Source organism: Aristolochia californica, unplaced genomic scaffold (genome assembly GCF_029961685.1).
Source record: "Aristolochia californica isolate CCGP_79_NKW_82.1479 unplaced genomic scaffold, dmAriCali1.0.hap1 SCAF_6, whole genome shotgun sequence".
Classification (NCBI taxonomy): Eukaryota; Viridiplantae; Streptophyta; class Magnoliopsida; order Piperales; family Aristolochiaceae; genus Aristolochia; species Aristolochia californica.
In genome coordinates, this window is record NW_027182257.1 from 2,706,087 (window position 1) to 2,778,175 (window position 72,089).

Sequence of the window (72,089 nt, forward strand, 5' to 3'; positions counted from 1 at the left end):
GTTTGTTTGCTTCAAAAATCTTTGTATGGGCTGAAACAATCACCTAGACAGTGGTATAAGCGGTTCGACATATTTATGGTGGACCATGGTTATTCGAGAAGTGAACATGACAGTTGTATTTATTTCAGGGAGCTCGTAAATGGTTTATTTGTGTATTTGTTATTGTATGGTGATGACATGCTTATTGCAGTAAAAAATATGTTTGTGGTCAACAAGTTGAAGGCTCAACTCCGTGGTGATTTTGAGATGAAAGATTTGGGTGCAGCAAAGAAAATATTGGGCATGGAGATTCGCAGGGAGAGAAAGACAAACAAGTTGTACCTGTCACAAAAGAGTTATATTGAGAAGGTACTTGAGCGTTTTGGGATGCAGGATGCTAAACTTGTGAGCACTCATCTTGCTGCTCATTTCAGTCTTTCAGCAAAGGTATCACCGCAGACCGAGGAGGAGGTGGAGCACATGTCTCATGTTCCCTATGCTAGTGCAGTTGGGAGCCTTACGTATGTCATGGTTTGCACTCGTCCAGATATTTCACATACAGTTAGTTTTGTGAGTAGATATATGGCACATCCTAGAAAGTGACACTGGCAGGCTGTGAAATGGATATTTCTATATCTGAAGGGTACTACTAGTACTTGGTTGGTATTTGGAGGTTGCAGAGATACTAGTGTTGTTGGCTATGTTGATTCTGATTATGCTGGCGATCATGATAAGAGGAGATCTCTGACAGGTTATGTTTTCACTCTCTCGAGTTATGCTGTGAGTTGGAAGGCAACATTACAAACTACAGTTGCCTTATCCACTACAAAGGTCGAGTACATGGCTGTGACTGAGGCAGTGAAAGAAGCTATTTGGTTGAGAGGTTTACTTGGTGAGCTTGGTTTGCCACAAGGTGCTACTGTTGTTCACTGTGATAGTTAGAGTGCTATACATTTGACTAAAAATCAGATGTATCGTGAGAGAACTAAGCACATTGATGTCAGATATCATTTTGTGAGAGATATTGTCTCTCAAGGCCATATTGAAGTAAAGAAGAGTGGTTGTAAATGGATATTTAAAAGCAAGAGGGATTCAAAAGGCAATGTCAAGAGATATAAGGCCCATCTAGTCGCTAAAGGCTTTACTCAAAGGGAAGGCATAGACTATAAAGAGACTTTCTCTCCGGTATCTTCGAAAAACTCTTTTAGAACAATAATGATACTAGTGGCTCATTTAGATCTAGAGCTACATCAGATGGATGTCAAAACTGCGTTTCTCAATGGAGACATTGATGAGACGATTTATATGGTACAACCAGAAAACTTTGTATCTGGTGATCCAAAGTCTATGGTCTGTAAATTGAAGAAATCCATCTATGGTCTCAAACAGGCTTCCCGTCAATGGTATCACAAGTTTCATCAAATCATAACCTCGTACGGTTTTTAGGCGAATGTTGTTGATGACTGTGTATATCATAAGTTCAGTGGGAGTAAATACATCTTCCTGATATTATATGTCGATGATATTCTACTCGCTAGTAGCGATATAGGCTTACTGCACGAAACCAAGAAATTTTTGACGAAGAAATTCGAGATGAAAGATCTTGGTGATGCCTTTTTTGTATTAGGTATATAGATACTTAGAGATCGTTCTCAAGGTATCCTTAGGTTGTCACAAAATAGCTATATTGATAAGGTGTTGAGTAGATTTAACATTAAAGATAGTAAACCAAGAGACACACCCGTCGCTAAAGGAGACAAGTTTAGTCTCAAATAGTGCCCTAAAAATGATCTTGAAAGAACAGAGATACAAAAAATTCCCTATGCATCAGTAGTAGGGAGTTTAATGTACGCTCAAGTTTGTACTCGTCCCGACATAGCATTTATAGTAGGAATTATGGGCAGGTATTTGAGTAATCCAGGTATGCAACATTGGAAGGCAGCCAAACGCGTGATGCATTATTCGAGGAGAACAAAAGACTACATGCTTACTTATCGGAGATCAGACAGTTTAGAGATCATTTGGCTCTCTGACTCCGACTTTGCCGGATGCCAAGATAGCAGACACTCCACATCAGGCTACATCTTTATGTTGGGTGAAAGAGCTATGTCATGGAAGTCTGCTAAGCAGACTCTCATACCTTCTTCAACCATGGTTGCGGAGTTCATTGCTTGTTTTGAGGCATCCAACCACGGAATATGGTTGCGAAACTTTGTCACTGGGCTACGAGTGGTAGATAGCATTGACAGGCCATTAAAGATTTATTGTGACAATAACTCGACGGTACTTTATTCCAACAACAACAGGAGCTCGGCGAAGTCAAAGTTTATTGACACCAAGTTTCTAGTTGTTAAGGAGAGAGTTTAGAATAAGCAAATTTCTATAGAACATATAGGGACAAACTCTATGCTAGCAAACCCATTAACCAAGGGTTTACCGCCTAAGGTCTTTCATGAGCACACTGCTCATATAGGCGTTATTTCTGAGGATACCTTGGTTTAGTGGGAGTCATTTTTGTACTATATGTTTGCTTTAGACATTGCGTTATTTGATTTTTTTAATAAAATTGATTGCTTATTATTTTATTTATGAACTTGTTTGTGTTTTTCTATGTGCTATGTTGACATTGCATTAAGGACTATGGAAAGATCTCACTAAAGACTAAAGAAGGACTAGTTGGAAATAGGCATGTTTGAGATCACATTGCATGTAATTTTTATGCTACTCATCTATATTTAATCTATGTCATTGAGTGTATTAGTATGGTGATCATCGTGGTTTAATCACGAATGTAATGTGATGAAAGTCGTGGGGGTTCCATTATTAATATATACGATGGTTCCATTATTAATTGTATACAGATGCACGCCTAAAGAATTGTGATATAATTGTTTCAGGAATGATATGTAACCCAAGTGGGAGATTGTTAGGAAATTCACATTTCCTATTCTAATGTGGGTAAGATATTTATTATGCAATTATATTTTCTATTATTAATGGAATGGGCTGAAATTAAGTGATCTAATTTTGTTAAGCCCATTAAGGAATGGGTCATGGATATGGGCCATAAATATGGGCCAATTGAGTAGATACCATAGGGAATTATGGGAACCCAATATAAAAAGACACAACATGGTTATGGTCCCCAATATACTAAATCATACACAGTTTCCCTTCTCCCCATCCAGAAGAAAGACGAAGGTCCCATTGATGAATAAGGCAATTTAGTTGAGGAAGACCACATCCGTTCTTATCGTTCGTCACAGTAAATTCCGCATCAAAAGACGAAATTCACGGAATAGATCCAGGTATGTTTTTAATGATAATATTCTAACATGTTGTAAATTCTGGATTAGAATTTACTATTACGGATCTAACAGAATGCCCTTATTCCCTCTAATGCCCACTGGTCAGCTCACGAGTTCACTAACCGAATTGCTGCTCGTTCGAGCTCGGCTTGTTTACTTAAATGAACCCGACTCCAATCTCGAATTCGATCCGATATCAAATTTTTTTGAATCATAGCGAGCCAGATCAAATCCGAACTCGAGCTATTCGCAAATCAGCTCGGTTTGATGCCACCCTTACAAGCAACCAAAGGTAGGCCTGTATTGGGTTGGATTGGGTCAAACCCCTCGAGTCTAATCCTATATATCCAGAAAATCTCTTAACTGATTGGATTCAGATTCATATCCTTTTTTTATATAAAAATGAACCCATTCGGAAAGCAAAGCAGGGAGAGTCTTGCATTGTTTAAAAATCACACGGGAAGCCTTATTTGTTCCTGGTTGTTGGGTACAAGAGAATAAAATAATACTATTTCCATAATAGAAAGTAAAATCACATGCAAAGCAAGGAGTGCCTAACTTCCCTTCTCGGCTGCGTGCAACATAAACAAATCACTTAAAAAAAATCACATGATCATAAAATAGTATACCGTTTTTAGATCAAATCTTTTGGGATGCCCTCGGTGTTAATCAGGAAGAAGATTGTTGGTTTTCATAGCTTCTCGTTCTCCCCAGCAAGGACATTTGCAGTAGCCATGGTGAAAGCGATTAGAGCTTACGACCATAGCGGACCCGAGGTATAGCCTTGCTTTGTACCGTTTAACTGATCCGTCAGATTTTTACTTGATGAAGAATACCCATTTACACCCCACTATTTTTATACCTCGCAAGACTCCATGTCTCATTTTTCATTAATGCCTCCATTTCTTCCTTCATAATATAAACCCACCTAGGGACTTTTAGAGTTTCATCAACACTTGTAGGAATTTGGTGTGAGGAGAGTTCACTTACAAAGTTCTTGAAGTGTTTTGGCAGTTCTTTTGTAGATACATAATTGGCAATCGAATATCTCGATCTCTGTTCCTTCACTTTAGGAGAGTATCTATTCGGTGGTTTGCTCCAATTATGCCTAATAGGTAATTCATAGCCACTGACAAGAATATCCGCATCATTACAGTTTTGAGGTGTGGCAGGAGTACTTACGCCACTGATATTCTCAGGAGAAGGGTCGTTGGATAGTGAAGAGAGGAGGGGTACTGTGGCTTCAACTTTTGGAGATGTCGGCTCTGGATTAGGTTCTGCTACTTCAATTTATGGAGATGTCGTTGTATTAGTGTCATTGAACCACTCAAATGTCAACCAATTCAGCTCTTCTTCTCATGTCTCCCCGTGAAGAAAAGAATTGAATGCGGAAGGAGAGTAGAAAGGATCGGATTCTAGGAATGTGACATCCATAGTCACATATGTGCACTGATTAGTAGGATCATAGAATCGGTACCTTTTTATATGTACCACATATCCCAAAAAAAAACACCGAATAGCACAAGGATCAAGTTTCGTGCGTTGGTTTTTTGGAGATCAACAAATACAACACAACCAAAAATTCGTGGTGGGAGCATCAGCACCGTAGGTAATGAAACATCGGTTGACAGGACTTGTATTGGAGTCATGAACTCAAGCACTTTGGAGGACATGTGGTTAATAAGATGGACTATCGTAGCAACAACATCAATCCAATGGTGGCTAGGCACATGAGTTCCAAGTACAAGAACTTGAGCCGTTTCAAGGATATGATGATTTTTTCTCTCCGTAATATCATTTTGCTAAAGAACTTGGGGGCATGAGGTTTCATGAATCAGTCCATGATGTTGGAAATAATCATGGAACTGTTGATTTATATATTCTTCACCATTATCAGATTGAAGAATTTGAACCTTAGTGGAAAACTGAACTTTGAATAATTTTATGAAAAGATTGAAATTTCTGGAAGACCATCCTTATATTTCAACAAATAAACCCAAGTCATTCGAGTGCAATCATCAACAAACATCACAAACCAACGAAAACCAGACAAAGTATATTTAGGGAAAGGACCCCACACATCAGAGTAAATCAAAGAAAAAAGGGACCTTACTCTTATTCAAACAAATTGAATAAGTAGGGATGGTGACAACATCACAGTTAAAGACCTGAATTGACAAATCATAAAATAAATCAAGAAACATATGTTTCAGATAACCGAATGAAGGATGACCTAACTGATGATGTCATTGCCAAATTTGTTCCACTTTGAGATTACTCGGGTGGCACATGTGATATGCTCGGCCCATACCAAAATCTTCCATGTAATAGAGCCCACATATCTTAGTACCACGCCAATGAACTCCTTGGTGAGAATATCAAGAATAAGACAAAATGCAGGATAGATAATACAACACAATTTAGTTCTTCGGTAACTTGACTTGCCGATAATAACTTGTGAGAAAGAGTAGGTACAAGTAATGTACTTGATAATAATATAGATGGTGACAACATCACCGTTCCCACTCCTGTTACCAAAGAAATAACTTCATTAGCATTGGCAATACTAGTTCACCAGGGAGGAGAGGTCTGATAAAAATCATCCACATCAAATGTTATATGGTCCGTTGCTCCAAAATCAAGTATCCACGTGCTGCAATTAGCCTCTCCAGTAGATCCGAGTAAAACCTTACCTGAGTCCTCATCCATCTGAGGAGGATCGTTGTTCAAATACCCCTTCTTATCTTTGCCTGAGATACATATCTCGACAAACTGGGACAAGTTGAGTCTGGTTCGGTCGAGTCTAGTCTGACTTGATTGAGTCCAGTTCGAGTCTGGTTCGGTCTGCTTCAGGTTAATTCGGCTTGGAGTTCGGTCCGGGTCACTCAAAAAAGCACTCAACAACACCTAAGTTGAAAACTTCATCGCCAACTTTTCTCCCACAGTCGTTGCCGAATTGGTTATTCGAATTCTGATACCATGATAAAAAATTGTCTATCTTTCGTATTTCAATTTTTCGATCTTACACTTTACATCTTACAAAATTTATACAACTCGATTGCAGGATTTTCTCCTGCAATCTCTCGCCGGATAAATCAGAGGATGAAATCCTCTAATTTTTCTCGGAAGATAAGATTTTCTCCTAATCTTTCTCGGAGGATAAATCAAAGGATTTCAATTCCTCACGAGACAGCTCATGCCAACAATCTTCAACTCTAGAAAAATGGTAGTGTCTTTTCTATTAATGCACCTTGAATATGTTGAGGGATCATTGGTTTGTTTGAAGACTCGGGGTTGGATGGTCAGCTTCGGGCAGTCGTCAGGAGTACCAGACCCAGTCCCACTACCAACCCATAGGTGGTGGCAACTATAGGTGGTGGTGGTGGTGGTGCCTCCCATGGGTGACAGAAGGAGGTGGCAATCACCTTTCCCACTAGCAACAGGAGAACACAACCACTCTCCGAACCAGTAATGGGAAGAGGGACCAACAGCCTCTCGTAATGACGACGAAAGGGCCTCCCCTCTTCTATTACAGAATGATCTAAATGAAATAATTTTATTATTTCATAGGTTTTATTCAAATAAATTTGATCATTAGATTGCATTTAAGAAACCAATCACAGATTTTCAATCTCTCCTGTGGTACCCATTGTCAGATTTTCAGATTAACCTCGAAAACATGAAGCAAGCACCTGAAGGTCAAACCCCTCATGTCTAGCACTATATATCCAGAAAATCTTTTAACTGATCGGATTCAGATCCATACCCCTTGTTTATACAAAAATGAACCACTTCAGAGAGCACACATGTGAAGTCTTATTTATTCCTGGTTGCTGGGTATAAGAGAGTAAAATACTCTTGGTTCATAAATGGATAATAAAATCACATGCAAAGCAAGGAGTGGCTAATTTGTTTTTAATTTTCGACCTTCCTGGACGCCAGATTAATCGGTCTGGAATCGAGTGCCTGCAACATAAAAGAATCACACGATCATAAAATAGTCTACCGTTTTTAGATATAAATCTGTTGGAAAGCCCTCGATGTTATTAAGGAAGAAGATTGCTGGTTTCTGTGGCTTCTCGTTCTCCCCAGCAACGACATTTGCTGTAGCCATGGTGAAAGCGGTTAGAGTCTACGAGCATGGCGGACTCGAGGTATCAGTCTCCGTCTTTCGAATACTGATCTTCTGATCTCTTCGACGGGCTTTTTATATTCAATCCTTGGATAAAAAGTAAACTGATAGCGTCGCACCTCGAGACAATTTTGTTATGGTTGTTTGTATAACTTTCTATCTTGGTTCTCATTAAATTTTGGGTTTTTTACCAAAATACCAGTTTGAAAAAACTTATTTATGAAAACAATGACAACCTCAACTTATTTGCAAAACTACTGAACTTTGACCGGTCCATTGTACATGTGGACAGTCAAAGGCGACACGTAAGCTTTGACTGCTTAGGCGTGCTACGTCATCAGTGCGATACTGTAGATTAACACATCATCTACCACGTCAGTATAGTTGACATTTATTCTGCCACGTCATAACATGATAAAATTTTGAATAAATTTTAAAAAAATCAAATATACTTTTTATTACCTTATATCTAAAATAATAAATTATTAAAAAAATTAATAAACAATTAAAAAATTAACTCTTACTTATTTAACACCATTTAATATCAATTAAAATATTTATTAATTAAAAAAATCGTTACACTTTTTATTTCTTCAAATAAACCCTAAACCCTAAAAATAAAATAAAATAAGTAAATTAATTAGATTTAAAATATTTATAAATTAAAAAAATACCAAAAAATTATTTTAGAGTTTAAAAATACAATTTATTTGTATACTTTTTATCACCTTATTTACAAAATAATAATATTTACAAATTTTAAATATTTATAAATAGAAAAAATCTAACTCTTACCCATTTATTATGAATTTAAAATATTTAAAAATTTAAAAAATCTTACTCTTAAGTCTTACCCATATATTATCCATTTAAAATATTTATAAATTAAAAAAATACAAAAAAGTTGTTTTAGTGTTTAAAAATATAATTTATTTGTATACTTTTTATCACCTTATTTACAAAATAATAAATTATTAAAAAATATATTATTTAATTAAAAATCTTACAAAACTTTACAATAATTTAAATTTGGCAGAAATTTCATTAACATAAAATCAGAAATTAAACAGTAAATCACAAAAAATAATACAGTAATTAAACACCTAAATTCAAATCAACATTATAATTAAATACAATAATTAGATTCAATTAAAAAAAACCCTAAAAAATCACCCTCCTAAATCGGCTTTTGAAATTCATATTCGGGTTTGGAGGGTGAGTAGGGCTTCGATTTTGAGAGAAAGGGCGGCGAGAGGATGAACAAAGGGGAACGGAGAAGAAGAACGAGAGATGAGGTTGAGACGAAGAGAGAGCGGTTGAGAGGGGGGAGTCGAGGGCGAGGCCAAGCGGCGGCAACAGGGGAGCGGTCGTGGCTTAGCGGCGGCAGCAGGGGAGCGGCCGAGGCCGATCGGTGGCAGCAGGGGAGCGGTTGTGGCCTAGCCGCGACAGCAAGGGAGCGGCCGAGGCCGAGCGGCGACAAAAGGGGAGCGGTCGTGGCCAAGCGGCGACAGCAGGGGAGAGGCGGTAGCAGGAGCGAGGGTGAGAGGAGAGGAGAGGAGAAAGATCAAAGAAGAAACATTAGACGAAAAAAATATAACGAAGGGCTTACGTGGAGTGAGCTGACGTGGTGAGAGATGACGGGGCAATGAGGGAAATTGATAATGACGTGTCAGATGACATGTGTGTAAAAATAATGACGTGGTTGCCCATGTGTTCAACTACCATACCGCACTGATGAGGTGTCAACACGTAAGCGGTCAAAGCTTACATGTTGCATTTGACTATCCACATGTACAGTGGACCGGTCAAAGTTTGGTAGTTTTGCAAATAAGTTGAAATTGTCGTTGTTTTCATAAATAAGTTTTTTCAAATTGGTATTTTGGCAAAATTTCCTTAAATTTTCACTCCGCTGACAAAGATCGTCACCACCCAATACTTGGATATCGCCTGTTTTATTCCATTTTGAAAATTTTACAGACTATGATCAGGGCGTTTTCTATTTGAACATGACAAGCAGGTTCTGAAGTTTGAAGGTGTAGAAGTAGGACAGCCAAGGGAAGGCGAAATCCGACTCAAAATCAAAGCTGTTGGACTCAACTTCTATGATATATATTTCCGCAAGGGAGTAAAAAAAACTTCCTTGCCCTTTATACCAGGTCTGTTCGCAATTCTTTCCAGCAAAAAAGGTTTAATCGGTTTGTTTTCGCACCAAATACCAATTAGTAGATAGGTTTTGTAGGAGTTGAGGCAGCTGGAGTAGTGACTGCAGTAGGGCCTGGATTAACAGGACTGAAAGTGGGGGATCTAGTTGCTTATAGTGGCGTTCCCATGGGTGCTTACGCAGAATGAATGATACTCCCTGCCACTTCTGTCGTGCCAGTCCCATCCTCTGTATCTCCAATTGTTGCCGCTTCAGTTTTGCTCAGGGTCTGACTGCACAGTTTTTACTCCGCCAATGCTTTAAGGTATCTTCTATGCTTTAGATCTATGAGGATTAAAACATCATGATCTATAACTCCAATTATAATATAGCTGTTCGCTGTTGCAGGTTGAAGCTGGGCATACTCTCCTTGTGCATGCGGCAGCCGGAGCACTTGGCTCTCTACTTTGCCAGAGGACAAATGCCCTTGGTGCAACTGTGATTGGAATTGTGTCAAGTGAGGCCAAAGCAGCTCAAGGCACTGAAGATGGATGCCACCATGTAATAATCTACAAGAAAGAAGATTTTGTTGCTCGTATCAACGAGATAACATCTGGGAACAGAGTTGATGTGGTCTATGACTCTGTTGGGAAGGATCATTGGCTTGCTTGAAGACACAGGGATGGATGATCAGCTTCGGGCAGTCGTCAGGAGCACCAGACCCAGTCCCACTGTCAATCCTTGCAGAAAAAAGTTTGTTCTTGACAAGACCTACATACCCTCAGTACATTACATCTCAAGACATGCTACTTGAATGCGCCGGAAAAGTGTTTGCTAATGTTACAGCGGGTGTGCTAAAGGTTCGTGTTAACCACACCTACCCCCTGTCGCAAGCAGCTCAAGCCCATGCAGACCTTGAAAATCGCCAAACTGCTGGGTCGATTGTTTTGATTCCACACTTCAGTACTTGCTAATATATATCTATACACATTTTAAATAGCATTGAATTTGTTACTGGATTTTCTGAGATGCCATTGAACATGGGATGACTATTAGAGTCATTCATTCACTTGGAATACATAAATAGACAAATTTCATTGGTGAATCAAACTTGGGCCAAAATATAAACCCAAGAATTCTCAAGGGAAGGAGAAATGAGAGGAACTCTCTCTTTTGGGAGAGAGGAGAGAAGAAACCAAGGGAGAGAAAAAAAAAAAAGGAAAAGAGAGAGAGAGGTTTATAGAAGAATTTGAGCCAAGAAGAAGCGACTTGAATGATCTACCCTATTCCTTAAGGTTGTATTTATATTTATGGGAATGTATATACAATGTCTACAATGCCCTTAGGGCTACATGCTTCAAAAGGAAAAGGCATAAGAAGACATACACTAGCTTGCATAATTACAATTCTATGCCATCTCATGAACTTTTTTTATTTGCTAGCCATGCCACCCCTACACACGTAAGTGTCTTTTAACACTCTCCCTCAAGTTGGTGTTTGTAACTTCACTTGCAAATATTCTTGGTCAAGAAACTTGTATGCTTGAAAAAGAAATTTTGGTTGTCTTGCTTTGACTCATCTTGTTCTTGTTCAATCTTGCTTGTAATCTTCATCTTGTTCTCCTCCTTAGTTGGATATTTTAGTCACATAAAATTTGATTACTATAACATGTGGAATTCTTTATTGTGGACACTTCTTCTTCTCAACCGATAGAAACACCCATATTTCAATTTGGAAGGAGCCGCAACCATTGCAGCGCTCAACTTCCAATATTATCCTTCATACTTCTCTTTCTATTCTCCTCCTCAACTTGGGAGGTAATGGCAATGATACCAACTTTAAAAAAAAATAAAAAAACTATAGTAATTATCTTCCCCATCAAAGGTGTCCCAAGGATAAGTACTCAATCGGATGTGACTCTCAAAAATAAAAAAAATATGGGTGATAAAGCAAGAATCAAAACTAACCTCAAAGGATTTCAAACAAAATAGTGATAATAATCACTAAAAAGGGTAATACCTTTCACTAAAAATATGGCAATAAAAATCTAAAGGGAACCAATAAAAAATCTCAATGGACTTAAAAATACCCATATATAAAAAAAGAGGACCAACCAAAGCAACACACCAAGGGGAGGATAAATGAGAGTAAAAAAAAGGATGGTAGGAGAAAGATAACTGAGTAAAATGGTAATGAGGGTTTAAATGAAGAGAAAATAACCACCATCGTAATAAGAAGGAGACTGTAACAGTAGTATTGAAATAACTTAACAAATTTAACCAAGTATGACCCAAGAGGGAGATAAAAAATTAATTCCTCTATGAGCATGAAGATTGAGGAAACTTTAAAAAAATCTCAATAAAAAAGTCTTGAGATGGAATATAATAATAAAAACTTTCTAAACAAAGACTTTTCATATAAGGCAATTATTTTTTAACACAACTTGACCAATTTGGAAAGTAAAGAATCAAGAGATAAATTATAGAATAAGAGAGATTTAGGACATTAATATTTGGAATTTAGAATGAGGAAACAACACTTTCTAAATAAAAAATCTCAAACTTTGTCAAAAAGGAAACTAAACTCATAGGGAAAGACTTCTCTTAAGGAAACTAATGTAATGTGAGGTCAAATAAAATAAAATTTTAAGGAAGAAATGATACTCAAGTAGGTAAAAACTTAACTAAAGTTTGAAAACAAGTAGAAAAATTAACTAATATTAGCAACTCAAAAAGTGAAGCAAAAAAATTGGCTTAGACTCAGATTTTCGCATGCAATAGGCTATCAACATGACTTTTGATTCTTACAGTGTGGATACCTCTCTCTCAAAAAATCAAATTGAGAAACAGTTTAAACTCACATAGATTTATTTTGAGATATAACTCTCCATATAAAATCTCAGTCATGTTAGTACAACCTGGTCAGAAAATTAAGGGTTTTTGCCATTATTATTTGAAACTTTTCTACTCCTTGACCTTTGCTTAAAATTCCAATTTATCTCTAAATAAAACTCTAATTTAAAAAATTCCTTTTGATTTAGAAACTAGACTTAAATATCTTTCCAGCGGTATATACTTTGTTATATGAAACTTATGGGTAAGAGAGTGATAAAACCAATGAAAACTACCCAATACATGTATTTCTAAGTAATGAGAGAACTGTATGAGAATACTCCCTAATCCAAACTCCATGTTATCCCATCCTTAACAATGTCGATGAATGAGTTTCCTATACAAGGAATAAATATTTTTACTTGATTTTCAAGTCAATGACAAAATATTTTTTCGTTAATCCCTCTACATCAATAACATTCTTTAATTTATTTACAATCGATTCTTTAGAGGAAGAACATACTAAGTCTCGTGGTCTTAACTTTAATGTGTCTCAATCAATTCTTCAAAGCATTTCATTTTATTCTCGCCATTCTTCTTAAAACATGCCTGGCTCTCTAGCTACATTTAAAGAGGACTAAAGTGGATAGAGAATTCAATAAAAGGGTGGAACTCATTAGCAGATATAATATTAGCAACAAAAGACAATATTGACGTGAATGAATGACTCTAATGGTCATCCCAAGTTCAATGGCATCTCAAAAAATACTGAAGTCTGGAATCAAAACAATCGACCCTGCAGTTTGGCGATTCTCAAGGTCTGCATGGGCTTGAGCTGCTTGCGACAGAGGGTAAGTGTGGTTAACACGAACCTTTAGCACACCCGCTGTAACATTAGCAAACACTTCTCCGGCGCATTCAAGTAGCTTGTCTGGAGTTGTAATGTACTGAAGGTACGTAGGTCTTGTCAAGAACAAACTTTTTTCTGCAAGGATTGACAGTGGGACTGGGTCTGGTGCTCCTGACGACTGCCCGAAGCTGATCATCCATCCCCGTGTCTTCAAGCAAGCCAATGATCCCTCGAATGTGTCCTTCCCAACAGAGTCATAGACCACATCAACTCCGTTCCCAGATGTTATCTCGTTGACACGAGCTACAAAATCTTCTTTCTTGTAGATTATGACATGGTGGCATCCATCTTCAGTGGCTTGAGCTGCTTTGGCCTCACTGGACACGGTTCCAATCACAGTTGCACCAAGGGCATTTGCCCACTGGCAAAGTAGAGAGCCAAGTGCTCCGGCTGCCGCATGCACAAGGAGAGTATGCCCAGCTTCAACCTGCAACAGCGAACATCTATACTATAATTGGAGTTATAGATCATGTTTTAATCCTCATAGGTCTAAGCATAGAAGATACCTTAAAGCATTGGCGGAGTAAGAACTGTGCTGTCAGACCCTTGAGCAAAACCGAAGCGGCAACAATTGGAGATACAGAGGATGGGACTGGCACCACAGAAATGGCAGGGAGTATCATTTCTTCTGCGTAAGCACCCATGGGAACGCCACTATAAGCAACTAGATCCCCCACTTTCAGTCCTGTTAATCCAGGCCCTACTGCAGTCACTTCTCCAGCTGCCTCAACTCCTACAAAACCAATCTACTAATTGGTATTTGGTGCGAAAACAAACTGATTAAACCTTTTTTGCTGGAAAGAATTGCTATCAGACCTGGGATAAAGGGCAAGGCAGTTTTTTTTACTCCCTTGCGGAAATATATATCATAGAAGTTGAGTCCAACAGCTTTGATTTTGAGTCGGATTTCACCTTCCTTTGGCTGTCCGACTTCTACATCTTCAAACTTCAGGACCTGCTTGTCATGTTCAAATAGAAAACGCCTGATCACAGTCTGTAAAAAATTTCAAAATGGAATAAAACAAGCGATATCCAAGTGTTGGGTGGTGACGATCATTGCCAGCTGAGTGAAAATTTAATGAGAACCAAGATAGACAGAAATTTATACAAACAACCATAACAAAAGCGTCTCCCGGTGCGACTCTATCAGTTTACTTTTATCCAAGGATTGAATATAAAAAGCCCGTCGAAGAGATCAGAAGATCACTATTCGAAAGACAGAGACTGATACCTCTGGTCCGCCATGCTCGTAGACTCTAATCACTTTCACCATGGCTACAGAAAATGTCGTTGCTAGGGAGAACGAGAAGCTACAGAAACCCGCAATTCTCTTCTTGATTAACATCGAGGGCTCTCCAACAGATTTATATCTAAACACGGTTGACTATTTTATGATCGTGTGATTCTTTTATGTTGCAGGCACTCGATTCCAAACCGACTAATCTGGCGTCCAGGAAGGTCGAAAATTAAAAACAAATTAAGCACTTCTTGCTTTGCATGTGTTTTTATTCTCTATTTATAAACCTAGATTATTTTATTCTCTTATACCCAACAACCAGTAATAAACCAGGAAAAAACGAGGAGGGCAATGGAGCACTCTCTTTCAGCTCTCTCTCACTTCGGAAAGAGAACAGAAAAAGAGGAGAGGCCCCTCCACTCCTTCCATTACCAATGGGAAAGCTGGCATTTTCCCTCCTTCCGTCGTCATTACCTCTTGTCTCTTTTCTAGTCCAAGATGGGTTGCTATTCCACTTATTGATGACAAAAGGAAGGGAGCAGCACTTCCTCCTTTGTGCGAAGTCATGCACAAAGATAGGAGGAAGAGCGTTTGCCTTTTTATTTGTTGGTACTGATTTCAACTTTCAAGTGTTTCCCATTTCTTCTTAAAACGCGGTTGGCTCCTGCTCCCCAGTTGCAATTAAAGAAGACCAGATTGGATAGAATCCAACAAAAGCGTGAAGCTCGTGGAACACCCCATCTTACAGGAAACAAAGCCTGAAAATTTTCTTTATGGCGCTATCTCTCACGTTCGTCAAAGCCAGACTACCTCTACATCTCTGGCATCTTACACAGAATCGGGAATTTAAATCAAATTCTTTACATTTCGAATATAGGGCAAAAAGAACAAATTGTTGTCACTTGTTTTGTTTTTTACGTCTTGGACTTTTAAAGAAAGACAAGAGATAGCAAATGACATTTTGTAGGAGGATTTCTGACAGGCTTTGACAGGTCCAAAGGAGTTATACACAATTGTTCTATTAATGATGCTTGTATAGCATTACTTACGAAACGATTTTCCCATTCTCTTTTGCTTGATGGAAAATTTTTACATGTTTGATGTACTGCCCATATTTTAAACATGGTTGTTCAAGAAATCCTTGGACAGATAAAAAAGAAATATATATTTTAAGATATTGGGTTGTGTATGGGACTGTAAGCCCTTAGAGAGTTGAGAAGTTTGAAGGGATGACTTTCCACTTAAGAATTTCTTGTAAAGAAGAAGATAATTTTGGATTGTAAAATCCAATAAAACTCTATCTGTATGATGCTTCAAGTGGCTATAAAATATAAAGATTTATTTGTATGTTTGAAACAACATGAAAGTTTGAACATGGAATTGCAAACTAAAGAAGAGTGGAAAATGGAAAACAAAATATGTTCTAGATTGGATGTGTTTAGTAAGGTAATTGAGTTATTATCAACTACTAGATACCCCAACTTTAACATTTTCATTGAAAAAATGTGTGACATTAAGTTAGCATTAACTAGGTGAAGTGAGTCCAGGGATTATGTTGTTTGCTTGATGACACAATAAATGCCTAGAAAATTGTTGATTTTCAAGACTCTATAAATTTAACTCATGAAGAAAAAGGGAGAGAGACTCATTGGGAGAAAACTGAAGGAGAAGAGGTTATGGACTTGATGTCCTAACCCTCCGCCTAAAGTTGTATTTATAGATTAATGAAACTACTGTATTACAATAATACCCTAAACTTAGGGTTTAGGGTTTTAACCCTAGAACTTTAATCTAATTACATCAATGTTATCTCTATGAGATGACCCTTTATTTACCATCCTGCCATCATTGTATGTGGGCCTATGGGCCTTCTCCTTGGTTTGTGGGCCTTGAGCCCGTCTTCTATATCTCTTGGATGCATGGGTCTTCTTTGGTCTTATGGGTTTGGGCCCATCTTCCAACACACTTGGATATGTGAGCATTCCTTGGTCGTGTGAGCTTGGGCCCTATCTTCCAATATTCCCCCTCAAGCTGGGGGTGATAGAATAGCATGAACTCCCAGCTTGCTGTAAATGATGTATAAAATCTTTTTTTGTATAAAATGGCACATATTCCAATATGCCTTCATCTTCCAACACCCCCTCACGCTGGTGCTCTCGTTCATGAGGCCCAGCTGGCATAATATAAGGGAGAGTAAATCACTCCTAGCCTCTAAGACATTGCACCATACTCTAGTCTTAACTTATGCTGGATGTAGGGCACACTCCGTCTTCTGTAGGTAGTGTCTATTGGCATTGCGCTGAAGTGTCCACCTCCACCATCATGTCCCTCCACAGGACAACGACTCTCAATTGGTAGAGTAATAAATAACATTAATAGGTGGAAATGGGCTTATTTATCATGGTGTCCCAATCCGAACACTGGCTCTCATGGTGTCTCAACTGTGATATTTTTTAGAGTTAAATAAATGATGGTGTCTTAATCTGGGCACCAACTCTCATGGTGTCACAACCGTGAAGTTTTTTAGAGTCAAATAATTATGGTATGAGAAAAGGACCTCTTCTTCAATAATAATGTCTCATCCAAAAAGACACAATAGTAGTAGCTGAAATGGGCTTGGGCCTATATAACATGAACTAAAATAATCCTTGTAAAATTTACCCATGAAATAATCTAATGCACATATCTGTAACAAATAATACACTAACTAAGGAATTATCTGTCAATTCTTCAAAATAATAATCCAGCTAGAGAAAAAATTTACCCAAGTCACGTCGAGTGAAATAGTAGACCAATATATCCAAGTCGCTGCAGAAATATTTATAAGCTTTGGTCCAGACACGTATACTGAGGCAGAAAATAAGTATCCCAAGTCCGATTGACCCGGACCCGAGTTGACTCGGTCTTGCTGGGGCAGAAGCAGTAAGTGCCCTCGGGGAGGCCGGTTGTACTCGGGAACGCCTGTTCGAGTTGGGCTAGATTGGGCACGGGCTGCACGGAAATGATGCTCATTAATTCATGTTTCCTAAGTTAGGAAACATATAATTTTTCTATAGTGTCTTCTTCCCTGTGGCGAAGAGATCGGCAAACCAGATATGCAAATATGTATCATCGCGACAATCAAAAAATTTTCAGAAATAACCAATGAAGGATCAAGAATGTCTGAAAATAAAAGATCAGCCACAATAACTCGGAAGAACTAGAAAATTTAATCAGCAACAACAGTGGAGAAGGCAACATTGCCTTCTTCTTCCGCTTGGAGTCGAGCAGAGCGCTAGTGTTGTTGTTGAAGCAACGTCCAAATATGGAAATGCAGAGGAAGGAAACTTTTCGAGAGTGTACCAAGGATATCCTACTGTTGACGCCAGTGAAGGAGATCCTTCTTGTTGTCGAAGATGACAATCGACAATGAAGAAAGTCAATTCTCAGTTGCTGGAAAGACGTCAACTCTATTTGGAACTTGGTCGGAGTTGCCGATGACGGAGAAGGAGACCGGTCGTGAAACTGGTTGGCGACGACAATCTTTCAACTAGCGGAAAATATACGAGTCCCGGATGATGGCTTCTGTTTGGAGATGTTGCTCAACGGAATAACAGAGAGCTGAGACGCCGAAACACACTCAAGGCCGCTCTCTGGCTTCGGTGAAATTTCTCCTTTAGACCAGATAGAGAGCAATCGGGACCTTCTGAAAATAAACGAAGTGTCGTTGGATGGCAATATTTCAAACAATAATGTAAAATAACTTTTCGTCTCTACACGAGAAACAGAACCAGAGTCGTTGTCGTCTTCCCCGACGCCGGCATGGAGCAGGATAGTAGTAATTTAAAAATACCATAAACAAAGAACAAAATCTAAAACCTGAATTGTAGCAACTATAAAAAAATATAGATACGGGAAAAGAAAAAAACGGGTTTCAGTAATTCTGAAACTTTACTAGGAGTGCTGAAAATCAAAGCTCTGATACCATGTTGATTTTCAGGACTCCATGGATTTAGCTCATAGAGAAAAAGGGAGAGAGACCCACTGGGAGAAAACTAAAGGAAGAAGAGGTTATGGAGTTGATGTCTTAACCCTCCCCCTGAAGCTCTATTTATAGATTAATGAAACTAATGTATTACAATAATACCCCTAAACTTAGGGTTTAGGGTTTTAACCCTGGAACTTTAATCTAATTACATCAATATTATCTTTATGAGATGACCCTTTATTTACCATTTTGCCATCATTATAAGTGGGTCTATGGGCCTAGAGCCCATCTTCTATATCTCTTGGATGCATGGGTCTTCTTTGGTCTTATGGGCTTAGGCCCATCTTCTAACTCACTTGGATATGTAGGTCTTCCTTGGTCGTGTGTGCTTGTGTCCTATCTTCCAACAAAAATTTGACAAGTATTAGAAGAATTGTTTTTTAGTTTTGGCTATTAGATTTGTGTTGGATCTAAGGTATAAATTGGACATCATTGGGTTATACTATCGTAAGTTGTACATGGATAAGAGGGAAGTGGTTCATACAGTTCATGAATGTTTTTATATGCTTTTGAGAGAATACAAAAAAGGGGGGGAATGTCCAATGTATAGATGAATATATCTTCCACAAGCATGGATCTTGTTAAAGAGATCAATCTATCAGAGTTTAAGTCATATATTAAGGAGAGAATGAGTGAACAAATATCAAAATCTAAATTAGATTTCTACTTGGATGAGCCCTTAAACCTTAGGAATTCAGATTTTAATATTTTCATGTGGTGGAAGACAAGTTCATCTGACTACTAAGGGCTTCTTCTTAACTGTATCCCGATATTTATTAGATATATATCCTACATAGGGCAAGAATGAAGTCAAGTACTTTTGTTTCTACTCCCCTTACTCATAACACTAAAATAGATCTTTCGAGTCCTCCCTTACTCAAATCCTACTCATACTATAGTATTATAGGGGAAGTTCAATACCTCATTCTCACTCAACTAGACATCTCCTACTCAGTGAATCTAGTCACTCAATTCATACACTCACCGACTAATTTCCACTATACAATAAAAAAAAAATTAGATACTTAAAAGACACATATGATCATGGACTTCTATTCATCAAACTATCTTCTCTTAATCTGGTAGCCTTCTCATGCTGATTTAGAGTTTGTCCTTTAACCCCTCACTCCACAACAGGATATGCAATTTTCTTGGCTCTAACTTATCAAGTGGCCTAAAAAAAACCCTCAGTCTCTTGTTCTACAACGAAAACCGAGTTTAGAGTTATGGCATCTACTTGTGTTGAAGTCACTTGACTTCAATTGCTCTTAAAGGACCTATATATTTAGTCTTTTCATCCTCCCTCTTTGCTTTATGATAATCTAAGTGCATACATATTTCTCTCACAATCCTGTTTTTCACTTTCATAAACATAGGCATTGACTATCACTTTATTTGTGAGAAAGTCACAGTCGGATTGTTATGGTCCCAGATCCCACAAGGTGATTCGCAGGGAAGAAGAAGAAGAAGAAAATCAAGCTCGAATGGGAGCTTGAGACCCTGGGTTCATTGAGGGAGAACACCGATCCTAGGTTCATTGAGGAAAACACCGATCCTAGGGTTCGTTGAGGAGAACACCGATCCTATGTTTTGGGTGAAATTAGACTTGTCCATTTCATTCAATGTCGTCCCTTAAATAGGGTTCATGACCACAAGGTTCATGAAAAAAATACAATTTTGCCCCTCATGGCATTTAAGTTGAAAATAAACTAAATGACTACATAACTGACTCAGTTAGAGTAATTGACTCAGTCGTGGTATCTCTGCCTGACTCGGTCCACTATTGGGTTCATAACATTACACCTAGGGGTGGCTTCGAATCGAGCCGGTCGTGAGCGGCTCGGTACCGGCTCGGTTCGATTCGTTATCTATCAAGCTCGAGCAACAAAATCGGCTCGTTTACCTTAACAAGCTGAGCTCGACCGAAGCCAGGTTCGGTTCATTGGCTCGTGAGCCGGCTCGAGGTGAGTCGGGATCAGTATCGGGATCGAGAGTGGGGGCGCAAGAGCGGGATCAAGAGGGAGGGGGGGGGATGAATTTTTCCTCCCCTCGTCACCGTCGAGCCCCTCCCGTCGGTTGTTGTTGCCGCCTCTACCGCCGTTGCAGTTGTTCGCCGGCCGTCTCTACCGTCGTCGGCTGCCTCTGTGGCCGTTCGTTCAATTTCTTCATCTCCTCGCCGTCACCTCTGTTTCCGTCACCACCGCCTCCGTCGCAGCCGTCATCCCCGACGACAGGTACTCCTCGGCGCCGTAACCCCCTTCCCTCCGCATCATCTCAACGGAAAACCAAAACCTAAGTTCAGGGGAAAAATAATCTCCCCCCTCCCCCGCGTGAAGATGATCGCACGTGCGAGATCATAAAGTAAAAAAAAAAAAAATTCCTTAAACTCTCTTCCTTTATCTCTCGAAAAAATTAAAAATAAAATTTATAGAAATAATTTTTTATAAACTATTAGTGTCTCATGTTTTTTTAAACATTTTTATAATTGAAAAGTTTTATTAAAAATCATATAATTTTCTAAGTAAGATTTTTGTACCAAGATGGGGTAGAAAACTGTATAGAAAATTTTTGAATAAGTATTTAACAGTTGATGCTGTAATACTTTTAGCATGAAGCAATTTTCATTGCAATTTTGTGTATGATATTTTATTTAATTAAAAATTTATCGATAAGTATAATAATATATTAGATTGATTATTAATTTTTATTTATTTCCCTAGAAGTAGCAATAAAAGGTCCATTTAACTTTCCTAAGAAAATTTTAAAATATTTCTTTTAATTTTCTAAGAAGTCACTAATAGTAATAAGATTTTATTTAAAGGTTTTTTTGGGAATATGTATCATAGGAAAAATATTTTTAGTTTTTCCTAGAATTAAAATTTTCATCTAGGGGCACTAAGGAGGCCATAATAAATTATGGCCAGATCCAAAAATTACAAAACAAGCTAGACAACAATTGGAGTAAAAAAAAATTAATATTGGTGCATTTTAATCCATTATTGAAATTCAATCCTGAATCTCCCCTATCATTATATTTTTTTAAAAATGTATGCATAATTTTATATATAATTTATTCAAAGCCACCCCTAAGTGCAAGATCATAAACAAGGAAAAAAAACTCTTTGTCCCTTCCTCATGGTTCTTAAAGAAATTGAAAAGATATTTTAGTAGAAATACGTTTCTAGAGACTATTAATAATTTTTTCAATAAGTGTTGAAAAAACATTTTTATTAGAAATATAGGGACCATTAGTGCCTCATGTTTTTTCAAAATATATTTCTAATTATAAATACTTTTTAAAAAATCATATAATTTTCTAAGTAAGATTTTATTGCCAAGATGGGTTAGAAAACCATATAGAAAAATTTGAATAAGTATTTGACAATTGATGATATAATACTTTGAGCATGAGGCAATTTTTATAGCAATTGTGTTTGACATTTTATGTGATTAAAAATTTATCGATAAGTATAATAATATATTAGATTAATTATTAATTTTTATTTATTTCCTTAGAAAAGGCAATAAGAGGTCCATTTAACTTTCCTAAGAAAAATTTAAAATATTTCTTGTAATTTTCTAGTAAGTCTCTAATAGTAATAGGATTTTATTTAAAGGATTTATAGTTTTTATTTGGGTGATTATAAATTGATAGTGATATTTCATTTAATTTTGTTGTGTTTGATTATTGTATGGAGATTATTTATAATGTTATGCAGTATATGGAGTGTTTAGACTATTTTATGGAGTGTATAAATAATTTCATGGAGTATTTATGGAATGTATAAACAATTTTATGGAGTGTTTATATAGTGTTTATGCAGGTATTATGTATATTGATTATGCTCAATTTTAAGAATAGGTCATGCCGAATTTTATACAAGTATTATATATATAGATTATGCTCAATTTTAAATAGAGGTTATGCCCAATCTTATACACGTATTATATATATAGGTTATGCCTAATTTTATGTAAAATGTATGCATAATTTTATATACATTTTATTCGATATATATTTTTTGAAAAGTTTTAAATGTATGTTGAAGCTCGAGCTCGGCTCGAAGCTCAACTCGAACTCGTTGGGCTTGAGCTCGATAACAATTTTAGGCTCGAGACGAGGCTCGGCTCGAAGCTCGGCTCGAAATATTTAAATCAAGCTCGGCTCGAACATAAGCAGGTTCGGACTCGGCTCGGCTCGATGCCGCCCCTAATTATACCCCTCTTGGAGAACGAGCTTGTTCTCAAGCTCGAAGGTAGGGTATGCTTGCCAAAACTGATCCTCATCATCCCAAGTAGCACCCACTTTAACTGTGTCAGCCCACTAGACAACATAATCGGTGGAAGTGTGCCAATGTAGGTTCTCCTCGTTAGCCGTAGGTTCTACCTGAAAAATAATTTTTTTTTCCACTCTCTGTATTGTTTATCCCATACTAGGGACCAACAACATGAGCCTCATAAGCATCTTCATTTAAGTAAGCCATCAACAGTCCTAACTTCTTCCACCAATGTTAAGGCTACACTTCCCACACTTCGCATGGTCAAGGCAGAGAACCAGTAGGGTAGCATAGCTCCAACACTTAGTCCAACAATGACAGAGAACCATTGTCCAGCTGCATCAAGAGCATCTATTCTGTCCCTAATTTTGTGATGCATTCCTGCCATCTCAGCAATACCACCGGCATTATCATTAATAGGTTCTTAGACATCCAGCGCAAGCCCTCTTACCATTGTGCTAAGCATTTCCTGATTCCTCGTATGTGGGCCTAGCATTCTTCCATGATGCGGTTGTTGCAGTGCATGACTCTGTAGGGTTCCCCCACTTCCCTTGTAGGGTTCAGAGAGCCTGCCAGATTTGATTATTTCAACATGATTCTGGATCAAGAGCTTCAGCCGCTCAATTGGTGCAGCTGCTGTTTGTGAGACACCAGCAGAAACATCTAACTTGTCTTGCATCACTCTTTTTGCCTGCATTTCCCTGAACTTGTCTGGCGTTTGCTCACCATTCCCATTAATTATGTTACAAGATATGATAGTATTGCAAGAACAGGACTCCGTCTTGTGACCTCACTAAATAATTGAGTTGCCTCAGTTAACCTTCCACACTTTGCATACATGGTAATTAGACATGTTCCAACAAAGACAACATATATCAGGCCAAGAGGTTCCTGTTCTGTAGAATATGCAGTTAAGGTCCACTTTCTTGAGTGTTCAACCTTACTAAGTTTGTGTAGTGTTCTCATGACATGCAGTTGAAAATCTACACAGCTTGGAATTGGGTGATCAAAAGGATTCAACATCTTAGTTGCTCTGTCGTAATGAGAAGTGGATATTTCTACCCCCTCCTCATCTTGCACATTTCCATTAGAGCAAACACAAACTAATAACATGTTTAAAGCAAATTTACTCAATGCAACTGAGTCAAGCTCATAAAAGAAATCAACAACACCTAACTTAATATCATAGTCACCATCTGTTCTAGCAAGATTATCAAAGTTCGAACCAATTCTCATCTCTAAGATATGCTCAAGCATAGTTGCTGCTAAAATCTTGCTCTGTCAGTCAGACGGATTTTTTTTAAAATGAACTTCCACCTCCTCTTCGAACCCAACAGCAAGCATTTGATTTGTCCTCCCTCATTCTCCCAGTGTCTCATCTTGTTGCTTTGCAGCAACTATTGTTGTTGCCTTTGGACTCCTAGCAGTAAGGCCAGCCTTTTTGAAACCGTCAAATGGCATTGCTACAGCAAGTGGAAGTCTTCCCTGTTTTTTTGAGTTCAACATTTTAGTGGTACCTGCCATATCAATTGGCACAATGTCCACCCAGTACCCCACACTTGTCTGAATCCGACTGAGCATTTCCACATCTATCTTGTAGTTTATAGCAAACCCAACTCTGAGTGGATCTCTGTAGAACCCTTGTGCTACAAACCCAGCAGGTCCCTCTCTGGATTCACTCTTGTCCTTGTCATAATTTTCAAAAGTCTTATACAAGTGGTGTTCTTTTGCCACTCTATTCAGAGGCATCGTTACTGTGATGAAATCAATATAATCAATAATACAATTGCCCTCCACCTCAGCTACTTCCCTTAGTTGCCTAACTTCAAATTCTGAATGGGCATCATACCTCTTTGTGCCCCCTGCATTTATTTCATCAATAACTACAATAGACAGAGGAAGATCATCAGCCACCCTGAAAGGCTCCCTAACCCATTTTGGGGCATCACCTAGATGATTCTGAACCAAGTCAATACCAACGACACGCAAGACAGTGGAAAATGTTGACTTGGCCACGGTCTTTGCAAGTAACATTTTGCCAGTACCATGCTCTCCATAGAGTATCACACCCTTCGGAGGCTTGATTTTAATGTCTGTTGTTTGCTTCTCAAGGGTAGCCTTCTCAGTTACAACATTCTACTCATGCTCCTCACTCGCAACCAGAGCTGCACGAACTTCCCCAATGGAGGAGTTGTGATTTATGTGAGGACGTAAATCAGTAAAAAGATCCTGAATGGCACACTCCATATCTAGAAGTAACCCACCCCCCCGGATAGCTACCGCCACCCTTTCCAACGTGATCACCACCATCACTGTCAGGCGGGGCACCATAATCACCTCCGCCACTACCCCCATACTCATGACATAAACAATGAGGATTTGGAGACTTTGAGGAAATTAAAGAAAATGAGTCAGCCCGTGTTGAAATGAGATGAAGAAACTGCCAAAAAAAAAATTTGTTGTCCCCACAACAGAAAATTTGCTGCAGTTGACCGGTATCCCAAAACAGAGGGTGCCTTTCCTAAATTTTTACACGCAGGGCAGAGGAATTTGAAGACTCACCTGGCACTGATGTCGCTGAGTTGAGGTATGTCTCTGTTGAATGAGAAGTGGAGGCGATGCCAACTTTCCTCCCACTCCATTGTCACCGAAATTCATGCCCTTAGGAAGATTTTCCCAATGGCGAACAACCTTAATAGTGTTGACGAAGGAGGCTTTTGGACGAACGAAAACCTGCAAACCCAAATCGGGTTGTTCCGAAGAGATTTGAGGTCTAACGACGCTGGGTTTCGGCTCGGGATTTCCACTCTTGGAGGGTTTAGATCGACACTCTGTTGGACGGCTGTTCCCGAAGACGAACAGGGTCTCAGAAATTTCCGAGACAGGTATACGCTAGACGTCCACGCTTGAGGACTTAGGTCGGCCCTATTTGGAATAACGAAATTATTCGCCGAGAAATAGGTTGCACCGTCTTATTTTGTAACGACGAATTTCCCTTACGAATCCTTATCCAGATGTATCTCTAATTTGCCCCTTTCTCGGACATTTCAATTAAAAACTGTCGTATCTCATCACGTATTGCCAAAATTCTTTCTGTGTACACTACTACAAAATCAGAGATTTGAGGTCAGATCAATGAACAGCAGCGACTGTTCCTTTGCGGCGACCTTCCTCTCCCGAATTACTTGACGGATTGATGCGCATAGTTCATTAACGATCCCCGAGTCGCTCATTGTTTCAGCTCTGATACCAATTGTTGTGATCCCCGGATCTAACAAGGCGATTCTCAGGGAAGAAGAAGAAGAAGAAGAAGAAAATCAAACTCGAAGGGGAGCTCGAGACCCTGGGTTCATTGAGGGAGAACACCGATCCTGGGTTTGTTGAGGAGAACACCGATCTTAAGGTTCATTGAGGAGAATGCCGATCCTATGTTTTGGGTGAAATTAGATTTGTCCATTTCATTCCATGTTGTCCCTTAAATAGGGTTCATGTCCACAAGGTTCAAGAGAAAATTATAATTTTGCCCCTCCATGGCATTTAACTTGAAAATAAACTAAATGACTACAAAACTGACTCAGTCAGAGTAATTGACTAAGCCGTGGTGTCTTTGCCTGACTCGGCCCACTATTAGGTTCATAACACGGATATGTATAAGTTCATCATATTCCTACAATAAATCAGCTAGCAAACGTATTTACCAAGCCCCTATCTCATACACAACTTCATTTCATTAGCCCAAACTCAATGTCTGTTTGGCCTCCCAGTTCAGCTTGAGGGGGGATGTGAAGACACATGCATATACACTTAGTTCTATCCACTAGAATCGTCAAGAACATCCACCAGTTTACATGCTAGAAAAGTCTCAACAACAATCCTGTCAACGTTCTTCTTCCACTTTGGAGAACTACCCTCAAAACTCTCACTCATGGGTCTCACTCAAGGTTCCTCAAATTCTCATGTTGGGTACACCAAAGAGGAGATAAGCCCTATCTATACATAGGAATCATACAAAAATAAAAGAGTAAATTGTAGGATTAACTGTCTAAAACTCTTTTGGGGTCTTTGAGTCAAGAGAAGTCATGGATGATTAGTTTACCAAAATTATATTTGACTATTATTATATTATAATATATTCTAATAAACATCGAAATGTGTCTCGATGAGAAAGATGTACAGCTGAAACAAAATGTGTTGCTAGTAGTACATGTAGTATTATGTTGTGCCGGCTCAGGTTGCCTTGAGTACTCGCCTCGTTTTTTCTTCGGAGCTTTTGAGGCAAGCTACCTCGTTAGTCTCAAGGAGCCAAATTTAAGCAAAAGATGGAAAGCTGGCGCTAGTTCATAATCTTTTACAAAATGCCCTCTTGCATAAAGGCAAGACAAGAGGATTAGACATGCCTTAACTGGTTATTTCTCTCAAACCTTTGCTTGAAGCAAGTTCCATTCAGCTCTTACAGGTACACTCTTGTTCTCTTCTTCTTCTTTTTTCATTTTCTTATTCAGTGTAGTGGGAGAAGGGAGGGTTTCCTCCTCTCTGCTCTGTCGATACTTTTCCGATGAAGTGGGAGGGTGTTATGAGCATCCTCTTTTTCTTTACTGGGAGGGAGGGAGGCAGAAGCCCTCTCCACTCTGTAATAATTTTTCGATGAAGAGTGAGGGAGTTGTGACCAACCTCCTATCACCAGAGGGAGAGGGAGGACTCCCTCCTATGCATTTCTGCTCTCAGTTGGAACAAGGAGAAGAAGGAAGGAGTTGGGCCACACCTCCCTCTTTTTTATGCTCAAAGAGGAGCCAATCAGTATTCTTGGTAGTGACAAGAGAGCCCCTAGTGACAAAAGAATGGGGAAGGGGGGAGAGCTGAGATATTCTTAGAGATAGAGGAGAAGAGGGGAGAGCATGGTGGTTGGGGCCCTTACTGTTGAAAAAATAGGGCCCACCTTTCATCTAATGAGGTTTTGGCTGCACTAGGAATTAGGTCATATTCGAAAATATGACATCTATGAAATTTCCATAAATAATAGAGTTATGAATTGTTGAAAATTCAATGATGAATAGGTTCCATGTGGCCTGTGGGGGACCAATCACGGAGTATTACTTTCCGTCCAGGACATTTTCATCTCCGCGGCATTTTCTGCATCTACTTTCTTATCAGTCCATGACTTCAGACAGATCAGAAAACCGCAATAATTGGCCCAAATTTCCAAACAAATTCGATAACTTCAGTAATTGCTTCGTCTGTGGTGGTTGGGGATGTGAATACGTATCCCCAGCTATGAGAAGCTACGTTGGACTGAACTGCTGATCAGTGGTCCAGGACGCTTTGTCAGTCATTCACAAAGTTCTCCGCGATCCTTGTAGCGTATACGTCTTGTGTCCTTGAAATTGATCGAGAACGAATCTCTTTCATTGTAAAGCAAAGCCCCGTGGTGTCCATTCACATGGAACTTGTACGTACGTATTCGTTGATTGTCGACTCATGCTAAAACTTGCTGTTCTGGTTTACCTCGTATTGGTCAAGGCGGCCGTTGATATGGATCCATCAATGCATGCAACTAAAAAGTGAGGGAAGGCACTGACAGGAGGTGGCAGCCTTGATACTTGAATTCTAGGTTCAAGGGGTTGAAAAATCCTTTTAGAAGACGGAACATGCAATGGTTGCGTTAGAGGATTAAAGAGCCCCTTCTGGTTGAGGACGGAGAGCTCTCGGTTTTAAAGAAGAAGAGTGCTGCTTCTTGTTCTGATCACCGGGAAGGACATTTGCAGTAGCCATGGTGAAAGCTATTAGGATCCATGAGTATGGCGGACCCGAGGTAAGTCTCTCTCTTTCGAATACTCTTCTGATTGCATTGCAGCCGGAGGCGGTTTTCTGTTTTGGTTCTGTGTAACTTATTGTATAAATTCTTTGTAGCTGTTCGTTGACATCCAAATTTTGGATATCAATGACTGTGATCAGAGAGGTTTTACTAATTAAACATGACAAGCAGGTCCTGAAATTGGAAGATGTAGAAATAGGGGAACCCAAGGAAGGTGAAATCCGTGTAAAAAACAAAGCAATTGGACTCAACTACTACGATGTGCATTTCCGCAAGGGATATTACAGAACTGCCTTGCCCTTTACCCCAGGTCTGATCACTACTCTCTTCTGCAAAAACTTCTAATTAGCTTCTTGTAAAACAAACGATCTATTCAAATATATTATGGACTTATTTAAGGTTGTTGTAGGGGTTGAGGCAGTTGGAGTAATCACTGCAGTGGGGCCTGGATTGAGAGGACTGGAAGAGGGGGATTTAGTTGCTTATGATGGCATCATCACGGGTGCTTACTCAGAAGAACAGATCCTCCCTGCCAATGCTGTGGTGCCTGTCCCAGCCTCTATATCTCCAACTGTTGCAGCTTCAGTTATGGTTAAGGGTATGACTGCACAATTGTTACTTCGACGATGCTTTAAGGTATGTTCTATGCTTCAAGCTAATGTCACTGGGGATAGGAACACCATTTATAGTATATAATGTCATTGATGCAGGTTGAAGCTGGGCATAGGGTCCTTGTTCACGCGGCAGCTGGCGGAGTTGGCTCTTTACTTTGCCAGTGGGCAAATGCCCTTGGTGCAACTGTAATTGGAACTGTGTCAACTGAGGCAAAAGCAGCTCAAGCCACTCAAGACGGATGCAGCCATGTTATAATCTATACAAAAGAAGATTTTGTTGCTTGCGTCAATGAGATCACATCTGGGAAAGGAGTTGATGTGGTCTATGACTCCGTTGGGAAGGACACATTCGAGGTAAGAACTGATCCAAGGTGGCTTTTCTACTATTTGAAACTGGAGCATGCCTTGGTAATGCCTCTTCTATTGATGTTCAGGGATCATTGGCATGTTTGAAGACTCGGGGATGGATGGTGAGCTGCGGGCAATCGTCAGGAGCACCAGACCCAATCCCACTATCAGCCCTTGCAGCGAAAGGTCTATTCTTGACAAGACCAACGTTTGTTCAGTACCATGCAACTCGAGACGAGCTACTTGAATGTGCTGGAGAAGTATTTGCTAATGTTGATGCAGGTGTGCTCAAGGTTCATGTTAACCACACTTACCCGCTGTCGAAAGCCTCTCAAGCCCATGCAGACCTTGAGAATCGCCAGACTACCGGATCAGTAGTTTTAATTCCAGACACAGGTGCTAAGGATCAGTTTAACATGTTGGGTGCTGAATAAATGAGTGGATTGGACTTGGTTGTTTCGTTGGATGCTAAAATATCAAGGGAATTTTCCTAAAATACCCATTTAAAATAAATTATTTTCAAAAACACTGACGTCATCAAAATATTTCTAAAACTACCCAACTTTGACCGGTCAAATGCCTATGTGTGCAATCAAAAGCGACGTAAGCTTTGATTGCTTATGTGTTGCCATGTCATCAGTGTAGTAAACATAGATTGACACGTCTGCCACATCATTATTTTTACCACGTCATCTACCACATAAGCCACGTCATTAAATAAAAAATTAAATGATTTTTTTTAAATGGGTATTTTAGGGAAATTCCCAAATACCAATTTAGATATATATGGTGGTCTGGTACAAAACCCGATTTCATGTAAAAATACGAAATGGAATTCCTGGCCATTCGATCTTGATCAACGGCGGAACTCGCCTCTCGGTCCCCGTTTTTTCTGTCTTCTCATTGCGCCTAATCACTCGCCTAACCCATGAACCTACTCCCATTTGCATGCCATCACCCTTGCCTCACCCTCGCCATCACCATCGCGTCGCTTCATTCCCTTCTGCCCCGCTCCCATTAGCACGCCGCCATCATCGCCATCACTGTAGCCAAAGTTCTCAATGAATGTAAATGGGATTAGAGCTCAGCAGCGACTTTTTTCCAAATCAAGTCCCAACTGCATATGGCTCACCAAATCAATTTTGTGCAAAACTACAATGAGCTTTGCGTTCATCCAAACAAGTAAACTCTGGCATTTTATGTTTTGCTTTTTTTATTTTTTGCAACAATGATTAAAATCAAAAGAATCTTGTTTTTGCTGGTTTTTCTGTTGCTAATTACATTTTTACCTTTGGTTGTGTGTTAAGCACCTAGCCAATACTACCCAAAAGACCGGCCTATTAGGAGCGGAAGACATAGGTACTCAACCCAGGACCATAACTGCGTAGCCCATACTAGGGTCGTGTTATGGGCTAGCCCATACCAGTCCATAACAGCACACCCCCCATCGCGAGCCGACGACCACGGCGGCACACCGACACTGACCCGACCCAAGGATTACACGAGGACCTATCAGTATTCACGCCTTTGTGCGCTTAATCCAGCCTATGTGTCCACCGGGATTCGAACTCGCGATCGAGCGCTAACTCTGATACCAAATGTTAAGCACCTAGCCAATACTACCCAAAAGACCGGCCTGTTAGGAGCGAAAGACATAGGTACTCAACCCAGGACCATAACTGCCTAGCCCATACTAGGGTCGTGTTATGGGCTAGCCCATACCAGTCCATAACATTGTGATCTCAGCTGTTTTCACTTGTGTGGCTACTGTGTTTCACTTTCGACTTCAACTAAGTTGAACTCTTTGACAAAAGTGTGAGTAGGGCAACTGAGTTAAACAAGTTGCTTATGGAATGCGATTTCCAGTCCATATGCATACTTTTTGGAATGAAACAGAAGGAAAAGTGAGGAAGATAGTTGCGGGTGTCTGCCGGTTCCAGTGAGCTGATTTGGTTTGGGTCTTTTATTTTTTTTAGCAACAAGTGGCAATACCATTGTGTTGTGTGAAGAAGAAAGGAAGAATGATGAAGACAAAGGATTTTATGGTGGTTCGGTAATGTGCCTACGTCCACTGGAGTGACGGCCGAAAAAATCAATAAATTCAATTAGGGTTACATAGTATGTATTTATACTAACCCTAGATGTATAGTACAGTACAAAAATATTGCCCCCAACCTGTATGAGTTATATACTTCAACAATCTCCACCTTGGTGAATATCCACCCTTAAGAAAAAAGAAAGCATAACCTAAGACTCCACCCGGAACAATAGGTTGGGGTGTCTCCTATCTAGCAACTGGAGACATTAATCAAGTCCAAGAAATGCTGGAACTTATCTTTAATAATAGGTTTTGTCAATATGTTTGTTGCTTTTTCAAAAGTGTGAACTTTTTCAAGCAGTAGTTCACCTGATGAAACCAACACCCTAATCATGTGAGACCTCACATCTATGTGTTTGGTCCTCACATGATACACCTGGTTCTTTGCCAAATAAATGACACTCTGACTCTCACAATGCAATTGAACTCCACGTTGTTGGACACCCAGCTCCTGGACTAACCCTGTAAGCCACAAAGCCTCCTTGGCAGCCTCAGCTACTGCCATATACTCTGACTCAGTAGTAGATAAGGCAACTATAAACTGTACCATGGACTTCTAACAAATAGGTCCTCCCACAAGAGTAAATACATAACCTGTGGTAGACCTCCTGTCATCCAAGTCCCCTACATAGTCTGCACCCATATATCTCACAACTGAAAGAACACTCTGTTATCTACTAAACATGATGTCATAGTCTGTAGTACCCCTCAAGTATCTGAAAATCTACTTGATTGCATCCCAAAGTTGTCGACCCGGATCTGAAAGAAACTTGCTAACCACGCTGATAGCTTGTGCCAAATTTGGTCTTGTACAAACCATAACATACATTAAACACCCCACTGCACTGGCATATGGGACCATTGACATGTCATGAACTTCATCATCTGTCTTCTGGCATTGAGCCGTAGACAATCTAAAATGATTCGCCAAAGGTGTACTTACTGGTTTTGCATTACCCATGCTGAACTTGTCCAACACTTCTCAACATAGTTATGTTGAGATAGCCATAATCTCCTAGAAGCCATGTCCCTGCAAATCACCATCCCAAGAATCATCTTGGTCACACCCAAATCCTTCATGTCAAATTCTCTGTTCAACAAAGTCTTCACTTGTTGACCTCACTCATACTCTTTGCAGCAATCAATATATCATCCACATAAAGTAACAGAAAAATAAAAGAATCGTCATCAAGGTTTTTCACATAAACACAACAATCATACTCACACCTTTTGTAGCCAATCCGGATCATGTAAGAGTCAAATCATTTGTACCACTCCCTCTGAGACTGTTTCAGCCCATAAAGTGATTTCTTCAAATTACAAACCAAATGTTCTTGTCCAGGGTGACAATCCTTATATCTATCTGCTCCAAACGAATGTCTGAATGTGCTACTAACGCCAACACTGCCTTGATGGAGGTGTGTCTGACCACAGGGGAGAAGACCTCATCATAGTCAACCCCTTTCCTCTGTGAGTAGCCCTTTGCTACTAGACGAGCCTTGAATTTTTCCCCCTCTTTTTTTTATGCTACTTCTTTCTTCCAATATACCCATTTGCACCCTATCGCTCGCTTCCCCTCGGGAAGCTCCACCAACTCCCATGTTTGATTTTTATGCAGAGACTCCATCTCCTTCACCATAGCACCCATCCATCTACTTTCCTCTTGGCTTTGTACTACCTCCTAAAAAGTAGTAGGATCTCCGCTACTAGTAATAAGCGCATAAGAAACCAAATCTTCAAAACCATATCTGGTAGGTGGCTTGATAGTGTGTTTGCGTCTGTCTGTGGCTATACAGTGATGTTGTTGATCACCTGAACTAGAACTCTCTGCATGCTGAGCAGCCTCTTCTCTACCATAGTTCTCTAGCTCCATCAGCACCACATGCTCATTCGTGTTGTAATTTTCTGGCACTTGTTTCTCTTCTTCCTAAGTACGCTGCAACACGGTTTTTTCATCAAAAACCACATCTCTACTGATCACCATCTTGTTTGCTTTTGGATCCCAGAGCTTGAAGCATTTCACCCCTTTCTGATAGCCCAGAAAGATACACTGTCTAGACTTCGCATCAAGCTTCAATCTCTCCTCACTCGAAACATGTACATAGGTTGGACAGTAAAACATTCTCAAGCCAGAGTAGTCTACCTCACTGCCTGTCCACACTTCCTCTAATACTTTCCCATCTAGTGTTGCTCTAGGTGATCTGTTAATTAAGAAACATGTCATATTCACTCCTTCTGCCCAGAAGTTCTTTGCAAGCCCTGGATTCAACCTGAGACATCGAGCTTTTTCAGCTCTAGTTTTGTTCATCCTTTCCGCCACATCATTCTGTTGTGATGTCTTGTGTACTATAAAGTGTATTTTAATCCCATGTTGCTCACACAACTCTTTGAACTTTGAATCTGTGTGCTCAATACCATTGTCTGACCTAAGGCACTTAATCTTCCTCCCTGCCTGGTTTTCTACTTCACCTTTCCACAACTTGAATTTGGCAAACATTTCTGACTTGTGCTGCATGAAGTACACCCAAACCTTTCGTGAGTAGTCATCAATAAATATCACAAAATACACCTGTCCTCCTCGTGATGCTACTCTTACTGGTCCCCAAACATTTGAATGAAAATAGTCAAGAATCCCCTTTGTCTCCTGTGTGGCTGCCTTGAACTGCAACTTATTCTGTTTCCCAAGAACACAAAACTTGTAGAAATCAAGCTTGCATGTTTTGACACCCTTCAATAGATTTCTCTTATGAAGCTCCATCATCACACACACACCCATATGACCTAACCGCATATGCCACAAAATTGTACAGTCAGTCTCAGACTCTACAACTGCAACTCCACCTACAACTGTGGTACCTTGCAGTGTATAGATATTTCCAGATAGTTTCTGCCCCTTCATCACTATTAAGACACATTTACTCACTTTCATTATTCCACTTGAAGACTTGTAACTATATCCATTACAATCTAAAGTGCCCAATGAAATCAGATTCTTTCGTAAATCCAGTATATGTCTAACATCACATAATGTTCTAACCACACCATCAAACATTTTAATTTTTATACTCCATATTCCAACAACTTTGCATAAAGCATCATTACCCATCAGAACAGAACCAAAGTTTACTAACCTGTAGGTGTGAAACCAATCTTTATTGGGTGTCATGTGATAAGAGCATGCCGAATCTAGAATCCAAGAATCTCTGAGATGATCTGAATTAGATGAAACATAAAGCATATCCTCGTCACCACTCTCTGAGTCTTCTTCTTCCACTACATTCGTAGACTTTGATGGACCCTCTTTGTTATCTACATTCCCTTTCTGTTTCTCTAGACAATCCTGTTTTATGTGCCCCTTTTTTCCGCACTTAAAATACGTGATGTCCTTCCTCTTCCTGGATTTTGACCGAGATTTGTTGTTACTCAATCCACTCCGAGACTTGTTCCTTCCACGTTCCTGGTTACCCTTCACCACAAGTCCTTCACCTTGTCAAGTCTCATAACTGTCTTTCTTCCTCTGATGGAAGCCTAATAGAGCACTAGTGATACCCTCCAATTCGAGAGTTTCTTTCCCCACATCAGAGTTGTAACCAAATTTTCGTACATAGGAGAATTCGGTAGAAAATTCAGCAACATTAACTCCTTGTCTTCATCTTTAAAATTCACATCAACCTGCCTCAAATCACTAATGAGCTTATTGAAAATGTTGATATGTTGACTCAGATCTGAGCCCTCTAACATCTTAAGACCATATAGTTTCTGCTTAAGATAGAGCTTGTTCGTTAATGACTTGGACATATACCGACTTTCCAGTTTCAACCAAACTCTCGCTGGTGATTCGTCATCCATAACATGATACATCACATCATCATCCAGACAAAGCCTAATAGTCGCTACAGCATTCGATTCCATTTCTTTCCAATCCATGTGATCCATTCATATCAATTGTTTTCTGTATAGATCATTCAACATGCCCTACTACACTAACAGGTCCTTCACCCTCCTCTGCCATAATCCAAAATTCTCAATTTCGTCGAATTTTGTCATGTCAAACTTTGCAAAAGAAACCCCAGTCATCATAGTCTAACTTGGGTTTCCGTACGAAGGCTCAGATTTCTAGTGTGGCATGTGCACAAAGAATCCTTAACGTCTTTTCAAATCGAATATCTTGACAAGACAAAGCCAACACCTCCAAAATCACCTTAATCGGACATCAAACGAGTTGTCATAGGCCACCAAAAGATTGCTACCAGGAAGTGAGTCAATTCACTAAGTTGAACAGAACCACCCTGGTTGGAACTGGATTGAGAGAAGTCAGGCCAGGTTGAGCGAAACCGCATTAAGTGAAACGACAGACCCGACCCGTCGTCTTCTTCCCCGCCACTCTTTTTTTTTTCTCTACGATTTCTCACTGCGACGGAAGAAATCGCGACCTCAATGGCGTCGTCTTTGGCGATGCGTCACAGACAGAGAACAACTCTTGGACAATGAGGTCCATCGGGGATTACGAAAATCTAGTGTTACAGGGCCGCTGTGAGGTTTCACCCCAAGAGGAAATCCCTCTTCTGAAATCTGGACGGAGAGGTCCGTCATTTCTAGATTTCAGAAGAGGGATTTCCTCTTCGGGTGAAACCTCATAGCGGCCCCCGCGACACTAGATTTTGTTGTCTCTAACAACAATGATGGTCACGAAAACTCCTCGGCATGGTTATCGAGGAACGGCGCTAAGTGGCCTTGACAAAATTGTTGACCGTGCGACGGGGAGGGTTTTCCACTGTGCGACCTCTGTTTCCAGAAAACATAAAACAGAAAACTCCTCCAAACACCCTTGTTTTTCCTGAAGCTCTAATACCAATTGTTGTGCAAAGAAGAAAAGAAGAACGAAGAAGACAAAGGATTTTACGGTGGTTTGGCACAAACAGAAAACTCCTTCAAACACCCTTGTTTTTCTTGAAGCTCTGATACCACTTGTCGTGCAAAGAAGAAAGGAAGAACGAAGAAGACAAAGGATTTTACAGCGGTTTAGCGGTGTGCTTATGTCCATAGGAGTGACGGTCAAAAAAATCACTAAATTCAATTAGGGTTACATAGTATGTATTTATACTAACCCTAGACGTACAGTACAAAAATACCCTTGTACAAAAATACCCCCCCCCCCCCCCCCCCCCCCACCTGTATGAGCCATATACTTCAACACACTATTTTTCTTTTTCAGTATTGTTGGTTGTTTTGTCAATTTCTGCTTTGATTATATTATAAATGATTTCTCATATTTTTTTGTGGGAACAAGTTTTATGCACTTGAAGATGATGTGCCTGATATTAAAAAACTCATGTTAATCAATGTGTTTGTTCTCCTGATTGTATTAGACATCTCTCTTGTTTAATGTCAATGCACTCATTAATAGGGTAAGTGAAGTGTACATGTATATACATCATAATGATAAACTTGTTGGTGGGTGTGCTCTAGTCCAATATTGAGACCTGCATTATTAGATTTTGGATGATAACAAGTGTGTTTGATGATATAGCAAGGTTTAGGGATGACTATACGGGCCTTGAGGTGATAGGTGTATATATAACTAGTTGCCTTGAACTGTATACTAGTTGTATTGTTTCCTTTCTATTGAGAATACTCTATGGCCGAACTGTATGACATCAGGCAACGGGAGATCTGGGTTCAAATCCCAGGAGTTATATTACTTTTATTGTGTATTAACTCTTTACTTTTCTTGGTCAACCATTTGTTGATATTGCTTTGAGCTTGTAACCATAGATTTTTTTTTTTACTTATTGTTTCTTGTATTTCCAATAGTACTTGGAAATTGTCGTGTAGTTATTCTTACTCATATATCTGTTATGTTTACTTGCTGAATAAGTACTAGCATAACTATCAGTGACAATGAGATTGTGAGAAGGCACATGCTTTATTTGAAATTCGAGCTTAATATAGGGTTAGTTAAGCATCAAATATACAAAAGTATGATTTATTAAGCATAATCGTAGACATGGTTGAGATTTCCAACCTTGATCTGAAACAAAACTTGTAGGTGGCATTCTTATGGACCCAAAACCAAATTGTGTGGTTCAATGACTAGAAATTGTAGCAATGAGAAATCACTTTCAAGGTACAATATCTGTATGTCTTAAAATGCAATATCATTTGAACGCAATCCTTTCTCCTGCATTTTGTTTATCTATTGGATAGTCCATGAATTTTGTAATAGAAGATTTAAGAGCCATTGAAGACTTTGTGGCCTAATGGATAAGGCAACAGTTTAAGTTGAGAATTTGGGTTCGATTCCCAGCAAAGTCATTTAGTTTATTTGCTCTTCTATGGAAAAGGTCTCTTGGTGTTTCACCTGCAACTTGTGCATTATTTTTTATTTTTTTGACATTTTGTTCTTTTTTTTCTCATGCAAAGTGTAAGGCGAGAGCCAAACACTCATGTACATCCTCCTTTGGACCATCGTAATTTGGCTATGAAAGCTGAACCTATTGGTTCTCTCCAGGAGGATTAGCCAGATAGGATGAAACATCTTTTAACTTGTGGAATGGAGTAGTCCTTTTCTACATGCACCGGTAAGGCAGCTAGGAGCTTGTCAAGGAATGAGGATGGGACTATTTTGGCCACTGGTCCAAATTCTCACCAAGTTGTAAAACACAAAACAACAAAATAGATAAATTCATTTTTCTAGCTAAACTAGTCTTACAAGTCATTTGTACCAAAATCCTTGCAAATAATTGCTCTTGGAAGTTGGACAGTAGAAATACAAGAAATTATATGTAAAGAAAAAAAATGTATGGTTGAAAGCTCAAACCAATATCATTAAATAGTTAACTAAGAAAATTAAAAGAGTTTAGAACACAATAAGAGTAATATGACTCTTATTGGGATTTGGACCTATATCTCCAATTGCCAAGTGCTACACCGTTAGGCCACAATGTCTTCGTAATAAAATGGAAACAATACAATCGGCATACAACTCGACACAACTAGTTATATATACACCTAATACCTCAAGGCACTTGCAAAGAAAATAGGCATCTCTAGGCCCTGTAATAGCATCTGACACTTGTGAAAAAAATAAGTACTGCAAATTATAGCATTAATCTAAAAATCCATCAATCATGTTTATTATCCTAACAAAAACATACACCTAGCAAGAATATCAACATAGGTAAAAAAATAATAAATCAATTTTTGAAGTATTCATAAATAAATGATGAAAAAACTTATTTTCTCAAGCTTATGCGATATGCTCCCATATCTCAGGGGCTTCCATTGGCCTCAAACCTGCACATAAAATTGAACTCTACTAAATGAAAGCACCACACAAAGAGAGAGAGAGAGACAAACATGTATCCATGGATGCGAGCTTTAGTGAATTATCAAATGGAGCTCCCCTATCTGCATCTCCAATAGTATTTTGAACCTAGTAAGACACAAGTCTAGATCTATCATTGTGGACCCACCAAACATAAATCTAGATCCGTTAATAGTCAGATCTACATCCAAATGGGGCTCGCTCACTTTAAACCCTATACTTTATAAAATGAGAAATCAACATGAAAATAAAAACTAAAGCACCCAAAAAAATTGACAAAATATCACCTTAGGAATAAAAAAAGATGAAAACCAAGATAGACAGATCTCATAAAACTGTTAAAGAGAAAGCATCACTCACAAAACTTGTGAACGATGTGATTTTGAAGGGACTGAAGTCCACTGGAGCTTCCTTCAAGAACAGCTCCACATAATGGAGCAAGAAAAATCCACAGTCAAATGAGTTTTCTTGTTGTGGTAGCTAAAGAACAAAAGAAATAATGGAGCAAGAAAAGTCCACAGTCAAATGAGTTTTCTTGTTGTAGTAGTAGCTAAAGAACAAAAGAAATATATGAACTAAGTTTGAGAAATTTAGTGCAAATTCCTAAGAGGACTCTCCATGTCTTTAGTGATCATGTAATGTTACAGAGGGGTATATCCATTGAAAAATATCATGGTGTCAAAGGTAACTCAATATTACAATCTAGAGCATTGAAGAAGAAGTGGGTGATGCTGATCTTATAGTCAATGAAGAGTTGGATGCACATAGTATGGAATTCACACATAACAATCAAGTTGAAAGTAGTCAAATGAGTTCTAGTGATTTTGGAGAGCTATTTCTTAAGTTTTGCAAAGATTTCTTACATGTAAAATACTTTTTTCGTCATGAACCAAGAGCAAAAATCTCTTTGAGTTATGCCAACATTTGTGAAGCACCAACATATTCATTGTAAAGTTGTTATTTCATCATTTTTAAACATGAATTTTCAAAGCATTTTGTATATTTTTTTAGTGAAAATTGATTCAATAGACATCCGATGATTTTTCAAATGCCACTAGTAGAAATCGTTTTCAAGCTAATGTAATTTTCTTTAATTTCTAAAAAAAAAAAATCTAATATAAAGTAGATCGTCGGTGTTTACGAACAGTAAGATATAGATGCAATGTCGATAATTATTTTAAGTTATTAATAGGTGGAGGGGTGTATAAAACTCAACATGGTATTAGAGTAAGTGATCACTCTCCTCCTTCCTACCTTAATATTTAGATTACAATTGTCTCTTCTACTCGAATTGCTCAAGTTTGCATCTATAACTTCAATATCGCCATTCTCTTTTCTAAAAGCATACTTTTCTTATTTATCTAAATAATTGGGATGAATAGAGCCTCACTTTGTAGACTATATTCATCTTCCATTTTATATAGAAATGCTTCATTAATGCAAAAACGAACGTGATACTTTGGAGAGCCGAAATGGAAGGATGAAGTATCAGAATCCTCTTATCAAGCATCGTATTTCCGACTATTTCATGCTGATCTCACAGCGATGATCCATCTCCTCAATCTCCATCTTACTGTCTGCTCTCAGTGTTTCTCTCTCTGGTGTAACTGATTAAAAGAGAAAAATCCTACTGTTTTCAGACGCTTATTCACTTTTTCCAACTAAAACGGTCCCGTCGGCGAGTCGTGTCCCTTGGAAGAGTCATGAGAAGATTCGAGGGGACTCCCCGCAGCCTATTTAAACTGCTTCTCTCCCTCCAAAACCTAAATATCCAGATCCTGTTTCAGACTTTTGGAGAATTTCCGCGTCGTTCTGTGGAAGCCATTTTTGTGAAACTGTTCCGGCGACTTCTTTCCGTTGGACTTCAATATGAACAAGGGCGTGGAGTTCTTCTTCTTATGTTTTGTGCTTACTGTCATGATTCTCTGTAGCTCGAAGATGGGTGGCCTCGTCTTCAGTCTCCTCTTTCTGGTTTTTGTAGTGCTGTACGTCTCTTTTGTATTTCTCAGTCATTCCCTTCACGACGAGTAATATGAGTGGTTCAGTGGAATAAGGACACAGGATATCTTGTGAAATTCGTTTTGCACTTCACTGAACCGATTACAGATTCAGTATTGGATTTTTTCCATGAGATTTTATTTGTTTTCAGACGTGATATCAGATTTCAGTTGCGATTTAAGTTATGAGACTATGAGAACACAAGCGGCTCTTGATGTTTCTTTGTTGTGTGTTCTCTTAACATGAACAGCCTCTTGCTCGACTTCTGACTCTTCAAACTGCCCTAACTCTTTCTTTAACTTTTTTAAGAATTTCGTCATTAATTGTTTAATTAATGGTCCTAATCCGTGACATAAGAGAAAGGGTTCATCAAATGCAATTAGATTAAAGTTAACTAAGTTAATATTAATTAATTTAGGGCTATAAACGGTTCATCGACGGAATGGAATGAGTTATTCCATATACGGTTCCATTTATATTAGGTATATTGGTTTACGGAATTATCAGTATAATGACTAATTTATTCTATATAGTATTTATTTATTTATTTATCAGACATTAGAACAAATCATCAGTAAATAAATCAAACAATAAAGATGGATTTATAAAATTTTCAAACCGCAAAGAAATATAAAAATTATACTCATATACACATAAACCTAAAAACTATGTCATTCTAATTCTATGTATAACAAAATCCTTAAAGTATACATATTATTTTGTTAAAATTGAATATGAATTGGTCTTCGATTGGTTGGTGCTACCTTTTACTTAGTCATGACTTTGAATCCTCTCTCTAATAAAAAAAATCTCACTATTCTTTCTTAAGAAAATTATTAAATTGGACCGAACTAACTAGTCCAATTCAAGTTTAGACCAAACAACCAGCTAGGGATTCTTGTTTGAAGCCAAAAACTATTTCCTCTATGTGAGAACCAGAAAAGGGCCTGGTTCTAGTTCATTCGAGTTAAACTGGACGCCCCGATTAGTTCTAACAATACTGATTTTAGTATGATTATAATAGGTATTTATTGAATTTTTGGAAAAGAGAAAAACAACACTAATGCGATATAATTTGAGTACACTAAATCTCTATTTATAATAGAGAAAACTAGTAGAATTCAATTACAATTAAACTACCCTTGTCCCAGTTATACCTAAAGTTAAACACTAAAAAATATGTCCAAGAACAATTATACAATTAACATAAATAGAAGACTAACATAACTAAAACAACTTTGAAATGAAACTCTTCTATGAGACCTCCTTCTATAATAATTTTGGCCCTACAAGACTTCTAGTTGTAAGAGTCATGTGAGACTCATTCGTACCTGTTCTTCAATAACACCCCCCCCCCCCTCAAACTGGAGTTTATAACTTCAGCTTGTAATAAAAAAGATTTTTGGTCTTCAATCTTCATTGGCTAAAACTTTTTCATATATGTTGAATCTTCATCATCCGTTCTCTCCCCCTTCCTTGAATATTTTGGTCACATAAAAATAAACACAACATGTGGAAACAAATACCTCTTTCTTGTATTTCTTTTTCTACTTCTCAAATATGGAATTCGGAAAGAGGCACAACCACTACAACACTCAAACTTCCAATCTCATCCTCATACTTCTCTTTCTATTCTCCCCCTCAAACTAGGAGGTAATGGCAATGATCCCAGCTTAAATAAATAAAATAGTTATAATGATCTCCTCTATCAAGGTGTCCCAAGAATAAGTATGAAACTGGACACATACTTTCAAAAAGTAAAAAATGGATGATAAAAACATTGTCGAAACCAACCTCAAATAATTTCTAACAAAAATAGAAAGAATAATCACTAAAGTGGGTAATGTCTATCACTCACAAGATGACGATAAAAACCCAAGGGTACCACTAAAAATCTCACTGAACTTAAAAACACCCACACATATATAAAAAAGGACCAACCATAGCAATGCACCAAAGGTTGGCCAAAAAAGGGGTAAACGAGAGTAAAAAAAGGATGGTAGGAGAAAGGCTACCAAGCAAAAGGTTAATGGGGAATTAAAGGAAGAGAAAATAACCACCACCTTAATAAGAAGGAGATTGTAATGGTAGTAATTAAATAACTAAAAAAATTTGACCAAGTATAACTTTTTTTGGGGTGACCATAAATTTTTCAAAGATAACAATGTGGAAGATATACAACCAAGTAAAAAAAAAAAAAAACACAAAACTTGAAAACAACATTGATGCAAGATATAGTATATCTTGAATGAACACATCATTGAGTGATTAAGTAGGACCGAAACTCTCTGATTAGAAAACAAACTGGGTAAAAAAAGTAGGATTTTAGGGGAAAAGAAAACTCAATTCACAACAATGTTTGGAGAGATAAGATCGATCAACTTAAAATGTCACACCCAACAACAAACATATTGGTTGATCATACCATCAACCAATAAGATACATTATGACAGAAAAATAGTCATTACACACGCTTGATTGATCAATCCAAACACTAACTAACTTTTACGAATGAGCAAAAAATGGCTAGTTTGACTTGGGAAAGTTATAAATACCCCCATCAAACCTCACATAGAGAAGTTAATGAGTATTTATTGGCAAATCTTTCAGCTTTTATTCTCAAAGTGCTTTGAGTGAAAGAGAGATATTCCCTTGCAAAAACTTCCAACGATTTCCTCCACCTTTCATTTCATTTGCATTAGACAAGCTCTCATTCAAACATTGTACTGCAACAATTGGATGTTTGGATCTCTCGAGGAGAACGTACTCTCCAAGTGAAAGGGTGTAAGTGGTTTTTACCTTTCTTTTGATTTTTCTTTTGAGAAAGCTTCATATAAAACCTATTATAATCTAGATAGAAAGGGTGTAGCTAGAGGTAGAATCTAGCTTATCTCTCGATAAGATTGTATTTGTAAAAGCGTGTACCTGAGCTACACGTAGCTTAAAAAGAATCAGAATCTCTTTGATGTAAATTCTAGCTATTAGAGCTTATATAGTAGAATTTTCCAAGTATAGGTTATTGGGTGGTGAATACCAATAGGGGAACATCGATAACAAAAATCTTGTGTTACCCCTATGGTGTGTGATTGTTTTTATTATGAAATTGCTTAATTGTATGTTTTACATTCTATGCCTCAGTAAAAAAATTCATTTATAAATCTCAATTCATCTCCCTCTTAAAAAGCCACCTGGGGCAATAGTCTGCTCACATATTCTCATACACCATTGTATAACACACACAAAACAACATTAAACCATAGTTGATGCATTATATAACAAATCAAAATACATCAACTAATCAACTAATATATATTAGTTCGCTTCTAACTTAGTTACAAGTATAAATATTGAACCGGACTTGAGCAGGGAAGCTCAATGGTTAGGGTCCCTTTCCTCAAAGCCAATGATAGAAGGAAGCCCTGATAAAAAGTTCGGCTATTAGAGAAGTGCATAAAACAAGAAGAAGATAATAATAAATAATTAACCCAATAAGCAATAGGTTGATTTGGAGAACCACAAATTGCCTCAAATCTTGACCCAACGGGCTCGTGGAACATAAAACATGTAAGAGAAAATGTAAAATAAGAAGAATAAAATTTTGACGCTTAATGCATTGACTCACCTCCAGCAGCGTGCACTCCTGCCGGATATTTTAATATTTATTAGATTCCTTAAAAAATCTAAAAAACTTGGGGCATACCCAATCCACACGTCATCTAATACCGCCAGCTAAGCGTCCCTCCCATCGTTCGATCAGAAAGAACCAACAAAAGGGATCTCAGGACTGGGTCTGCCCAAAAGCTGCTCGCGTGGAGGCGGTTCTTTTTCAAGGAAGCGTCAACTAAGGCGGAAAAACCTGTTTCACCGGCGAGCTGAAGCCGAGGCGACTCGGCGCTTCTCTCGCACTTTCTTACTTCTTCGCCTGTGCATCCTGTGAGTTAAATTCTATTCTTATTTTTTATATTTCTTCGTCTATTGCAGTTCACTGTTTGTATTAAGGAAGTCCGTCGATGATATTACGGTCTTTTTTCTTTGTAATTTGAATAAATTTCACCTGGAAAGCTAGATACAAGATCACGGTGTTGTTTGATGGTTTTTTAGGTTTTGGTATGTACCGCACTCCCTATCTAGAAATCTAAGATTTAAGGATTTTGAAATTGTGGCTTATGTGCTTGTGCTGCCGAATCCGATCTGTCTTCAGTGAGTACTTGATATTAGGTTATCTGTTTATGTTGCATGGTTTTATTGAGCTTGATTGCACGCAATATCATCGTTGGCTGAATTGCTTATAAAGTGCCTTTAAATTATCATGGATGTTTTTCCTTCTGTTGGAGTACGTAGAAATGTGTAATGCTTGTCTCGAAAACATATAGTTATAATGTGTAGCTGTTTTTTGTTGATTTTGGCGCCAGTGAAGATGATAGATTACTTCTTGTTAGTGTACACCTGCTGGCTTATGAGTTTGTAGCGTTTCTAGTTATTGAGTTACAGTTGGTAAGCAGTTCCTCTTTTTGGTGTTATTTGTTCAATTGAAGCTGTAAAAATTACACTTGGTTTCAGCACTCAGACTAATCAGCTGCGGTGACAAGATGTGGATTTTTATTCATAACTTTTGTATTTGTATTGATTCCCTTACTTGGACCTTCAGGTATAACTGTGGAACCGGGGAGTGGGATTCAAAATTGTCTAAAGTGTTTCTTTAGTGGGCTCATTGCCTTTCAAATTAAATTCCTGTGATTATGTTTGGGCGTGCACCAAAAAGGAGTGACAATACAAAATACTATGAGATCCTTGGTGTCTCTAAAAGCTCAAGCCAAGATGAGCTGAAGAAAGCGTATAAGAAAGCTGCCATGAAGAACCACCCAGATAAGGGAGGGGACCCGGAGAAGGTCAGTCTTATCTCGTTCCTCAAATGCTAATGAGTTTGTTATATCTTTTAGATATGTCTTTTTTATAAAAAAATTAAGATATATATAGATGATGTGCTTTTTTTATATATATAACATACTAGAAATGCAATTAGAACGTGAAAATAAAAAAATGATGTTTTAAAATCAGGTTATCAAATCTAGGTTTTTGATCAACATCAGAGCCTCTTTTCCCCATACTTTGTAGAGAATATGACATACTTTCAGAAGCTTAGCATATTAACAGTGATGGTAAAAGAACTCTTTTTGTTCCATTGTGAATATCATAAACTATGTTTTGTCTATATCACAATCTATTCAAGTAACTATACTGGAGTGCAGTTTGAAATTTATTGGCGGTGTCAAATAGGTTTCCTCTTCTATATTATGCTCAAATTTAGCTTTTTATAGATTTGATTGAATTAGCAGAAGCAGCTATCAAATAAAATCACCAAAAGAAATATATTGCTTAAAAATTCCTGCATGAGCTGCAGTTGTGAATTTTTTACTGGTAATATTGAATTTGCATTCTTTAGATACTTGGGTCTTCACATTTGTGCCTGGTTAACTGTAACTGCACTAATATACCTCAGAACAGGAGGAATTTGAACTGTGTCATTCATCAACTAGCCTGTTAAGCAATATGAATACCGTTTGTTCCCATTTGTATCATCTTTATGTTATGTGAGTGGTGAACAGGGTTTTTTGTGTTTGAGACCATCTGAGTCCTAGATTGGTGGATTTATATATTGCTGGGGATGTTGGAGCGGCAGATACTTTATGCAAATTTGTTCTCAGAACTTGGAGGCACTATGATCTCTCTTTTGCTATTTCAAAAAGAAAAAAATAAAAAGAACAAATTTGAGGCAATACGCTTGTTATTTATGAGGCTGGTTAAGTGATACTCTTGAAATTAAAGGCTTAAGATGATCATAGGCTTTATTTGCAAGTTTGTTGACAATTATACTTCTGAAATTGCTATATAGAGAAGATTAAATGTCGAAAATAAGGAGACAAAGAAGAGGAAGTAGCATGGAGGCTGCATTGAATGAGGACTCAGAACTTGAGCCCCTTCTCTTATCCAATTCACTTAAGTGAAAAGCATGCAAGGACCACTCTGCCCTTCATTACAAAGATACTTATAACTCCATAAATACAAGTCAGAATTCAATTACAATTGAAATATAAAGTCCTGATATGAACTCTAGCTTGCTGTAATTTAATGAGATTTATATGAGATTGTGAAATGACCAAAATACCCTTATACCAGTATTCTAACTCTCCCCCTCAAGCTAGAAAGTTGATGTCAAATAGTCTTAGCTTGTTAGAAAACACCAAATGTTTACACTTTTTGAGGAATTTTGTTAACACATCGCCAAGTTGTTCTAAGGACTTCACATATGGAGTGACAACCCTCCCTTCCATAATAACATCTCTAATGAAATGACAATCGACCTTTATGTGTTTGGTCTTATCGTGGAATATTGGGTTACTTGCTATGGATATGGCAACCCGATTGTACACTTCATAACCATAGACTAGAATATGAAATTCAAACTCAAGAAGAACTGACTTCACCCATATAAGCTCACTAACTGTGTGAGCCATCTCCCTATATTATGCCACTACGACTTGTTTCTTACTTTTCCAACTCACTAAGTTAACCCCAAGAAAACAACATTACCCAGTGGTGGACCTCCTATCCATCTTACACCCAACATAGTCTGCATTAGAATATCCAACAACATCAATTTTTGCGTTTCGAGTATTCAAAACAAGCACCTCTTAAATATTTTAGAATCCTCTTAGCAGCTTCTAAATGTATTTTTTTGGGTTTTCTATGAATTGACTCATCTCTCCCAATGCAAATGATATATCAAGCCTGGTAATTGTAGCATAAATCAACTTATACACTAGGTGTCTATATTGCGTTTTGTCCTTAAGTATAAGAGACTAAGAATCTTGAAGGCTAGCATTAACATCCATGGGAGTGTCCACTGGTTGTGCACTCAATAAACCATACTCCTGCAGCCTATTCAAGATGTAATTTCGCTTACATAAAACAACACCGTGCTTACTTCGAACAACTTTAATACCAAGGAAATATTTCAATTATCCTTAATCCTTTGTATGAAAATGTGTGGCCAAATACATTTTTACTTACTCGATTCCTTCAAGGTTACTCCCAGAATAAACAATATCATCAACATACACAACCAAAACAACAATCTTGGGCTTCCTTTTAAAAAAAAACATAGAATGATCACAATGGCTCCTATAAAAATCAAACTTCATCACCACATTACTGAATTTTTCAAACTATGCTCTAAGACTTTGCTTACGTTCATAGATACCCTTCTTCTTCTTTTTTATAAAGATAGATACCCTTCTTTAACTGGCACATTTTCACTAACACCCCCTAAGCAACATACCCAAGACGTTCCTCATATAAACCTCGTCCTTTAAATCACCATACAAAAAGACATTTTTAACCTTTAGTTGAAATAGTAGTCATCCTTTTTTAACCGCCACAAAAGCCTAAATACGAACCAAGGTGAGTCGAGCAAGCTGGAGAGAACGTTTCAAACACATCAACACCGTACGTTTGTGTATATCCCTTTGTCATCAATCTAGCCTTGTACCGATCAATGGTCTCATTAGTTTTGTACTTAATTGTGTACACTTAATGACATCTCACAACAACAGCCCCTGTAGGTGGATCACAAAGACTCCACGTCCCCCTAAACACCAAACATCCATCTTCCCATCCATAGCTCGTTGTCGCTCAAGTGAAGTCATAGCATCCTGCATTGAATGAGATATAGTGGACATAGATAATAACAGAGCAAAGGACTTGTAGGATGGTGATAAAAAAAAAAAAAAAAAATCAAGGAAAACATATTTCAATATGGGATGAGAAGTACGTGACCTTTTAATTTTAGAGACTAATGGGTATATCCAAATCAGAAGGAATTGGACCTGTAGGCAAAGAGGAAGATGGCTGGTCTTGACGAGAGGGCTCATGAGTTGGAATGTCAAGAGGCTTTAGTGCTGGTAACAAATGACGAGAATGTCATATGTACACTTGAAGCGACAAAGAGGAACCTACAGTCGGTGCATCCATAATAATAATAGGCATTGGTTATCCAGAGAAGGACCAGATGATGACTGAGAATCAACAAAGGATGTGAAATAGTGAGTGTTCTCAAAAAACGTAACATCAACAGAATTGTATGTCTTACATTTAACAGGATCAATGACACTTATATCCTTTTTTATGACAACAATAACTTAGAAAAGCACATTTAATGGAGCGAGGAGACAATTTATCTATAAAATTATTGAATAAATGAACAAAACATGTGGACCCGATACGAGGAAGAACATCAAATAATTTACACTGTGGTTTTAAAACCTGCATAGGAACTTGTTCTTGCAAAATATATGATAACATACGATGGATTAAGAAACATGATGATATTAACACTGCATCCCCCGAAAAGATTTAGGAACATTCATGTGGAAGATTAAAGTACGAGTAACTTCAAGAAGATCTATTTTTGTATTCAACAACAACCCCATTTTTTTGGGGAGAATATATGCAAGAAGTTTGATGAGTAATACCATGTAGGGCACAAAACGAAATAAATTTGAGAATGAGAAATTCAAGGCCATTATCAATACCAAAAATATGAATATTGGCACCAAACTGATTTTTCATTTAATTGAAAAATGTCAGGAATACATAAAAGACTTTGGATTTCTCTTGTAGGAGATACACCGAAGGGACTCTACTAAAGTCATCTATAAAAGAAACAAAATACTTGAAACCAAACAAACTAGGGACTCGACATGGACCCTATACATCTAATGTATTAATTCAAGAACTTGAGAGCTACGACTACAACTAGCAGGGAAACTAGCCCCACGATGTTTTCCTAATTGATGTGACTCGCAATCAAAAGTAATATTAGCTGGCAAAACGGAAAAGACTAACGAAGCTTAGCGGGTGATGGATGTCCCAAGTGTAAGTGCCATAAGTATGGAGAATCTTTAGTTGTGAGTGCCACAACCTTTGGAATTGATCCATCATCCAACAAATAGATGGCCTCCTTTCTCATGTTCGAAATCAATCTTCCTCTTCATATGTAAATCCTAAAAGACACAAGAGTTTGGAAAGAAAGTTACAAAAAAATTTGGAGATCTAGTGATATGACTGGTAGACAAAAGATTGACAGGAATGTTTTGAACAAATAGAAAAAAGTTCAAAGATATTTGAGGTGTTGTATGCATAATACCCTCCCCCCTAAATCAAAAGGTAGACCCATCGGCTAAAGTAACATGATGGTAGGACTGAGAAGGATTAATAGAATGAAACAAAGAAATCATACCTAACATGTGGGTGGATGCTCTTGAATCGATGATCTAGGAGGGAGAATGAGACACATTTTGTGCTGGCATACCTATGTTTATCATTGTGGCACTTGATGAGGAACAAGAATCTGACTTAGTGGTAGGAGTGGTAGGTGTTTAGGTCAATTGACCAAGCCTCTGGAGTAATTGTTGAATTTTCTATTGTGGACTAGAATATGAAACATTGTCTTTGCTTGTCATAGTAGAGTTTGCCCATACGGACTTGCCAAAATTTTCCTTGTATTTATCAGAAAAGTGGTTTGTTTGGCCATAGTGAACACGCTTTCTATCCCCTCTATGACTATGTCAACAGCCTTGAGTAGAGGAGTCTCTATCACCCCTACTATTGCTCCCACGGCCTCGGATCTTAGACTTACTAAATGATGAATGGAGGTTCAGAGCAGTAGTATCGGAAAGTCTTGTATCCTTCTCACTTTTACCTGCCATTGATCCTTCTACCTGAATGACACGGTTGGATGTTTGTACCAGTGTAGTCACTTCATCATTAGCTAACAGTTGTGCCCATATGGTATCATATTCAGAGCCAAGACCATTTAGAAACCTTGCTACCTGAATTTAATTTTTCTCCTTTCGAATATCATCTACAATCATAGTAAAAAGATGAGAAGTGCCTATTTCTTGCAAAACACCCCTTTATCTTTGTAAAATAATTAGTGACTAATCTGGCACCCTTCTACATGTTAAAATATCGGATATACAATTCATATATTCTTAGATAAATTACTCTCCCGAGACAAAATTGAAGCCAATATACTCCACATTTTCTTTGAAGTTCCACAACTCAAGATCTAATCACTAAGTCATGACTCCGTGCTATTAACCAACCAAGTCATTACTTGATTGTCTTTGGCCTCTCAATCTTCAATTATGGGATTAGGAGGATCATTCCTCATGTATTTTGCTTTCTATTTTGCCTTTAAAAACATGAGAACAGACCAAGACCAATTCACGTAATTAGACCCATTAAACTTTACTGAAGTGATCTTAATGGAGTAGGAGTCTTTACTGTTTGAACTTTCAAAAGGCTTAATTACAACAACATGTTGGCTGGATTCAGCCATTTAGTCCTTCAAAATACCCCACAAATGTACCCAAGATGATACACTTGATAGAAAGAAGCAATTGACACAAACCCCACCTAGCACAAGTCAAGTGGGCTCCACACTTCTAAAATAGGGCACAGCCACAACAACCATAATAAGCAATAATATGCACAATCTCCAATTTATATATTAATCACCACAACTTTCAGTCTAAACCTCAAGGTTGACACCGGCAGATAGGAGATGACGTAGGCATAGTGAAGATGGTACAGGTGTGGATGGAGCAAAAACTTCAATTGAGAATCCTCAAGGGTGGTAAGACATCATACCTGCTCAATTATTAGTAAAGGTCATCAACCAAATGGTTATTGTAGAAGATAAAAAAAAAGTGGGGAAAAGCTGACCTTTACCCTACCAGTAGAAAATTGGTTGAAGAACCTTCTGTAGAGATGACAAAATTGTGAAGAGAGCTCAAGAAACTGTAGAGGAACTGCGCAAGATCGTCTTCTATCACTCTAATACTATGTGAATTATAGAGAGGATTAAAGAAGAAAGGGGGAAAATAAAGAGGCAAAAAGAGGAAGCAGCAGCACTGGAGGCTGCGTTGAATGAGAGCTCAGAACTTGAACCCTCTCTCTTCTCCAATTCACTCAGGTGAAAAATACATGAAAAAACCATTCTGCCCTCCATTACGAAAATACTTATAACTACATAAATACAAGTCAGAATTCAATGGCAATCAAAATATAAAGTCCTGATATGAAGTCTGGCCTGTAGTAACTTAACGAGATCCATATGAGACTGTGAAATGATCAAATACCCCTATACCAATATTCTAACAATACTAATGCTGTTGATTGTGGCTTTTGCTCTTTTTTATGTTTCCTTTTTTTTCTAATTTTTATTTATATAACAGATTGTGAGTTCACATTAGTAGTCTCTTCTTCTTTTTTACCTTCATGGGTTATTTGTAGTATCTATGTGGTGTCTGAGTATTCGACATTCAATTTTTTTTTTGTTAATACTGTTTTTTGGGTTTTTATAAGTGAACTTGTGAATGGCATTGGTAGTCTTGATATACAAAAAGACATCATGTAAATTGTATTACCTCATTTAAAAAATCTTATCACCTTCTTTGGGTCTTTAACACTTCAGTTGATTTAAGGACATTATGCTAATTCTATTATTACTTTAAAGGATATCACTACTGCATAATTTTGTGAGATGGGTGTGAATGTACCTTCATATGCTAAGTCTAACTGTTGTTGTTACTGATGATCATCATCTTTGCTTTGGATCAGTTTAAGGAATTGGCACAAGCTTATGAAGTGCTTAGTGATCCAGAGAAAAGAGAAATGTATGACCAATATGGAGAAGATGCACTTAAGGATGGAATGGGACCAGGCAGTTCCTCTCACAGTCCTTTTGAAATATTTGAGCATCTATTTGGTGGAGGTTTTGGTGGTGAGAAATAGTTCCTTATTTTCAATGTGCAATGATAGTTGCTACTTGTCATTTCTTTATGATGCAATTTCACTCGTTACTGATGTTGATTTGATATTGTCTAGGTGGTAATTCAAGAGGACGGAGGCAGAAAACAGGAGAAGATGTTGTTCATTCCCTAAAAGTTTCTCTTGAAGACTTGTATAATGGAACATCCAAGAAGCTATCTCGATCAAGAAATGTATTATGCCCAAATTGTAAAGGGTAAATTGGTTTAATTTCTCCTTGTTGATCATGCAGTTATATGCTGGAGCTATGGGTAGAATACAGTAGGCGTTTGGCTAGTTGTAACAATGACTAACTCCAAAAAGCACTGATCCATTTAGCTAAACTATATACTACAAGATGATACGGTTTCTTAGTATTGTTGGGGACTGCTAGAGATCTATTCTTTTTCTAATACTTGTCCTTCATGGAGAAAATATTTCACTTTCATGTCTTCATTAATCATTTCTTTATGTCATCTGGATGAAGCATGCCTAGGAGCAAAACAGTTTTGTTAGAGGGCTAGATTGTTATTTAAATTCATGTTCACCATTTTAGAGAAGTCTGTGAAGAGCAGCAGGGAATAATACCTGTTCCTACATACTTCTAGCAACCATTTTTCTGGTTTGTAATTGTCTTCCTTTGTTGTAAATTACAATCCTTACAACTCGTTACGTTTACTATAGCAAAAATGGCTTTGAGGTACTTAGTTAAATGTGAGAGCTATTCAGGAGTTAAAACTTGTGCCTGCCTTGATCATGTTTTTTTCTTTGTATTTTAATTAATTGTTTAGGAAAGGTTCGAAGAGTGGTGCATCAGGAACCTGTTATGGCTGCCGAGGTTCAGGTGTGAAGATCTCAACTCGTCAGATTGGTCTTGGCATGATCCAACAGATGCAACACGTTTGTCCTGAATGCAAAGGGTCAGGTTAGGCAGTGGGCAGATTATATTACATTTCAGTTAAGCTATTTCATCCATCAAGTTTTTTTATGGTTGCTTTTCTGACCTATTGTTGTATCTCAGGGGAGTTTATTAGTGAGAGAGACAGATGCATGCTGTGCAAAGGCAACAAAGTTACAAAGGAAAAGAAGGTCTTGGAGGTTTACGTTGAAAAAGGAATGAAACATGATCAGAAAATTGTTTTTGAGGGAGAAGCTGATGAAGCTGTAAGCATCGTTTTGTTGTTTTTGTTTAATTTTTAAGAGATGATCTACCTTTTAGCTTTTTTTAATTTTGTTTTACCGAGATTTTTAAGGAAGCAAGCAGTGAGGCCTGTTTTAAGCATGTAGTTTTTTTTTTTTTTTTGTTCAGTTTCCTCTGATTATACCTTTTTTCCCCCCTTATCATCGATTTAGCTTCTTGCATGCAACCCCTACTGCATGGTTTCAATACCTGCTTTGACATGCATCAACCACATTTTTTTTCTTATGTTAAATGAATGTCACCATCAGCTGGATGAGAGGAGCTGCAGAATGTCACTTTTGTTTTTGTCAAACAGAAAAAGGAGAAGTTATTTTTGCAGCAGTTTTTGGTGGCATGTCTTTGTTCTATGTTTTGGGTCACTTATACTGTCTTTCTTCTAAATTTCCAGCCTGATACAGTTACCGGAGACTATATATTTGTGTTGCAACAAAAGGAGCATCCGAAGTTCAAACGCAACTATGATGATCTGTTTGTGGAGCACACCCTCAGCTTGACTGAGGCTCTTTGTGGCTTCCAATTTGCATTGACTCATCTTGATGGGAGGCGGCTGCTCATAAAATCAAACCTGGGTGAAGTTGTAAAACCTGGTATGTGGACTATTTTCTCCTAGTAGAGTATCTGTTTCTCTTTAGAAAATCTGCAGACAAATGATTCACTATTTTCGCCTCCTCATCCAGGACAAAACAAAGCTATTAATGATGAAGGGATGCCGCATCACCAAAGGCCTTTCATGAAGGGTCGACTTTATATCCAATTCAATGTGGAATTCCCTGATTCTGGTTTTCTATCACTTGATCAATGCCGCACCATTGAAACAATTTTACCGTGTAAATCAACCAACCAGATTACGCCAATGGAACTGGAAGAGTGTGAAGAGACCACTTTGCGTGATGTGAGCATTGAGGAACAGATGAGGAGGAAGCAGCAACAGCGGCAGAAGGAAGCATACGACGAGGATGATGATTCATCAGGACCCCAAGTGCAGTGTGCTCAGCAATAGAGGCTCAGACCTTCGTCTCAGAAAGGTCTCTGGAGGGGGCAATCTTATATAGGATATTTCTTACAGGTTAAATAGGGTAGGGTACTTGAATTTTGCTTAATAGTTATCATTATTTTTTTTGGAATTTTGCATGGGTTCCTTTTTAGTAGCTACGTCATATTTTTCTCTTGACAGACTTGTTTGATTCTGGTGCGCGCTTCCCCTTTGCTATGTGTCATGAAGCTGACATGCTTCCAGAGTCATTGCCATCCCCTTTATCGGGTGAGAGCCTCCCTCCAGAATTTTGTTGAAATAAAAATATCAATAATTGATGCTTTTAAAAAACTGAAAATGCTATTAACTTAACTTTTTCCATTAAATTGTAGGGTTGTATCTACAATTTGATCACAATTTAAAAGTACTCCAATTGGTAGGTTGTTCGTGAATTATGGTATAAAAAAAGCTCTATTTAGAAGCTTAATTGACCCAATTACTTACATTTTCTAAATGTATTGTGCTTTATTTGAATGTCCTCTGAAAATCTTATCATCTTTATATGTAGTTATCCGATTAAGCAACTTAAGAAATCGTTATTTTTTCCAAATATATAACGTCTTGTACAAGTGTCCTCAGAAAATATTATTATGTTGGCCCCCTTTCTTATTCCATTATTTTCTTCCAAGAAAAATTGTTTTCAAATTTATTTTGAAAGTAATCCAATATTTCCCCTATTTTGGACAAAATAAATTGAGTAAATTGTTAGACTGGGAATGCATATAATCCAACAAATGGGTAGTGAACAAGGTAAGACATATGAGTAAATGTAATTTTGAGATAAAATATGATTAAAGTGTCTTTTTGTAAGAATAGTGTAATACTCTTTTAAAGATTTTGTCTTAGAATGAATTTGTTTTTAGGCTTAAGTGTCAAGGATTTTTTATTTTATGATTTTATAAAAAAATAAATTATTTTTATTATTATTTCATTTATTTACCCGATTATTCATTCTACCATTCAATAAATAAAATACGAAACTTATTCGATATACTTATAACACTATATATCGATAAATCAAATATAAAAAATAAAAATATGTATGGAATAACTTATTATGTTCCATTTATATACTATTTACAGCCCACACCTTTTTTTTAAAGCTAAATAATTTTGAAATATATAAAGCTAAATTGTGGCCACTTTGCGTTCCAAAGATGGAGGAAGACATTAAGCTTTTGTTGCATGCAAGAGGAAGGGGGTCTTGCCTTCGCCAGCTTTCCATCACAAGGGAAAGGTAGAGGCAATGAGTAGCTACCCTCATCGGGGAAGAGGCGCCTAGCTCACCCTTTGCCATGCACTCCTTTGATGCCCAAGATCCTTAAGGTGGAGGGTAGGGGAGGTGGGGGCCATCATTCCCATTAAAGAGGGGCTTGCTTCTCCTTCCTCTTCACATTAGGATGAAGGGCAATGCCCAGGAGCTTCTCTCCTTAACCTCAACAAGGGAAAGAAGGTCCAATTGCCTTGCCTTGCCCCCACTCTAGTAAATCATTGGTGTTGAGGAAGGCATGAGAGGAGTAGGGTGGTGCATCCTTTTCCATTAGGATTGGAAGAGAGGCACCATGACGCCTCTTTGCCTCTTGGAAGATTAAAGTGGGGTTTTAATTTAAGATATATTCTTTTTGGAAAAAATAAAAGACATTGAGAAAAAGAGCTCAAAATACTTACAAGACAACAATCATAATAAATATGCAAATGAATAATAAATCAATACTAGAATATGCTTTGGTGATGTTGCAAAAGGACAATAATAATAAAACAATACCAGTCTACTTTCAGCAGATTTTTGCATTTGAATTCCATGCATTTTGGCAGCTCTTACTAAGTGGAAAAGACCCAATTTAATGCCTTGATGAAGAGTGTTGAAGAGCATATATGGAAAGACTCTTACATGATTCTCACAATAAAAAGTCTCGTAGAAAAATCTTAGTTAAAGGTGTTTTAGTTATGTTAATCTTCTATTTATGTTCAATTATTCTAGGACTTATCTTTTAGTATTTAACTTTGGGTGTAACTGGGATAAAAATAGTTTAATTGTAATTTAATTCTACTTGTTTCCTTTATTATAAATAGAGACTCATTATACTCAAATTACATCAAGTCATTAAAGTATTTCTCTTTTCCAGAAATTCAACATAGTCATAAATAATGCGACCCATTTTTAATCTATCATCTCTAGTAGTTTAGGTTCATATTATATCTTTTTTTTCTTTCACCATAGTCACCCCCTTCTAGGTTTGTTACTCACCAGACCTTACATGTTATGCACCTCGCCAATACTATCCAAAAGATCGGCCTATTAGGAGCGAAAGACATAGGTATATAACCCAGGACCATAACATCACGCCCACGCTCGCGAGAGCCGATGTCCACGGTGGCCCACTTGCAACGGCCTACTCTAGCGATGGCCCATGGTGCGGAAACACACTCAGGTCGCCCCTTCCGCATATAGCGGTGGCCCATTGGTGCGGGAAACACACTCTGGTCGCCCCTTCCACCAGGTCGTCCTCTCCATAGTCACCCCCTCCGGGATTCGAACTCGTGACGTAGCGCTAGCTCTGATACCAAATGTTATGCACCTAGCCAATACTACCTAAAAGACTAACCTGTTAGGAGCGAAAGACATAGGTACATAACCCAAGACCATAACATTACACCATATTGTGAAGTAAGATTGTTGTATTCTTTTTTTTCCAATTATAGCATCTCTCTCATGTCTCTCTCTACTTAAAATTTCCACTATTCTTTTTCTTCTTCTTTTTCTTTTTATCTACCATCTCATGCCTATTTTATCTTCCTTTGGTTACTTCTTGTTATTCTCATCATCTTTGCACTCTTTCATATTTCTCCTTCTTGTGAAAGAGAAAAAATAAGAGAGGGTAGAGACTACTTGCCTCTCATCATAATGAAAGAGGCAAAAAAAAAAAAAAAAAAAAGTGAAGATAAAGTCTCTCTTTCATATGGGAATAAAGAACAGGCGGTGATCACCTCCCCTCCCTCTCATGAGGGAAAAGGGGTGGAAGAGGTGGGTACCTCTCATTTTAATTTTTTTAAAAATAATAACAATAATAATAATAAATTTTATTATTATTATTATTATTATTATTATTATTATTATTATTATTATATACTAATGGTTTGACCTTAATTATCTTTTATATTTTGTTCGTAAAGTTGTATTTGAAAATATGATATATCCAAGCCAGTAGGGCTTTCAATCATAGATCTCAAATCCACAATTAAGGCCAAATCATCAATCAATCCAAAATTAGATTGGCAAGAATCTAAATTATTTTGAAGATAAAATTTTCATATTTGACATGATTTTTCTTAATATTTCATTGTTTCCCCTTCAAGCTATAATCAAGGTAACAAAAAATTCCAACTTGTTGGTAACAAACAAGATGTGCTTTTTGATCACTTGTTTGCCTTGGCATATTAAAGTAAAAATGTGAAAGACTTGGAACATATTTTAAAACACATTTGGTTGGAGTTTGCTCATATTACATATATGACAAGAAAATCACAAGTTTATAATAAATAAAAAAATATTTTTTTAATATTTTAACAATTAAGAGAATACTTCCCCTATATAACAACTCTCATTGCAAAAGAAGGCCTACAATAGATGAAAGAATCTAGTGGAAAATACATAGACTAGACTGACTTAATTACAACCCCTAAAAAACAAAATTTCAAATATAGGAGGGGGACATAAAATTTGCAACTTGTAAAACATTGAAAAAACAAGTAATCATAAGAGTGATAAAAAAAAAACACCAAAAGATTAAACACTTATTATCCCAATAGTAAAGTTCAAACCTAAAACAAAATTCAAAAAAGAAAACATGAGTTCCAAGGTTTTCTAAAGTTCACTTCATTTCCTTTTTCTTGATACGAATTTTTTTTTAGGATTTTCATAGTCCTAACTTAAACTTTAGGATTTTACAGAATAAACAATAATGACTTCTCCAAAACCATTATAGTCATTTTTTTCTCTATTGATCTTCTACTCGTACAATTAAAAGAATAGAGTAACTTAAACGGTGACAGGGTTCTACTCGAATTGTAAGACTCTGATGAAGTTTAATATGAACTTTTGGTGAACTCAGATTCGTTAATGATTTGCAAAAGTAATAATGAAATATATAGGGTTTCAATTAAGGAATGTTTATCAAAATCTAACTCTAGTTTTAAGGTTCTAATTTTCTCCCATTTCCTTTTATTTGCTCTGTAGTGAGATAAATTACAGTATATGATGATGTTCTCTTACAATAAATTAAAATCGTACTACATATGTGGCAAGACTCATCAAGCACTAAAGGCAACCACCCTCCTACGAAACACACATACACACATTCACACTCACACTCAAAACTTGTATTGTAGACCCAACTCAAATAATAAAGAAACTTAACCAAATAAAGTAACAGGTAAAAATCATGTCCCCTCTCATCTACTCTAGGGCTCACCCTAGTCAAAGTTCTCGTGGTTTGAATTTTGGACAATGGTTTGTCAATTTTTTTGTCCATCTTTCTCCTATTTCCTTCATAATGAATTGCTCATCACAGTTGTAATAATGTTCTTAATTTGGCTCTCCTCATTTTCATTCTTTTTCCGAGTCAGGTCATGGAGTTCAAGGTAGAAGTTTTGACTTCACAAATTAAATGGTTGCAACCTTGTAGGATTTTTTTAGGTGAGAAGGCATTTTTTCATCCCATTTCCTTAAGAGTTTTGATTTTTTTTTTCTGTTTTTATTACTATTACCTTATCGACTAATATCCACCAAAACACCTTAACTTCCATTTATACGTCTTCTCACTCTCTAATCGTAAATAATCCCACTAAGGTTCTCCTTAATCCACCCATTGGCTGGATTGGATTGATGTTCTAATTCAAATTGATATTGCTGAATAGTATTGATATGTTTCAGCTTAGGTATTAAGACACTAACATCCCAAATGTGTGCACACCAAAAGTATTCTAACTAGTGGTTTCGAATTCCATTGAACCATTGATACCAAATAGATGAAGGTAGCAATATATTTTTGAAGATCCAATGTTCCATAGTAATTGAAAAAAAAATGATCTTTCTCATAAAGCCCAACTAGTGGGATCATTGGTAGGCTTGAGCTTGAGATATTCTATTGTTGCAAGCTTCATTAGATCTGCCTCAAAGTGTTCTATTTGCCTTGCTTGGTGTCTTATTGTTCATACCCATAGGTCTCACATGAAAGCACAACTTTAGTTTTATCTTATGTTGAGACATGACTCAGAAAATTTCAACAGCTTCCCCTTACCCTTTTCAAACCATAAACAATACAACTACTTTACCTGTAGATCAACCACACAAACGTACTCCATTTCTTAGCTCTCCACTCCTTTATTATAGATCTATTTGCACACGGTATCTATACCTAGTGTTTCATGGTGACAACTGTATGGGACTTGATTTAGCTGCCAACTCTCTTTTTCTTTATACATTTGGGTTAGATTGTTTTGATACCACTTAATAGGGTTCTATTCAAATTGTAAGATTTTTCAAGTGTTTTTACATTTTTTATTTTTTTATTTACAAATTGGCGGTTCGCGCAAATGATAATGGAATAATTTGAGAGAAGATATAGGGATGATAAGGACTTTGCACAAAAATTAGCGATTTGAACTTTAAAAGGATAGTCCTCCACCATTAAAGTCCAACACTAACTTTTAGGATTCTAACTTTCCTCCCTGTTCTTTTCTTACTCTTTTAGTTTTAGGGTTCAAACAATCATCTTGTTCTTTTCTTGTTCTACATGACAATGACACACTTTAAAAATGAAAAGCGATACTACTAGCCTAAAGTAACTACTAAGACCTAATGAAAACTAGATAAGTGGTTGTTTTATGTAAGTGGCAATGAAATAATTTGAGAGAAGATATAGGAATGATACTGAAAATTAAAAAGAAAACTCAAAACTTCTAGTTGAAAGTAACGATTGGGGCGTATGTCTCAACTAAATTAAGTATCGTGGACTTGTACGACAAGTACCCTATCAAATGACTTTTTTAGTTCTATAGTTTTGATAATTAGACCTTTATACTATTCAGTGAATTTTAAAGGCATTTTTAGAATAAATTTTAGGGCTTGTCTGGAACCCACAAAAAATAAAAGAAAAGAAAAAAAATGGGAGAGAAAATTATTTTTTGTTGTTTGGCAATAGAGAATCATTGAGAGAAAAGAAAATAATAGAGAAAATCATTTTTTCTCTTAGGTAATAATTTTTTTCTCACAAAATGATGGAATTTGGGGAGAAAAGAAAAGAAATAGAAACTTGAAAGAAAATTTAAATATTACTAATTTTTATTTCTTTTTATTTTTTTCACATGTATCCAAACAAAATAAATTATACTTCTTTTCTTTTGCTTGGATGCTCGTGAAAAATGACAGAGAAAATGTAAGAAAAATAGAGTTTCTCTTGATTGGATACACGTAGAAAATGAAAAATAAAAGAAATTTAGTAATATTTTAATTTTTTGATAATTAAAATTTTCTTTCAAGTTTCTATTTCTTTTCTTTTCTCCCCAAATTTTATTCTTTCGTAGGAGATAATTTATTAACTACTCAATGATTCTCTGCTATCAAACAATAACAGAAAATATTTTTTTCTCTTTGTTTTTTGTTCTTTTCTTTTCTTTTCTTTTCTGTGGGCTCCAAACATGCCCTTACTCTTGAAAAATCTGGTGAAACGAAAATATCTTTCCATTGACCAACTTTCCACTTAGAACAGGACACTAACCCTCTCTTATTAATAAAATTAAATTAAAACAAAAAAAATACAGCTAACTGTAGTGGACTCAAATCCATATTCCTTTTCACTACTTTTAAACTTCAATCCACTCAGGTTACAATAAATCAATCATTTGATAGAAACCCAAATGAATAAAAAAAAGAATAACAAATCTCCAACTAGAATATACTTTGATGAATGTTGCAAAAGGACAAAAATAATAAAACAACACCTGTCCATCTCCCTTCATTTTTTTTGCATCTGAATTCCTTGCAATTTTGGCAGCTTTCACTAAGTGAAAACGACCCAATTCAGTGACTCAACCATGAGTCTTAATCAGAGCTTCTTCTCAAATCTTCTGATTCTACGATCGACTGAAACCTCCTCAGATCCTTCAACACTTGTTATTCTACTCTGCTTTCTGCTCCTGACCATACCACCAAAGAGGAAGAAAAAAGTAGCCCAAGCCATCGTGCTTCTGGTTGAGTTCTCGCTATCCTAGAAATCTATAAAACTGTTGGCTTGCACAGGTTCACTTCACCCTGCTTGGAAGAAATCCTACCTGACTGAACATACCAAAGAGGAAGAAAAAAGCAGCTCAAGGCATCGTGCTTGTGGTTGAGTTCTCACAATCCTAGAAATCTTATAAAAAAACCAGGCCTTGACTGTTGGCTTGCACAGGATCACTTCACCCCCATCCCACAGGTAGCTGGTTTTGGCTTTTCTCACCATCATTTCTGGTTGGAAAACGCTTCTGTCAGGTCTGCAGTTATTGGCATCAGCCCATAAAATTTTGCAGCATCCCCTTTGAAGTGTCTGGATCACAAATGAAGTACTGTTTGTACTATTATGAGGAAATAAAATAACAAAATATTTGCAGTTTAGTGGTAGAAACAGAGAGAAATAGAAGAGAATTGTGGCTTCCCATCCACCACATAACTTTTCATGGAGGATTTGGGTACAAGGCTGTAGCTGCAACATTAAAGGCTTGTAGCTTGGTGAAATGATAAGTTTCCAGCCTTAGAGGAGAAAAGACTTTTTAAGGAGCTTAACATGTTTCATCCCCAGTTAGGTGGCATGACCCATCTGGGTTTTAGGGCTCAAAGAACTCTGCACTAAGGTCTGTTAGACAAATTAAAATCACAATAAGCAGAATTTTAATGGTGGTGTGGCCCTTTTCTTGTGGGAGTAGGTGGGGGAGGGAGGCCCTTCATTATACTGGTGGATGGAATGTAATATATCTGGAAAAGAAAAAAAAAAAAAAAACTATTGTTTGGTGCAAAGATTGATTTGGACAAGTAATGAACTATTCATTTTTTATGGAAGAATGGAAAATTCCACTCAGAAAATCCTGTTCTGGGGGTTTAAAGTAATGTTATGAGCTACCCAGTTGATTAGTCCATTTGGAGAAGAGTAATTAATTTGTTTTTAATTCCCAAGAACCTGGGCTGAAGGTGTTCATCAGACAAGTCCAAGTGGAACAGTATTGGTGAAAGCAGGTATGGCTGGCAAGGCAGGATAATCTTATATAGTTTAGGAAGCTAACTTTTGGCCATTAGAGAGTAAAGAATGGAGGTCTGTAGATATTTGCTGCCATAATCTGCATTTGTAAAACCAGAATTTGTGGCCACGAAGAGAAGATTTACAAATGGTGAAATCCGCAGCAGCAAAGGGTCTGGTGAGGGAGTCTGATAGATCCGTCGGTACTGATTTACAGAGTCATATAAACCCGTGTGGTTTCCGCGTGGGGCAGTCCTAACTTTCCGAATGCCGGAAGAGAGGACAAGATGTCTTGTCTACAGTACAGCCAAAAAACAAAAAAAACCCAAGAGATTCTCCTGCGGTGATCTGGTGTGTGATTAGTGCATTTTGCTAGAACCGCCGTTTAATTTCTGGGTGCAAATCTTGATTTTACAGTCATTAACTTGATTTGCAGTTCCCGAAAACGAAACCAGAAAGCCCTCTATAATGGCGGGTGGGAATCTCCAGCAAAGTGATGACTCCAATACAATTCAATACGGAAAAAATCCGATAACCTGTTATTCATCTGCAAATGGGCAAACTTGCTGAATATTATATGAATAGTTATAATGGTGGAGAGCGCTTGAAAGGGCTTTAATTGAGGTTCCTTAATGAAGGGGCTCCACCCTGGAGTTGTTTTGGATTTGCAGAGCTTTCCCGTGGGATTCTCTAAAAAATCACTCTCCCGCCATGAGAGGCCGATTTGAGCGCCGAGTTTTAACACATGCTGTAATTCCGATGGAGAGGCCAGCAAATATGCTGCGGCTTTCGAGTCTCGGCCGAAGATTTGACGTCCCACCTCACAGGGATGCCCACTTTTCTGGCTGCAGATTCATGGTTCTTCCCAGGCCGAAGGTCACCCAGAAATCCATGGCGACAACCCTCCGTGGAGAGTCAGCTGAAGGACAAGAAAGGTGTTCAACAACCTACTGTCGAGTTGGGACCCATCAATCTACATCGAATCACCGACTCGGGCGAAATCTATGACCGTGTAGCTGTCCTCCCCCGAGTCAAATAAAGCGGGAGGCAACGGCAACACCGTTCTTCCTCGTGTGATTTCCATGGCTACTAGTTACAGCTCCAGAAGCTGGAACAGATATAGAAGCTACGGAAGCCAGAACCAGCTTCAGGGTCCCACAGTCAGATAAAATAAAGAAAGCTACAGGGAAGGGGAGAGAGGGAAGTAGATAAATCTTTTGTTTCTTCTCCGAACGGCCAAGTATAGAGAAAGCAGAAGTGGTCCAGGAAACAGTAAAAAGTGATGTCAAAACTATTCAGAAATGCATGATGGAGGGGAGAGGAGAGTGAGAAATGGCAGTCACTGTACACTGTAGCCCTTTTAAGAAAGGGCCCATGGCTTCTCCTATTTTCCCCCATTTCCAACTTACAGAGGCATCATAAAAGCCTCAGCGATTGAATTTATACACCACTTCTACATTCTCTCCTGTTACGCACACCAACTCCTCATTCTTCATTCTCCCCCAGCCCTTTATCATGGAGGAAGCAATTGTTATAGAATGCGAGACCAATACTTCTTATTCCTCTTCGTCGGCTTCTTCTTCTTCTTCCTCTGCAGGTGGTGCTAGTTTGGGTGTATCTCGGTCGGGATCAATCGCGGCAAAGAAGAGGGGCTCAGCGGAGTCGGAGAGAGACGGGAGCAGTGCGGATGTTGCAGGGGGCAATGAGAGCAAGAAGAAGCCAAAGAACGACGGGAAGCATCCGACGTATCGGGGAGTACGAATGCGCAATTGGGGGAAATGGGTGTCGGAGATCCGGGAGCCGAGGAAGAAGTCGAGGATTTGGCTGGGGACTTTTCCGACTCCGGAAATGGCAGCAAGAGCGCACGATGTGGCCGCGCTGACCATCAAAGGCCAAGCTGCTTACCTCAACTTCCCTGAACTGGCCAACGACCTCCCCCGGCCTGCTTCCGCCTGCCCAAAGGACATCCAAGCTGCCGCCGCCAAAGCAGCGGCCGCCGATTACGACGAGCTCCGAAACAGAGCTGCCAAGCAGCGCGCCCAATCGGAAGAACCAATCTCCCATTCCCCGTCCATGACCAATGCCTCCGACGACACGACAGATTCGTCAAATTCTGCTTCCAATGAAGACGACGACGCCTTCTTCGACCTGCCCGACCTCTTTGTCACCGATCTCACTTCGTCAACCGATGGCGTCTACTACTCTCCGTCCTGGGTACCCGCCGCAGTCGACCAGGGATTCCGGCTAGAGGAGCCGTTTCTATGGGACTACTCCTAGACCCCCCTTCCCCGCCCACTGTGCAAGCTTAAACTGATCAGCAATTCACTCCACTCTGTTCAACATGATCAATCCAGCCCAGCACGGATTATCAGCAATTCACTCCACTCTGTTTCACCATGATCAATCCAGCCCCGCACGGATTCGAAAGCAACACTCGATCGAATTATGAATCCATTTTCCAACCTGGGTCACTCAGCTCGTTCAATAACCTGTCCACAACACCCAGAACACAAAAATTCGGTTCAAGATTTTCAGGAATTGATCTATGTTTCTGCGGATGTACACTAGGGAAGGTGATGAACTTACCCCTTCACGCCCCTGCTTTGTTTTTTATATCAAATATAAAGATTTGTGTCACATATATCAGATAAGTTTCCATGTATATGAATTGCGGAAAGAAGGAAAAGAAAAATGTAACGTAATTCCAGGTTTTTTTTGCAGAACTGATTTCCTGTAAATTTCCAACATTCAATCTGATCTTCCTTTTGTTGCCACATTAGGAAATCTTCCCCCACTGATTTGGTGATGATAGGGGTGACAAAAAATCTTTTTTGTTAATGGCTTCTTTTTTTCTTTTCTTTTTTCTTCTTTAATGGTATACCAATTGCAAAGCCAATCTTGCCAATGAAGAAAGATCCAGGAAGAACAAACTTTTGCCATGGTCATCATCTCTCTCTCTACCTTTCTTTCGATGAGTAGTAAAAAGAGAGAGAGAATGAGAGTCTTCTTCGTTGGAAATTGGTGCAAGGCATGGCAACTGGCAAGGCAAGCCAGCCACCCCACATGGAAACAGAATCTAACAGTGTTTATGAGAAAGTGAATGGTAAAAAGCTAAAAGGACCCATGCTCAATTTGGAGTAGTGAGGAAAAGATGACATAATCGCCGCTAAGGCACAAAACTGTAAGTAACTAACCAATATAACCCGAAAAGACTAGTCGATTAAGGTACGGATATCCGCTAGAATTTAAAATTCAATTAAGCTAATTTGTAAGTATTTTGTCGTGTTAACAGTTGGCACAGGAGTAGACAATGTCAATTAGTGGAACGTGTTCGATATCTTGATACAACACCCTTTTATGTCATTGAAAAACTTAGGTAGATATTAATTGGGATGACTAAGATTTTAAGGATTTCCCATGAGAGTATCGTGAGTCGACTCGTTCAAATCGGTATCGAATTAAAATATATCTAAATAGAAAAGTTAGATACATACTAATGAACAAATAGCACAAGAAGGCAAATGAGTGATGGTTTTACTTGACTTGATTTAATGATGCAGAAAAGATCCCTAATGTGGTGAGAGGACCAAAGCAAGGGAGTTTATGATGACAAAGGGAAAAGAGTCTAGTGTAGGAGGGAAGCCTTCCCCTTTCTTTGAACTAGGAAAGGGGTTTAGATGTGCTTTTTCCCCACATTATAAGATACTTGTATGCTTTTCATGCATGGTTGCTCTTTTCTTATGGGACCTCATCAAAGTGAGACTCGTTTGTTTTTTCTTTATTTGATCACTCAATTTCAGATTTTTTGTTTTTATTTATTTTATTTTATTTTTATTTAATGGTAGCATACTTGTCACAAATGCTCATTGTCTGAATTTTTCTTTTTTTCTTTTTTTGTCCAAACACGGAAATTGGGGCTTTTATTTATAGCCTAACGGTGCGAAAATTGATCACCGACATGTTTATATATGTAAATACTCATTTAAAATTAATTAAATGTTGTATGTGACTTCATAGATATGATACATAACAATTACTTATGATTTAAGATAAATTTTTCATTTTTTTCCCCTCCAAAAATGCTTCATTTCAGTTTTTTTAACCACTAGGAAGACCTGACCGAGTTATGGGTCGACTCACCGAGTCTTATATCCGATTTGTGTTAGACCAAAGTGTGCCGACGCTTTATAGGGGATCAGTAGTGATGTTTTGTGAAGGAAACACTGTTTTCTTTTTCCGTCCCGTTTTGCCTTCTTCCTCCTCCTCAGAAGTTCACGTCGTCCCTTCCCTCGATTCCCCCTCTGCACAGTGACCTATTATTGATCGCTGGGAATAAAGCTAACTTATACCCCTCGTTTCGAAAGTAAAGCCCCAGGTGAGACAAACCTCCGTTAACATAAGATCGAGAATTTTTTTTCTTTCTCGGAGAAAAAGATAGAATAAAACGTGAGTAGACGGCAAAGAAATTGAAAAAGTAAAAGGGTCCATTGCACTACGAGATCATAAAAATATTTGTATATATGTAGATGGAGCGAGAGAGAGAAAGCAAAAGATCGCTGTGCGATTCTGTGGAGCATCTCATCGTCTGCATGTGGCTCATGTGCAGATAAAAAGATTGACGGGAAGGTGGGTCCCGGAATTAATGGAGTTCTCCTTGAGATGGTGCAGATAAGACGATCGTAACGGTCGGATGGGTTTGTAACGGTGGAGAGAATTTAAAATAGGGCTCCGTCGTGGCGGCGATTGATTTCACCGCTGTCGCGATCTGCATACTTCGTTATCGGAGGAAAGAGACCATGGTTTTTTTTTTTTTTTGTTGCCGTTGCAGAAGATGATATTTTGGTCTCGTTTTCTCTCTTTTCGTTCCCATGTGCAGACTCCCAGTCTTCAGTCTTCAGTGGGAACAACCACGTTTCAAATACGAGATGTTATTTATTTAATTATTACATTTAAAACTAAATTTTTATTCACTAAATAAGTAAAAAGTCTAAAGAGTTTTCTAATAAAACGACTCTCAAAGAAAAAAAAGTTAATTTAAAAAATATATAATAAATAAATAATTTCAATATTTTGTGATTGAGTTGTCTAAAGTGTTTTTAAAATAAATGCACCTAAAACTCCTATTTTTTAAAATCAATAAAATTAGGATTTTTTTGTAATTTATTTCTTTTTAAATTTAAAATTTTATAATTTATAATATTATTAGTCTTAATTTAATGAGTCATTTTATTTTTGTTAAAAGTATTTTTAATAGTTGTAAATTTTTTTATTTCATAATTTCTTCTGCCAGCAAAAATAAGAAATTCACTGACATAAGGTTTTTTAATCTTTATTTTTCTATCATTTTTCCGTCGATGACTTCTGCAAAACGAATATATTAATTCGTATTTATTTCGCTAGAAAAGTTTTAAAATTGTGCTAGCAACATCTCATTATAATTTTGAATTTTGCTAGTAAAGATTTCAAACTTCAACAATAAATTTAGAAATTCGCAAATGCAACCTATAGAAGCACAAACATGCCAACAAACTCTTCCTGTAAAAAAGTCGTAAGAAGAAATTTTGCCAAAGAATTTTTTTTCTTCTTTTTGTTGATCACAGAAAGTCAAATTTCTTGTAGCGAAAAAATAAATTTCTTATAAGAAACCATGTGAAAACTAAGCCAAGAAACTTTCCCTGCCATTGTTGCTAACACTCACATGGCTTCCACTTTCATTTAAAAGCACTAATGATCTCAAGCTAGATGTCTGGCTTATGTCAAAATCCTCCATTAAAATATGTCTTACAAAATCCTAAGGGGTTTATGAGCTTGTTTCAACCAAAATGTTCACTCTTTGAAGCTTTAGGCTTAAAACTAATACAATCATTGCTTGCTTTACCTCACTTGTGGACACCAAATTTGATGCAGGTTGTACTAAAAGTATGTACCAAACTTTGGTCTATTTGGGTCCATTCCAAAGCTTTCAAGTGTTTTTCAACCTTTTTTTGACCTTTTTTGAAGCATATGGTCCATGAACTTAGTCCCATGGTACTATAAATCAATTTTCATTTGACTTTGTTCTTGTAATGGCCATTTTGCAGTTCCTTCTCCTTATGATTGCTTATTTTTGCCATCTATTATGGAATAGGGTTTAAAAATATCGGTCAAATGGAAAATAATCGTTTGCATTTTTTTAATAATTTTTTATTAACACAGGCACATTATAAGGGAGCTTTTGTGCTATTATAAGAAAACAATGTAATAAAAGATAATTTTCTCTTTACCGATTTTGCAAACCGAGAAAAAAAATTATCCTCTAAAGTTGGCATAAACTCTAAAAAAATATCGATCAAATGGAAAATAACGGTTTGTATTTTTTTTAATAATTTTCTATTAACACAGGCACATTATAAGGGAGCTTTTGTGCTATTATAAGAAAACGATGTAATAAAAGATAATTTTCTCTTTACCGATTTTGCAAACTGAGATTGAAAAATATTCACTTTTGTTAGTTTTGGTCAGGGATGTAAATGGAAGAGAATAAATTATTTTTATATTTTTGTATTTATACATATCGTATTCTATATAGCATTTTATCGTATTATTTATATCTTATTTTGTCTACCCATTTATCAAAGACTAAAATAGGTAATTGGGTAAATAAATAAAATTATAATATATAATACACTAAAAATATATAAAAATTAAATTATCATATACACAAAAGCCTAAAAATAATGATATTCTAATTAAGATTATTAAAAATATTATAAATTCCCTAAAAAATTATACAATATCTCAATTTCACTAACACTGAAACATAAAATCACCAAATTGCAATATAAATGGGTAATAAATTAATAATCTTCATTCCATTTATTAAAGGGGAATTAAAGAGTCAAATAAAAATTTAAAAGCTCTAATCAGGTAAATATTTTTGTTCCATTTGTGAAGGATTAAGGAACTAAAGATAAATATCGATGATGAAGCTCAAAATCAGACATCTCAACCACTCCTTGGCCTATTTGGACCAATGCTCACATCATCTAAAGGCGGGCCCATCATTTTGCTTCATCGGATGGTTTTTAGCTGAAAATCTTGCCTCGTGTGGGTCCTATCAACCCTTGGATTCCTCTTAAAGGTTCTTCGATTGCTGAACGAAGTCCCTTCTTCTTGATGTAGAGTAAGTGGAATCCATCTAAGTGTGATCAAATCAAGCCCTCTAGTTGACAAAAAGGCAGGACTCTTTTTGATTTCAAGCTATGCTTTTCCAAGTCGTTAATCAGGCTCCTTCCTCCATTCCATTTCATTTTCCTCCATATCCGTTCCCATGAGTGAGACAAGAAAAGTCGCGTTTTGCACATAATTTTTCTTTTTCCGTATCCGTTCGGACCCATGAAGTTTTGTCATCGATCAGATAAGGTAATCGATCAGATAAGGTAAGTTGACGTGAAACAGGAGCAAAGAGCCAAAGATTGAGCACCCTTCACTCGGGAATTTCGTCGAGCACTAAGTTTTTGCCCCGATTTATGCATTATATTAGATGTTGTTAGATGTTGAATTGAACCGAACCTATGTATTTTATTAAGTGTGATATTTATACAATTTAGAATATAAAAGATAAGTTTTACACGAGAAGATAATTATATTAATCCCTTATCATGCGCCCCCCCAAGATAGGTCATGGTTAGAGAGACTAATCTTGTCTCGTAGTAACTGAATATGTGAACTTCGTACTAGCTTTGTAAGGAGATTTGTTTCAAGGGTTCTTAGAAACAAAAGGACGGGAAGAGCAATGGCACCGGTAGCTGTTGGGGCGGACGGAATCCGAGAGAGCGCATCGTTCGGCGAAGAAATGTATTTCGAGGGTTATTGGAAGCAAAATGACGGGAAGAGCAGCGGCACTGGTAACAGCTGTTGAGGTAGACGGAATCCGAGAAAGTGTATCGTCTGGCGAAGAGATGTGTTTCAATGGTTTTTTTTTTTTGTGGCAATGGTTTGGAGTCATCAATATAGCCAAGGAGATCATACCCGATAAGAGCAAATATGAGCCAAAAGGTAGATGTTTGAATTGGGGTAGGGATTTACTATAAGCAGGAATTTAGAAGAAGTGAGCAGGCAATCATGGACTGTGGGCAACTATGTGTGTGTTCATCCATGTGCGGGACAAGGGCTCTATTGAGACGACACAATTGGGGGAGAAGGCTAGTGCAGCGCAAGTGAGCATGGTTGCAGGGAGAGTTGACGGCGACAGTACGCGGCAGTGATGAAGGTCAACTACAACTGCAACGACGACGGAGGTGAAGGTCGAATCATAATCAAAAGGGCATTATTGGAAGATGAGCCCAAACCCACACATCCAAGTGTGCTAGATGATGGGTTCAAGCTCATAAAACCAAGGTCGGCCCACATATCCAAGATATGTGGAAGATGGGCTCAAGACCCACAGATCAAGGAGAAGGCCTATATGTCCCCACATAGTGATAATATGATGGTAAATAAAGAGTCATCTCATAGAGATAATATTGATGTAATTAGTTTAAGTTCTAGGGGCGTAATTCTTGTGTCTATCTTCTAACACTCCCCCTCAAACTAGGGGTGAGAGAACATAATAAATGTCTTGCTTGCTGCAAATGGTGTATAAGATTTTCCCGTATAAAATAACAGTCCCCCATATCTTCCAACAGAAATGAA

The 72,089-nt window shown here is 37.7% G+C and overlaps 4 protein-coding genes and 1 pseudogene across 4 annotated transcripts; 4 read left to right on the plus strand and 1 right to left on the minus strand.

Annotated features, from left to right (window-relative positions):
• The first annotated feature begins 7,399 nt into the window (after positions 1 to 7,399).
• Positions 7,400 to 10,533, plus strand: LOC137934315 (uncharacterized; annotated as a pseudogene).
• A 2,615-nt stretch (positions 10,534 to 13,148) lies between these two features.
• On the minus strand, positions 13,149 to 14,573 carry LOC137934316 (uncharacterized). The gene is made up of 4 exons (XM_068778599.1): positions 14,532 to 14,573; positions 14,117 to 14,255; positions 13,807 to 14,033; positions 13,149 to 13,727 (listed from the first exon to the last, which is right to left on the minus strand). The coding sequence occupies exons 1-4, from the start codon at positions 14,571 to 14,573 to the stop codon at positions 13,149 to 13,151; spliced, it is 987 nt and encodes a 328-aa protein (XP_068634700.1).
• A 14,019-nt stretch (positions 14,574 to 28,592) lies between these two features.
• Positions 28,593 to 30,049, plus strand: LOC137934317 (uncharacterized). The gene is made up of 5 exons (XM_068778600.1): positions 28,593 to 28,650; positions 28,825 to 28,963; positions 29,063 to 29,289; positions 29,364 to 29,621; positions 29,702 to 30,049. The coding sequence occupies exons 1-5, from the start codon at positions 28,609 to 28,611 to the stop codon at positions 30,047 to 30,049; spliced, it is 1,014 nt and encodes a 337-aa protein (XP_068634701.1). The 5' UTR covers positions 28,593 to 28,608.
• A 14,782-nt stretch (positions 30,050 to 44,831) lies between these two features.
• LOC137933888 (chaperone protein dnaJ A6-like) lies at positions 44,832 to 55,284 on the plus strand. The gene is made up of 8 exons (XM_068777974.1): positions 44,832 to 44,971; positions 45,687 to 45,927; positions 52,724 to 52,886; positions 52,991 to 53,129; positions 53,704 to 53,837; positions 53,934 to 54,076; positions 54,502 to 54,700; positions 54,791 to 55,284. Exons 2-8 carry the CDS (start codon positions 45,778 to 45,780, stop codon positions 55,111 to 55,113), a joined length of 1,251 nt encoding a protein of 416 aa, XP_068634075.1. The 5' UTR covers positions 44,832 to 44,971; positions 45,687 to 45,777; the 3' UTR covers positions 55,114 to 55,284.
• Positions 55,285 to 64,827: 9,543 nt separating this feature from the next.
• LOC137934303 (ethylene-responsive transcription factor ERF039-like) lies at positions 64,828 to 66,332 on the plus strand. Its single transcript, XM_068778588.1, has one exon. The coding sequence runs from the start codon at positions 64,932 to 64,934 to the stop codon at positions 65,691 to 65,693; it is 762 nt and encodes a 253-aa protein (XP_068634689.1). The 5' UTR covers positions 64,828 to 64,931; the 3' UTR covers positions 65,694 to 66,332.
• The last annotated feature ends 5,757 nt before the right edge of the window (positions 66,333 to 72,089 follow it).

What these genes read in the sequence shown, in the direction of transcription:
- LOC137934316 (XM_068778599.1), bottom strand. Translation starts at nt 14,573, where the DNA reads ATGGTGAAAGTGATTAGAGTCTACGAGCATGGCGGACCAGAG. An exon ending in ACGAGCATGGCGGACCAGAG is followed by an intron (nt 14,256 to 14,531) that starts GTATCAGTCTCT and finishes CATGACAAGCAG; the next exon opens with GTCCTGAAGTTTGAAGATGT. An exon ending in TACTCCGCCAATGCTTTAAG is followed by an intron (nt 13,728 to 13,806) that starts GTATCTTCTATG and finishes TCGCTGTTGCAG; the next exon opens with GTTGAAGCTGGGCATACTCT.
- LOC137934317 (XM_068778600.1), top strand. Translation starts at nt 28,609, where the DNA reads ATGGTGAAAGCTATTAGGATCCATGAGTATGGCGGACCCGAG. An exon ending in TGCCTTGCCCTTTACCCCAG is followed by an intron (nt 28,964 to 29,062) that starts GTCTGATCACTA and finishes AGGTTGTTGTAG; the next exon opens with GGGTTGAGGCAGTTGGAGTA. An exon ending in TTGGGAAGGACACATTCGAG is followed by an intron (nt 29,622 to 29,701) that starts GTAAGAACTGAT and finishes ATTGATGTTCAG; the next exon opens with GGATCATTGGCATGTTTGAA.
- LOC137933888 (XM_068777974.1), top strand. Translation starts at nt 45,778, where the DNA reads ATGTTTGGGCGTGCACCAAAAAGGAGTGACAATACAAAATACTATGAG. An exon ending in TTATGCCCAAATTGTAAAGG is followed by an intron (nt 53,130 to 53,703) that starts GTAAATTGGTTT and finishes TTAATTGTTTAG; the next exon opens with GAAAGGTTCGAAGAGTGGTG. An exon ending in TCCTGAATGCAAAGGGTCAG is followed by an intron (nt 53,838 to 53,933) that starts GTTAGGCAGTGG and finishes GTTGTATCTCAG; the next exon opens with GGGAGTTTATTAGTGAGAGA.
- LOC137934303 (XM_068778588.1), top strand. Translation starts at nt 64,932, where the DNA reads ATGGAGGAAGCAATTGTTATAGAATGCGAGACCAATACTTCTTATTCC.